The sequence below is a fragment of the Eriocheir sinensis genome, chromosome 64 (genome assembly GCF_024679095.1).
Source record: "Eriocheir sinensis breed Jianghai 21 chromosome 64, ASM2467909v1, whole genome shotgun sequence".
NCBI classification, from domain to species: Eukaryota; Metazoa; Arthropoda; class Malacostraca; order Decapoda; family Varunidae; genus Eriocheir; species Eriocheir sinensis.
This window is the reverse complement of record NC_066572.1, coordinates 5,748,975-5,821,063: the sequence shown is the minus strand read 5'-3', so window position 1 is coordinate 5,821,063 and position 72,089 is coordinate 5,748,975. Positions and strand designations below refer to the sequence as shown.

Below are 72,089 nucleotides of genomic sequence, written 5' to 3'. Positions count from 1 at the left end.
TTCTTCATGTCCGATTCTTTTTCTTTTTTAGGTTGCTAATAAATATTTTTATTGTTATTAGACTATGATCGAGTACATCCATAATAACTATACATGCTATTCTTTTTTCGAAAAAATAAATATTCACTTCATTCAGAGAGAGAGAGAGAGAGAGAGAGAGAGAGAGAGAGAGAGAGAGAGAGAGAGAGAGAGAGAGAGAGAGAGAGAGAGAGAGATTTACATAGATTTACATAGAAAATTAGACCACACAGACCCCATGGTAGACTAGGTGATCTGTCCTTAAACCTAAGTGATTTTACATTAATCAGAAGGCTCCTAAACGTTGCATTTCTACTCTAGTTGATATTAAGTTGAAGGAAGAGAGAGGGTTTTCTTTACAGGAAATTTGTTTGGGAATTTCATCAGAAGTCATTACGAAAAAAACTCCTTTGGGTACCGGTACCGGTACCGGTACTAACGGTACTTGAGTTTTCGGTACCGGTACTACCGGTACTCAAATTAACGGTACTTGCCCATCCCTAACACTGGCGTGGTGGGCGCCGTGAAAGTTCCGCGGAGCAGGCAAGAGCGCTGAGTTGCCAAACGCAATTAATGTGTTAACAGACCTTAAAACTATCAAGCTTGCAGCTTTGGTCGCTGGATATTGTCCATTTACGTGTAGTTCTGTCTTAGTATTGTTACGAATATCGCTTCAGATTTATTTAGGTTAGTTCAAGACACTATTATTGCATTAGCTTATTATCAGTACACGCACTATTTGCCTGACCCGGTGGCCTGTGGCTTGCCTTCGGTGCACCCACCACCGCCCTGATCCCTCCCACCAACTTCAGTTTCCTTACCAGTCTTTTTTTTTTTTTTTTTTTCAGCACATGACTTTGTGTCCCAATGTCCACCACTGGTGTTAGTGTTGAAGTGAGGCATCGAGACAGTTGCTGTGGTCAGTACTTGTTCCGTCCCTGCTGCCGCTGACTTCAGGACTCCTTGGTGCATCCCTCGCCTTGCCTGCTCAATTGGTCACTGAGTGTGGCTTTGAAGCAACCTCGCCGCCTTCTCCAGCATCTCTGAGGTTCCTCAAGGCCAGCCAACTCCTCACATCCAGAGTAGTGTTGCAGTGGAGGCTGCAAGGCGGGACAGCAGCTGGAGTGGCTGGGATCAGCAGGAGCAGACTGCTACTGGTGTGAGGTTCAGGAGTGATAAAAAACACCACCAACACAACCACCAACAACAACAACAACTGCTGGCCTCTTCATCCACAAAGGGGGAAGTTTGAATTTCAGAAGTGTGAGAAGATCTGAGAATGAGAGCAAGTTTACTGACCAAAGCCAAGAGTGTGAGAAAAGACATGCAGGGAAGGATGACCTCAACAAATACACCCACACACTCTGGTGTAAGACCTCATGAAAGTCGGGAGTGTGGCAAAAGGTTTAGTAATAGGAGTAACCCCAAACATCACACCCTTACACACACTGGTGCAAGAAACCATGAGTGTGAAGTTTGTGGGAAATGTTTCAATCATAAGGGTCACCTCAACACACACACCCTTACACACACCAGTGCAAGAAACCATGAGTGTGAAGTTTGTGGGAAATGTTTCAATCAGAAGGGTACCCTCAACACACACACCTTGCACACACTGGTGCAAGAAACCATGAGTGTGAAGTTTGTGGGAAATGTTTCAATCATAAGGGTCACCTCAACACACACACCCTTACACACACTGGTGAAAGAAATCATGAGTGTGAAGTTTGTGGAAAATGTTTCAGTCGGAAGAGTATCCTCAGGAAACACACTCTTGCACACACTGGTGAAAAAAATTATAAGTGTGAAGTTTGTGGAAAATCTTTCAGTCAGAAGGGTACCCTCAAATTACACACTCTTACACACACTGGTGAAAGAAATCATGAGTGTGAAGTTTGTGGGCAATGTTTCAGTCAGAAGGGTACCCTCAAATTACACACTCTTATACACACTGGTGAAAGAAATCATGAGTGTGAAGTTTGTGGGAAATGTTTCAGTCGGAAGGATTACCTCAAATTACACCTTGTTACACACACTGGTGAAAGAAAGCATGAGTGTGAAGTTTGTGGGAAATGTTTCAGTCAGAAGGGTACCCTCAAATTACACCTTGTTACACACACTGGTGAAAGAAATCATGAGTGTGAAGTTTGTGGGAAATGTTTCATTCGGAAGGATAACCTCAAATTACACACTCTTACACACACTGGTGAAAGAAATCATGAGTGTGAAGTTTGTGGGCAATGTTTCAGTCAGAAGGGTACCCTCAAATTACACCTTGTTACACACACTGATGCAAGAAGTCATGAGTGTGAAGTTTGTGGGAAAAGGTTCAAACTGAAGAGTATATTGGACATGCACGTCTTCAGATACTCTGGTCATAAAGGGTTCAAGTGCGATGTTTGTGGGAAACGTTTCATGACTAAGTGTGATATTGTCAGGCACATGAAGGTCCACTTCTGATGTGCTGTGCTGATTCAGTTCTGCTGTGTGTGTGAGTGCAAGTGTTTGTTGTGGTGGTGTTACAGGGCTGTGTGTAGCACAGAGAACAGAAAATATTCATCTGTTGGAACAAATGGTGACTGTGACGGCATGATCTGTTATTCACTTTCCACCCCAGGCTTCATGTGGTTGGTGGGTCCTGTGAAAGGTCTGATCTTTTTGGTGACTGTGCTGGGCTGGCTGTTGTGGTCTGGGCTTATTGCTCAAGTGTGTGTGTTAATAGTAATAATATAGTGTATTTGGTCTTACCAGCCGCTAAGCTAAAAATGTACACATTATAAACACATTGTAAAGAACAGTAGGTAGGGGTTCAGGGATCTAACACATCAGTGGGAGGTTGGAATGATAGTGGTGGGAGGGTTGAGTGCAGTGTGGTGGTGCCGGGGAGGGGGAGGACATCCTCTTCCAGATGGTGGCAAGGTGTTAGTCCCAAGGTGTGACATTCATGTAGGTGTGAAAGAGGGGTGACGATATGATTGAGCACATGCTACTTGAGTGATGTATGTATATAAGAGAGAAAAGGCGATTGTGGTAACAGTTGTGACTGAATGGAATAGGATGTTGGAGAGGTAGGAAAAGGTTAACTGCATGCAATATTATTTCAGCTGAGGTCATTTTCAAAGCAGACAATTGTTGTCATTCAGTAGATCATGTCATTCTTAATCATCAGAAATCATTTTCAAGACTCAATTCTGACCTGTCACATTGCGTAGATCTTGTCATTCTTAGTCAGTTGAGGTCATCTTGAAGCCAACAATTCTTGTTTCATAGTTCAATTCTTGTCATTTTCCCTCTTTTTGTTCCTCAGATATATTTTTCAAATTAATATCATATTTATTTCCATTTATTTCATTTTGGGAGCAGGCATTAAGGCCAGGTTATGTTAGGTTACCTTATATTTAGTTTAATTAGGTCAGATGAGGTTAGGTTACATTTAATTTGATTAGGGTAGTTAGTTTTAATTGTGTTCAATGAATGTGTAATATGCTTCAGTTATATAATGTGTACTGCCATTGCCAATGGAGCTTGGGAATAATAACACATGACTTAGTCATTCACTTTTTTTATTGGATTAACCTGCAGTTTGAGTATTACAGCTTGATGTAGCACGTAACAGCTGATACAGCACAACAAATAAGTAATTACTGAGAAATCATCTATACAGGAAGGTAGTTGGTGTGGAAGAGAAATGGCTACTTAACTCTGCCCTGTGCACAGGGGGTGATAAGTGGTGCCACAAAGAGATGCTCAGGGCTGAGAAATGTAAATCAAGTAGTGGTGCATTACAGGTGCCCAGTTTGTGAAAGACGGACAGGAAACGGAGGAAATAGGTAACTGGAACTGTGTGGCAAAGCAGAAGGAGGAAAGGACCTGCAGAAGCCACTGCCTCAACAGACTATTGGAAATGGTTGGACTATAGTAAGTCTGCTGGTCAACAGAAAAATATTCTTAATGTCGTGCCTGGCATGGGCACCTTAATAATGTTGGTTAATTATACCTCAAAGTAGAATTAATTGTTGATCACTTAAACCAGAGAGTAAAATTAGTAGTTCATTTACCAAGTCTAATAAGGCACCGTTATCGCACACAGGATTATCATCTGCCAAATAATATGGGTAGCGTGACTTTAACACTATTACTTAAGGTAAATATATTTGTTTAGAGATTCTGATGATGAACTAAGGGTCAAGGGACAGGATTCAGCCATACAAGACTAAATTGTCGCTCATAACACTTAGAACTTAGTCTAATTATAAACTAACATGTAAACACAAGAAACAAGTAGCACCAACACACGAAGAAAACCTATTGTTATGCCGGACGTGTTACTTGGGTTCCGTGTCGCCGTCAGGAGACTCCGTGGGAGGGAGATATGGAAACACCTTGCACAGCTTCTGTAGTTTAATATTCTTCCTTAGTTGTACAATTCACTCTTGACTCTGCACTGACCACTAGCTTACTATGACTGGGACTAACTCCTCTCGCCCTCTTTCCTATATATACCGTACAGTACAGTCTAGAATGTTACAGTATATATTAGATTATACAAGAACATGTAGCAAAAATATGTGCGAGTTGGCAACACTTCCCGCCTGGCGCCTGGCCGCGGGGCGCGGGCGGGGCCTTGCTCCCAGCCCCTCTACCCGCTCCTTCCGGAGTCCCATAGACCCCGGGGGAAGCTTCCAGCACAACACTATCAAGTGTTCCCACTAATATGTGGTAAAGAACCTGCTCACTCAGTCTAACATCACTCATCAACTTAATTAAGCCTTGACTACAACTACCGAGTGTTTGCGCTCCACCGTGGTTACCCCTGATAATGACACACACACCATTTGTCCTTTACCCTCTTTCCTCCTCCCGCACACAACCCCCAGGGCATGCTGGCTTGGGTCCCGACAGCAGTCAGCCAGCCTACCATCAGACACACTTACTTCGACACCTCTGTCTGGGGCGATACCTCGTATAGGAGTCCTTAAATATAATATTATAGCCTAGGTATATTGAACACTTCTATGTATGTGAGGCCAGTTATGCTATTCGAAGCAACAAGTTGAAGAGGATGACATGGAGCCAAGAGTGCAGAATGCTGAGATACATGGGCCATGTGAGATGGACAAGTAGGTTATCAAACTAGGTGATAAGAATGTGTGGTGTGGAGGTGGTGCCCCTCTTGAAGATCTGTTAGGCAGCATGTTGGTAACCCTCCGCCCAGGGGCGTTCCTAGACATTTTGGGGCCCGGGGGGCTCATTCCCATTTGGGGCCCCTCTTATGGGGTGAGAGGCGAGCACAATGAGCCAAAGCAGCTGCGGGGTTTAGTGGGGTGCTGTTAGCCCCCACCCCCCCACCCCGGGAAATTTTTTTAGAATATGAACAATTGTAGAATCATTTTAAAGGCACTTGTAAATGCAAATTTCAGACATTTTATTTCTTAAAACTAGGTGCACACTGAATAATTGAAGATCCACTTAATCCAGTTAAGCATAATGATAAATGGTAATAAATGAGGATAACAGTAATGTACTCTGATGGCGATATGATGTGGAGGGAGTTAAATGAATCAATATTGCTGGAAGGGACTCCATTATGTAAAGGGAGATAGATCAGGGTGAAGGGAGTTAGAACAGAGTGAATCATGACTGGAGGGAGAACAAAGTTTGGGGCGGTAGAACAGAGTGGAAATAAGTTAAACAGTGAAGGGAAGGTAGAACAGAGTGAGGGGAAGGTAGGGTATGGTTATAGGTTAGCTGGTTAGGTTTTATTCAGTTAGTTCAGGACTTCAGGCAAGTTAATTTAATTCGTGTTACTTTGGGATTAGGTTAATTTGGGTTAATTTAGGTTAGGTTTAGGTTTGGTTAGCGGCTAGCCAAACACTGTATTAGGCTAACCACACCTAACCTGGTCCTGGTGTAAATTAACCCACCCTAGCCTAATCCCAGGCTCCAGCAGGCATTTGACTGAATAACTAAGAATTTCATGAAATCAATTTTTAAAACTTACACTACTGCAATATGTATATTATCTTGCACTCTGCCTGGAGTCCGCCAGGAAAAATCGTGTCCTAGTATGTAGCCTCCCTTAATAGAAGAGTCCTTGACTATAATTAGTTAGCAATATCACATGATTTCACATCATCACAAGTTCACAATTAATACTGATTTATCTTTCTTGGCTTTTTCTGCAGTCGGTACCTGCGCATTTCTCCTGGCGAAGTTTATAAAAATCCATTTTGTGATTCATATCTATTAGAAAGTGACACGATCTAACAGTCATGTTCACATCGTATTCTTATAGAATCCAAAAGAATATTCCCATAATAAAACTTTGCAGAAAGGAAATAAATTGCCTCGATTCCGAAGTAAGCAAAGCGAAATCCTTGGAAAAACAAAAACTGTATAATGAAATTGCAATGACATGGTCTCAGAATGATATCATCATAATACTAGTAAAACAAAGTATCATCATAAAATAAAACAATGTACAAAGCTACCTCGGCGTCACAAGCATAACAACACGTATTGGCGCTTACTAATACATACCAAAGCTTATAAAAATCCAATCTGTACGATGTAATCTATATCAATTAGAAAGTGACATGATCAAATGGTCATATTCACATCGTATTCTTGTAAAATCCAAACGTATATGCCCATAAAACTTTGTAGAAATGAAATAATTTGGTTCTATTCCTAGCGATGGTATTATTATTCCTGATTTCCTGGTTAAATGAAAACATACGGATGCGGTCTTGCGCCACGGCGGAAAAAAAATGTTATATAGTGCTGAACTAAGACTGCAGATTCAAATGCTTATCCAATTTATCTGAACCATAAGGTAAATTATTTAATAAAGCTTGACTACCGCTACTATTAAGAATGTCGTAAGTCAACCCGTCGTGGCCCGGGGCTGTCGACTTGCCATGTTTGACGGCAAGAAGGAGTTCATCGTGGGTAATGGGGACACATGTGTCATACAGAAGTGTGACGTGGTGCTGAACGAGGGCCATCCGCCGCTCCCTGTGGCGGGCAAGTTCGGCCTGGTGTTGTGCAGGGAGACCAACAAGGGAGGAGGCCCTCTGCCACTGGCGCATCAGGTCCTGGACCCGGCCCGCAGGGTCAGGGTCACTCACCAGCCGTTTGGTCCTCCCTCTCACCCTGTTGACATGGTGCCAAACCTCCCGCAGGGAGCGGGTCTTGCGCACGCTGGCAAGGAAGGCGACCCAGTGTCGTGACCGGGCCTCTTGTCTGAGTTCAGTGAGGTGGCGCGCCACAGCGACCATGGCATCGCGGGCAGCCCGATCGGCGGGGTCCTGCTGCCAGCGCCGCTGGTACGAGGCAAGGGTCCGCTGACAGTTGGAGACAGCCGGGTCCGAGGCGTAGGTCTGCAGGCGGCGCTTGGCGGGCCTTGAGGCCCTGCCAGCTGCAACAAAACTCTCGACGGTGTCCAGCAGGCCGTGGTACAGCGAGGCGGCGTCGGTAAAGGATCCCTTCACAGTATGGTACCACGCCCCGACTTCGGCAACGAGGCGCGGCATCCGGGCAGCAGGGACAGCCAACCGCTTCCGGGACACAGCAGGGGCAGGCTTGATCTTGATGGTCTTCTCCAGGGCAAATTGGTCACCAGAAAACACCTGGAAATAAGGGTCTGGGCAGTAAAGCTGGCAGGTTGAAAAGAGTGACATAGTCTAACCTGCCCCCCTGAACATGTGTGGGCACATTATCCCCCGTGAGGACAGCCGTCTCGGAGGCATCAAGGAAGGCCTTCCAGCGGACACCATTGACATTATTGGTGCGGTGACTACCAAGATCTCGGTGGCGTGAGTTAAGATCCCCCACAAGAACAGTCGGCTCCTCATGAACATAATCAGGAAAGTTAGCAAGATTTAAAGCCCCCGCATGAACATACGTGTTAACAAAAAATAGGGTTTCACCCATATGGAGTAAAGAAACAGTGATATATTCAATGCCCTCATTAATACCCATGTCCTCAAAAACTATCGCCGTCCCCTGTCTGACATACGTAGCCATCCCCCGGGTACTGCCTGCTGCGCCATCTAAGACATATAAATCATACCCCCTCAGGTCCGACACCCGTGGCCCAACCTCCTGAAGAGCAACGATATCTGGCCTATGAGTGATGACATAGGAGTGAAGGTCAGTGAAGCGGGCATGTAGCCCGTTGACATTCCAAGTTAAGAGGCGGACACACTCACTGGTCAGGAGGGGGTGGTTGCCGGTCAAGGAGTGGGGTGATCCGATGATAGAGCTCAGCCACCTGCTGAGTCAGGGAAGCAAACTGCGCCAGCAGCACCTGGAGTGTGGCCTCCCACTGCAGTGGAGGATCAGCAGGTGAAGGTGAAGGACCCGTCTGGCCATGGCGAGGTTCGGCCGGTCCCTCGGCAGCTGCAGTCACCACAGCCGGTGGGGTTGCAGGGGTGTTCTGCATCTGGCCCGCAGGGGGAACCACACTGGCCCCACTATCGGCGTCCATGGCCTCACCAGCAGACGGCAGGGCAGGGCACGGGGCCGGGGCTGAAGCTGGAGCAGGGGCCGGGATGGAGGAGAGCTCACGCACAGGCGGGGGCGTGGAGACTCGCTGCTCCAAGGCCGCCACCCTGGAGATCGTTGCAGCCAGCGTCTCCTGCAGCTGGGTGACTGCAGCGAGGATTTGATGGAGGACAGGGGTCGACCCATCGACAGCGGGGGGACTGACAGCCGGCACAGGGGGGACGGTAGGCTGTGGCTGGGGTGCCGGAGCAGGAGCCTGGCGAGGCACAGGGGTGGCAGTGGGTGAGGCTGGGGCAGCAGGGGCGGACGAGCCCGGCAGGGGCGGAAACTCGGACGTTGTGGGAGCCCCCCGGGCCCAGGCCGAGGACTGAGGGAGAGGAGCAGGGCGGAACACAACCCTAGGGCGGCCTTGCTGAGGGTGGTGGTCAGGCGCCGCGACCCGAGATGGTTTAGGCTTCATCGGGCAGGAGTGGTAGTGGGCGTTATGCTCACCACCACAGTTGCAGCACTTACGGGGGACGGGTGTGCCCGCCTGGATCTTCTGGAGGCACAGAGCTGATTTGTGCGTGCCCCCACAATACCGGCACCGAGGGGCCGATCTGCAGCGCCACTCCTGATGGCCCCACCGGCAACAGTGGCGACAGATGTCGGGCTCCGCCGTGTAGGGCTCCACAGCCTTACGACCCACCCCGAGGAGGTGCACCTCTGTCGGGACGTGGCCAACCACCGCTCCAAGAAGCTGCGGGCGAGGGGCCGTGCCCGCATACCTGCGCTTTAACCACAGAAAGTTGTCTGGGGTCTCAACGAGGTTGGCATTCATGTAGAGCGGCACATTGTGGATGATGACAGTGTGCTCCCGCTCCGCTGCATTTTCGACCAAAACTACGTCGAGGAACCCCTCAGTGAGGAGCCGCTTGTAGAAGGCGACGTCGTCCCTGACCGTGAGATAAGGTCGGAGCCTACCCTCCTTGAAGAGCGGCTCCAACTCACCGTGCTGCTTCAATAGAGATGCAAACCACGTGTATTGCTGGGCTGGTGTCAGCCCGGCCTCGGCGGGGAAGTCTAGGCGGCGGCGGGTGGGTTGGCGCGGGGCCGCGGCTGGGTGCGTGTCCTCCAGGGGCACCTCACCGTCGACCAGGACAGTTTCAGAGCTACCAGACTGCACACCCTCCATGGATGCGGCGGCAGCTTTAACAGGAGAGGCAGTGGGGGAGAGGCAGCCAGGATTATCCGGCTTGAGCCGCTTGCTAGCGCTGGCCACGTGGTCCTCCGAACAAAGGCGAGGGTCAAGTTCGGCAGAGTCGGCCATCTCTTCAGTCTCCTCAGACCACAGGCGCCGTTCCTCAGGGGCGGGACACTGCCCGGAAGCCGCCGAGTAGGGATGATCGTTAGCCATGTCCTCTAGACACCGTTTATTCCGTGGAAGGCAGGGCATCCACGGACGGAGCACAGGACAACGCACGTCTACACAGCACGGCCGTGTAGACGAGACTGCAATTGATTACTGAGGTGTCAGTGTCATGTGTGGAAGAGGGAGAGAATTATGAATAAAGAATAATATATAGCTAAGTCTGCCTTAAATGTATGTAGACGGTATAGAAGAAAATGGGCCAGGAAGCTGTACCCTGGCCGAAATGGACACGACCACTCCAGTCGTCACAGCAACCAGTTAGAGTGAGGCGCCGCATAGAGCTGCGCTCGTGTTTTTCCACTTTTAAAGGTAATTAAATTCAGTTATTTGCTTTAATGCCTTACTCGTTGTGCAAGGCGACAACCCCCTGCTTGACCTGTTCAACATGTCATTTGCCGCAGGTTGCCTCCCCCCTCCGTGGAAAGCTGCATTGATCGTTCCCATCCCCAAGGGTGATGGCACCTTTCGCCCTATCTCCCTGACGAGCTGTATGTGTAAACTGTTAGAGCGGGTGATCTTGAACAGACTTCTCTATAAGCTGGGGGACCGGCTCTCCCCAAACTTACATGGGTTTATGAAGGGCCGTTCCACAAGTGACTGTTTTCTTAAGTGCCTTAGTAATCCAGACGTGAATTGTCGCGCTTTTGTGGACTTAAAAGGGGCCTTTGATAGGGCCAACAAGGATGTCATAATGGAGGAACTCACTCTGCAGGGTGTCCGTGGAAGACTCTTAAGCTGGATCAGGGACTATTTGTATGGTAGGAGGGCGCAAGTGGTCTTCCAGGGTGCTACCTCCACGGAGGAAGTGTTTGAGCTGGGCACACCGCAAGGGGGTGTCCTCAGCCCCATGCTTTTCAACATTTTAATGGACAAATTGCTCGGTGGCCCTTTCCGGCAATACTCTGGTCATTATCTATGCAGATGACATCCTTGTGCAATGCAGCAGTCCTGCTCTTCTCAGTTTAGCTTTGGAGCAGCTGTCAGCGCTGTGTGAACAAATGGGCCTTGTCATCAATGAAACTAAGACGAAATTTCAAGCCAGTGGGAGGAGAGTTTCTCATCTGCCCAGCATTAATGGCACTCCTTTAGCTAGAGTTCCTACATACAAGTACTTAGGCGCCCCTGTCAGCTTCCAGAAATCTGTGCAGAGCGTCACTCATGTTCAGAACATCTGCCTTCCTAGGTTAGCTCCTCTTAAGGTTTTGGCTAACAGGGGCCTTGGAGTCGGCATCCCTGTCCTCAGGATGTTTTACCTTTCTGTCGTCAGGTCCCTCATTGATTATGCTGCCCCTGTTTTGGTACAGTTTAGTGCGGCACAGCTTCACCCCTTGGAACTTATTCAAAATGAGGCCATGCGCCTCATTCTGGGGTGCCCCAGAACTGCAAAACTTGAGGTCATGAGGGCAGAACTGAATCTGCCTCGTGTTGTGGACAGAATCTGGGAAATTACTTGTCGCACTGTCAGCCGCCTGCTTCGTGCTGGTGCAGTGCCCCTTCACCAGGCACTGGTAACTCTGCACCGTGACTCCAGGACTCCTGTTACCTCCTACCTTAGGAAAATTTATCTCATGTTAGCAGAGACGGGTGTGTTAGAAGCGTGCTTAGGCCTAGTTTACTCCCCGGCCCAACCTGCCTGGCCTCCCTATCGTGTCAGTGTAGACGTTGAACAACTACCTTTCCCTAAACGTGATTGGCTTCCCATGTCCTCCAGGATCACTTCATGGTCAAACTGTCCAAGTACCCCGTGTTCGGGCTGTCCATGTGTACTGTGATGGCTCCGTAGATGGCAGCAGGTCGGGCTGTGGCGTGTTTATCCGGGATTACGCTTCCCCACCCAGTACACTGACATTGAGGTTACCAGGCGGCTGCCGGGGGTACCTGTCCTCGACCCGGGCTTAGCTGTATGCCATCCTTGAGGCTCTCCACACTTTAGCAGCTTTGCACGAAAATGTCTACTTGTTTGTTTATAGCCAGTCTGCATTGCATGAACTTGTGTCATCCTCCCATGCCGACTGTGATCTTGTAGCTAAGTGCCTGACTGCCGTCCGTGCCCTTGAGGCCGCAGGTGCCACGGTCCACTTCACCTGGGTGCCCTCTCATGTGGGCATCCAGCTCAATGAGAAGGCAGACTGCCTTGCTCGACGAGCCCTTCAGGATGACACAGTGGACCCTGGCACTGACTATACGCTTAGCTATGTTAAGAATAGACTTAGGCATTATTCACGTGATAGCATTGCTACCCAACTCAGACACTGCTGTGACAATGGCAGCGCCAGCAGCCTCCACTATGTTAGTGTCTCCCAGCGCTGTGTTTACCCCTATGGGCGACACAGTGCCCCTCAGGATGTGGTGGCAATGCGCCTTAGGCTAGGCTATAGGTACTACTGGGAGGTTAGTAACTCCCCTGGTGTCTGCTGCACGCTCTGTGCCAGGCCGAGGGGCCACACATTGCATCACTATGTCATGGAATGCCCTCTCATTGCTAAGTTTAAGCCACGGGACTGCCTTGACCTGCCCCAGACAATTTGTTGGCTCCTGAACCATGATGTCCTCCCTGCTATCCTCAAAGAACACCCTCAGTTTGCACCAAGGTGGTGATGCCGTGTGTGGCAGCCTGAACTACTGCCGTGCTATACAAGGCTGTGATCTCTGCAGTATTTTACTTTAAGGACTAGTATTACTCTATCTCTGTATTCATTCCCATCTAGTGCTCGGGCAATGTTCTCCATCCACACATTTTATTGTCTTATTGTCCAGGGGGAGGTACTGCCCCCTCCCTTGTTGTGCTTTCCTTCCTGCCATTGTGTCTTTTTAATTTCATGGTGCTACCTACACATGTATTAATAGTTGTATAATCACACTCTGTCCTGCCTGGGGGTTGGGATGGCATGTTCCTCTCTTCTCCCTTGTTGTTTACCTGCAACAATAAACTATCAATCAATCAATCAGTAATCAATTGCCTTAGATCGGCCCCCGGGCCCTGCCCTTACCCCAATCAACGTTACCCACCCTCCTAGGTCTATAATGGTCTCCATGATTGGAAGGGGGCCCCTGAAGAGCCCTATTTCTTTGACATAACATTTTTGTTACATTTTTGTTTACAAAATTGAAAATTGGGGCCCTTTAGTGAGACCCAAATTTGTCTTTCGGGTCCAAATATAAATGGGGCCCTTGACCATTTTGGGGCCACTGAATTTAGCTTGTCCTCCTGCCATAGCAGCAATGGTTAAATTTCGCATTTTGGGGCCCCCCTCACTTTGGGGCCCGGGGGGCGATTTCAAACAGCCCCCCTCGCCCCCCCCCTCAGGAACGCCACTGCCTCCGCCACTTGTCAATGGTTGAAAACTCTCAACGTCTTGCAGTGGGAGTCAAGTCCTCTGGATCACCACGTTGTTTTTGTTCTTATGCCTCCGAGTGTAAGTTGTGCACATTTACATCTATTACTAACTGCAAGGTCTGAGTATAGGTATGCCTACCTATACTCAGGAAAAGAAGTTTCTAATAATTTCCTGCCTGACAACTTGACCAGGAATCTGTCTGTTGTTTCTCACAGGCTGAACTGGTACTTCTTCTGCAGCGATCCACTCAGTAGTTGTACAGGAGCATACAAGAAGTCGCAATCTTCATAGTCTTCTTGGGGTCATACTGCAAACTTCCTCCTGACTTATGTAGGCACCTGCACCTTGACTTGAGGATCCCAAAGGTCCGTTCGACAACGCATCTTGTCCTGCGAGGACTTGTTGTATCGTTCCTCCCCAGGTGTTGTCAGGCTTTTTTTTTTTTTTTTTTTTACAACAAAGGAGGCAGCTCAAGGGCACAAAAAAAGAAAACAATAATAAAAAAGCCCGCTACTCGCTGCTCCCAAAAAAAAAATTAAAAGAGGTGGCCGAAAGAAAGATCAATTTCGGGAGTAGAGGTGTCCTGATACCCTCCTCTTGAAAGAGTTCAAGTCGTAGGCAGGAGGAAATACAGATGAAGGAAGGTTGTTCCAGAGTTTACCAGCGTGAGGGATGACAGAGTGAAGATGCTGGTTAACTCTTGCATAAGAGGTTTGGACAGTGTAGGGATGAGCATGAACAGAAAGTCGTGTGCAGCGTGGCCGCGGGAGGGGGGGAGGCATGCAGTTAGCAAGTTCAGAAGAGCAGTCAGCGTGGAAATATCGATAGAAGATAGAAAAAGAAGCAACATCGCGGCGGAATTTAAGAGGTAGAAGGCTATCGGTAGGAGGAGGAGAGCTGATGAGACGAAGGGCCTTAGGAACAGAGAGAGGGATAGAATCCGGAAGAGGGCAAAATGGGTACTTCCAAAACTTTATTTAACAACAAAAATAACGTTACTGGAAACGCTGTGCCGAATGGCACACGGGGGCACTCATACCAGAGAAGTGAGAAGGAGCAGAGGACTGTGATACCCTCTCCTCAACAGGGCACCCGACGCACTAATACATGCCCGTGAATGAGTTGAAAAATTCGGCCAAGGTTAACCACAGTGAGCGCGAGTTTCAAAAACCCCTTAATTTTTGTGCCAAACGGCAAACGGTTTCCATTCTAGGGTTAAGCAGTATAGGATATACGTTGTCAGGTCCGGGGCTTGTATTTGTTTTAAGGGACTGGAGAGCTTTAAGGACTTCATCGGTAGTTATTACAAAGTTAGGCAATGCCTGCTCAAGAGGAGGAAGAATCTTCCTCCAAGAGAGCGACCCGCTGAGGGCCACTCCATGTATTATTCCTCCAAGGATAAAACTAAGCGTAAGGAAAGAAAATACAAGAAATAAAAGACCATAAATAAAATGCATAAAAGACAACAACTTAGGGCATAAAAAGTCTCCAATTAGAAAGAAAAGAAGAAAAATAGGAAAATAGGCAAATCGGAAAATAGGAAAACCTGAATATAGTGTGAAGAAGAGAAAAAAGAAGCAGATCATCACAAAAGAAGAAGAAAATACGGAAATAAAAGAAAATTGGGAAAAAATATGTACTAAATCAGAAGAGGAAAACAGGAAAATCTGAATCTAGGTACAGAAAAATAAAGAATCAAGAAGGACCTAAGAAGATGTGCAAAGAGGAGATTTGATTGATTGATAGTTTATTGTTGCAGATAAACAAGAGGAGAAGGGAAAAGAAGAAAACAGGGAAATAAAATAAAGAAATGGGAAAATAGGTCAATCGGAAAGGATAAAATCGGAAAGTCTGAATATAGGGAGACAGAAAAGTGAAACAATCAAGAAGGAGCCAAGAAGCTATAAAGGAAGGAGAAGAAGAAGAGGAGGAGGAAGCAAACAAACGGAAACAGACTGAAAGAAAAGTATATTGAACAGAAATGTAAAGTGCAAATGCTGATAAAAAATGAAATATACAAACATGAGAAAAAGGTGACCAAGGAAATAAAAGAAAATGGAGACAAAACTAAACTGTGGGACTATATAAGAAAATTGCAAGGAAAAGTGCACAAAAAAGGAGAGCTAAAACTATTTAATGAACACAAGCAAGCCATATCAGAAGACGAAGCAGAGAAAGATATAAAAGTATTTTGGAAGACAGTCTACCAGAAACATGAAAATAAAATGATGGAACTGTGGAAGGATGAAACAAGAAAGCCCTACACTGAGAATTATGACACCAGAGGACATATTGTTCAGGCAGCTCCAGACTACACGGTGCCCGAGCCACTACGAGAGCTCATGGATATGGCCTGCATTGTCCATAAGGAAATAAGACCCATGATGACTGTACAAATATCCAGGGAAGAGCTAACAAAAGTCCTAAAACAATTGAAGAATAAAAAGGCGGCTGGACCTGATAAATGCAAGCCAGAATTTTACAAGGCACTGGTCCACAAACCAGACTGCATGGAAATAATGTTGAACTGCTTTAATGAGATCCTAGAAACTGGCAACATACCAAAGGAATGGAGAACATCTCATACAAAAATGATACCAAAAACTGCTAAACCAACAGCAAAAGATTTGCGCCCAATAGCATTGACAAATTACACCTACAAAATATTTATGGCAATACTGAAAGACAAAATAGAAGACCACCTAAGAAGCAGTAATGAAGTAAATGAAGCCCAAGCAGGATTCAGCAAAGGTGCAAGAATTGAAGATAACCTTCTCATATTGCAATACTGCATAGAAGACAGCTATACAAACCACAAAGCTCTGATTGTGACATCCATTGACTATACCAAGGCCTTTGACTCCATAAAGAGGGAAAGATCGTGGAAACCATGATGAAATATAAGGTGCACCCCACAATAATAAACACAATAGCCAACATATATAAAGAGGATAACACCTGATAAAATTGACAGAAGACAGACAAACAGAGATACCAGTCACAAGTGGTATAAGGCAAGGTGTACTGGCTCCACCACATTATTTAAACTTATTACTTATGCCATTATGATGAAACTGGAGGAAGGCAGAGGCTAATAACACCAACATTCACATAAATAGCCTGTTCTTTGCTGATGATGGCCTACTACTGTCTCACAGTATAGACGAGGCACAACACAGCATTAGACTATTAACAGAAATAAGAGAGAATGTGGACTGGAGATAAATAAAATAAGAGCAAGATCATCATCTATAACTTAGAAAATAGTCCACAACAGATAGAAAACATACAAGTCTGTGAAGAAATCAAATATCTGGGCCTAACTCTACTAAACAACAGAAATATCTTTACTAAACAAAAGAAAATTATGATAGAGAAGGCACAAAAGCTGGCCAATCTTACATACTCAATCATAGCGAAAAGCTGTCATAAAATCACCGTAGGGAAAGCCTATTGGAAAAGTGTGTGCCTACCCTCAATTCTATATGGAGCAAATGTTATAAATTGTACTGAAAGAGATATCCAACAACTACAGATCATTGAAAACAGTGTGTACAGGCATATATTGGGAGCACCAAGATTCGCCCAAACCTGCACGCTGCGAGGTGAAGTTGGAGCTTCAAGCATGAAGAAGAGAATAATGGAGGGTAAATTACTATATCTGAAATCTATCATAGACGCATACACCACAACAACACAGGAAAATCTAACAAGAGAGGAAGATAACAGAAACAACTTGTTAAAAGAAGTATATAAAATGGCAAAAGGAAATCAGCAAAATTGGATAAAAAACATCAATAAGTACTTAGAATGCTCCAAGCTAACTTTGAGAGATATTGGAAAGTTAAAGAAAGAAGATTTACATAGATTTACATAGATTTACATAGAAAATCAGACCACACAGACCCCATGGTCCAGACTTGGTGGTCTGTCCTTAAACCTAAGTGATTTTACATTAATCAGAAGACTCCAAAACGTTGCATTTCTACTCTAGTTGATATTAAGTTGAAGGAAGTGACGGTCGAGCTTATTTTTGAAGGAGTCAATCGTGTTACACTGGACCACTGATGATGGGAGCTTATTCCATTCTCGCACTACAACGTTGGTGAAGAAAAATTTGGTGCAGTCTGAATTTACTTGTCTACATCTGAGTTTTACGCCATTGTTCCTCGTGCGCAAAGTGTCATCGATCATAAACAATGTTGATCTGTCTACATTCGTGAAACCATTAAGTATTTTAAAACATTCGATCAGTTTTCCTCGGAGGCGACGTTTCTCAAGAGAGAACATGTTAAGGGTAGAAAGCCTTTCTTCGTAGGATTTGTTGCGCAAGGAAGGGATAATTTTCGTTGCCCGACGCTGAACACCTTCTAATTTAGCAATATCCTTTGCATGGTGAGGAGACCAAAACTGTACCGCATATTCCAAGTGGGGGTCTGACTAAACTGTTGTAGAGCGGGAGTATTACATCTATATACTTAAATAAAAGTTTCTTTTAATGAAGCCCAACATTCTGTTCGCTTTATTTGCTGCATCGATGCATTGCTGTGAGAATTTGAGGTTTGACGCGATTTTGACCCCCAAGTCCTTGACACATTGAACGCTTTTGAGTTTAACGCCGCGCATTTCGTAATCAAACTTTTTATTCCTCGTTCCAACTTGAAGGACCTGGCACTTGTCTACGTTAAAGGGCATCTCCCATCTATCCGACCAAGCTGAAATTTTGTGCAAATCCTCTTGGAGGCTTTGCCTGTCTTCGTCAGTGAGAACCGAGTTACCAATCTTTGTGTCGTCTGCAAATTTACTAATGCGGTTATTGAGTCCAACATCCACGTCGTTGATGTAAATAATGAAGAGCACTGGGCCAAGAACCGAGCCCTGAGGGACGCCACTAGTGACAGGCGCCCACTCTGAGTTAAATCCGTCAATCACTACTCTTTGTTGTCTGTTGCTCAACCAATTCGCGATCCATTGGTTTACCTGACCGTCAATACCTATTTGTTTTAATTTGTAAAGTAATTTATGATGCGGGACTTTATTAAGGAATTAAGGAAAAGCTGAGGAGCTGGGACACAGAAGAATGGAAACAAGAAGTCCAAAGTAAAAGAAGCCTTGAGTTATATAAAATATACAAGCCTGAAATAAAATGTGAAGAACTTATATACGACAATACACCATCATCAGTTACACTCTATAGAGCCAGAACAAATAACCTAGCACTCAATGATAGGAAAAGATTCTACAATGAAGACACAACATGCATCATGTGCGGGGCGGAGGAGGAGAACCTCCAGCACTTCCTGTTGTGTTGCCCGGGGTACCGGGGCGTGCGCCGGGCAGTGCAGGCGCCGCCGCTGCCGCTGCCAGCTGCTGCAGGAGAACATATCGCGCCGCTTGGATGCCTCCTCTTTACCGACGCAGAGAAAAATAAGGACAATATACACAGAATGTGGTTATTACGGGAAAAGAGAAGACAACAAAAAGAACAACAAGCTACAATGATAGTAACAGCAGTGACAGAAGAATAAATCAAGACCGAGAGAACACTAGGAGCTGCCGTTGCAAAGGCAATAGCTCCACATCTACATCTACATCCCCTGTGACATCAAGATCAAGGTCGAGGTCCGCCGCGTGCCCTGAAGTGCCCTGGCAGTGTTTCTCGTGGAGGAGGAGGAGCCCCTCGGCGTGCAGGCCCCCAGGGTGAGTGTGCGGGTGGTGGAGGGCCAGGGTGTGGACGGGCTACACTTGGGACAGGAAGGAGGGGAGGGCCAGGGTGTGGACGGGCTACACTTGGGACAGGAAGGAGGGGAGGGCCAGGGTGTGGACGGGCTACACTTGGGACAGGAAGGAGGGGAGGGCCAGGGTGTGGACGGGCTACACTTGGGACAGGAAGGAGGGGAGGGCCAGGGTGTGGACGGGCTGTACTTGGGACAGGAAGGAGGGCCAGGTGTGGACGGGCTACACTTGGGACAGGAAGGAGGGAGGGCCAGGGGTGTGGACAGGCTACACTTGGGACAGGAGGAGGAGGGGTTAGACCAGGGTGTGGACAGGGCTACACTTGGGACAGGAAGGAGGAGAGAACCAGGGTGTGGACAGGCTGTACTTGGGACAGGAAGGAGGGAGGCATATTATACAGGGTGTGGACAGGCTGTGCTTGGGACAGGAAGGAGGGAGGGCCAGGGTGTGGACAGGCTACACTTGGGACAGGAAGGAGGGGAGGCCAGGGTGTGGACAGGCTACACTTGGGACAGGAAGGAGGGAGGGCCAGGGTGTGGACAGGCTGTAGCTGGGACAGGAAGGAGGAGGGCCAGGGTGTGGACAGGCTACACTTGGGAGTATCTAGTGTTTGCCATACTCACCCTCATAACCAAAATTGGCTAGGGGCCATTGAGACTTCAGGGAATGCTGTGGTAAACATGAAATGCATTGCAAATGCATTTTTTTGTTTTTGAGTTATGAGGGTTGTTGAAAATACCTAGATGTAGGGAAATTCCTTACAATTACTAAGATGTAGGGAAATTTCATACATGGGTTTTTACAACGTCTGAAACCACAGTAGATGGGCAAAATCACATTGAAAATACGATATTACGCCTCCATATTGTACTTAAGGGCATATTATACATACGGACGATGTGTTTACATGGCGATGTCATTGCAATATGAGCAGCGTTGCCAACGATCCGGTTAGCAATGATACGCTAGGTGAGACCAGGTCCACCACGCGTGGTTATTTATTTATTTATTTTTTTTTGAACACGCAACTTTACCTAATACTATTTCCGAAGGTACGCTAGGTTAGCGATGGGATGCTTAGTTAGCCATTAGCCCACGCATGTGAGACCAGGTCCACCATGCGTGGTTATTTTTTTTTAGAACACGCACCTTTACCTAATACTATTACCGATGGTACGCTTAGTTAGCCATTAGCCCATTCATGCGAGACCAGGTCCACCACGCGTGGTTATTTTTTTTTTAGAACACGCACCTTTAAGAGGCGGGGGTCCAGGGGGGGGCGCAGCCCCCCCTTGGTTAGCAGAGGAGTCCAGGGGGGCGAAGCCCCCTCGTTAGCAGGTCGTAAAGTTTGATTGGAGTAGTTTAAATATGATCCCCCACAAAAATACCCCGAGTTCACGCAGGTCCCCGAAGATCGTTGGGGGAAGGGGATTAATTCGGCTTCTTTACTTCCAAGTACTTTTTTTTTTACTATGAAATATGGAGGCGTATTATCGTATTCTGGAGGCGCGGAGTCAATATCCACAATCACCTTGTATACTGGGAATACGAGCCCGTGAAGCAGATTCAAAATCCGATCAGTAAGGATTCACGTGTTCGAACAGCTCGGGCAAGAGGTTCGAGAGCCTGCACTTCCTGCACAAGCCGCAGCAGTGTTAAAGGCGCGGTGTTGGATGGATTCCGGCTAGCCGGTGGTTTTACTTGTGTCAGTGATAAACAATGAAGATACACTGTTTGGTGCCACGGACTCTACTTGGAGGACAGAAACCTTGCGATGAGGTGACAACCTACTAGAGAGAGGGCATGAGTGTGGTGAAGGCGGTTTATGTGAGCACAGATGGCCTCCGGTGCCACGCCAGATGGTGAGGTGAGCATCGTTTGGTGGGTTCATGACGCTTCTCTCCCAAAGCAAGCTTGGGGATCCACTGAGTGCGTGGTTTTCGTATGGGAAACACTAAATTCGTCGCAAACGCTTATTTTAGTGGTGGTGGGAGGAAAAATTCCCTAAATTTAGGGAATTTCCCTAGATCTAGGTTTTTTTTTTATCCCCCCCCCACTAAAAAAATACACGAATGCGACAGATTTTGTGTCCCCCACCCGAAACCCCGCATTCCCACCAGGTCCCCAGGCTTTTATGGGGGGGAGGGGGGAGTATGGGCAAACACTAGAATTTTACCCACTTGGGACAGGAAGGAGCGGAGGGCCAGGGTGTGGACGGGCTGTACTTGGGACAGGAAGGAGGGGAGGGCCAGGGTGTGGACGGGCTGTACTTGGGACAGGAAGGAGGGGAGGGCCAGGGTGTGGACGGGCTGTACCTGGGACAGGAAGGAGGGGAGGGCCAGGGTGTGGACAGGCTACACTTGGGACAGGAAGGAGGGAGGGCCAGGGTGTGGACAGGCTACACTTGGGACAGGAAGGAGGGAGGGCCAGGGTGTGGACAGGCTACACTTGGGACAGGAAGGAGGGAGGGCCAGGGTGTGGACAGGCTGCACTTGGGACAGGAAGGAGGGAGGGCCAGGGTGTGGACAGGCTACACTTGGGACAGGAAGGAGGGAGGGCCAGGGTGTGGACAGGCTACACTTGGGACAGGAAGGAGGGAGGGCCAGGGTGTGGACAGGCTACACTTGGGACAGGAAGGAGGGAGGGCCAGGGTGTGGACAGGCTACACTTGGGACAGGAAGGAGGGAGGGCCAGGGTGTGGACAGGCTACACTTGGGACAGGAAGGGCGGAGGGCCAGGGTGTGGACAGGCTACACTTGGGACAGGAAGGAGGGGAGGGCCAGGGTGTGGATGGGCTACACTTGGGACAGGAAGGAGGGGAGGGCCAGGGTGTGGACAGGCTACACTTGGGACAGGAAGGAGGGGAGGGCCAGGGTGTGGACGGGCTACACGTGGGACAGGAAGGACCCAGCAAACAGGCTGTATTGGGACAGGCCTGCATCTTGCCAGTGCTGGCAAGTCATCATAAACCAAATTGGTTTTGAATCGGTAAGCCATCACGTAGTAATGGGCCCAACAGGGCCATTTACTTGCCGATATATGTTTGCACCCCGGGCCTGAATCGGTTAAGCTGCGGGCCAGAAACAGATCTATATTGGCATTCCGTAACCATACTGCAGCCAATACTGGGCCTATGCAGCCTTCTATTAATACCAATGCCGGCCCAATTCTGAGCCGGTTGCAGGCCAACATGGACCAACTGTTTCCATTACCATCCCGCTTTGCAGCTGTGATTTTCCTTTTGCCTTCTCAAAGCTTATCTCATTGACTGTGTATGTCATCAGAAGAAGACCTTATGAAGTAACAGACACTGTTCCTCCATAACGTTGTTTTCTAATGACATACACAGTCAATGACATGAAGCTTCAAGAAGGCAAAAGGAAAATCACAACTCAAAGAATTGGTATTGATAACATTTAAAATCACAATGAAATCCAGACAACAAATAACTGCAAACACAACACTGAAATGGGATTATCAAATCATATTATGCCAGTATTCTGGATTTTCAAGTGTTAGGGTTCTAACAGATGCTATAATTTGTCATCCATTTTCTTTGGATCATTTTAGATCTTTGATAATACAATAGTATCTTATTAAATAATGAGGCCAAAAAATGATCTATGTTGCATAGTAACTTTGACCACATTCAATAATGGTGGTTATATGACTGGACACATATTGCAAGCATCCATGAAAAATAAATGAATGCAAATTATAACATCCGTGAACCCAAAGATTGTCAGACCTAAGGATCGACATGAAAAAATGCAACTCAAATACAAAAATGTAATTTTGCTGCTTCATATCAAGCACTCAACCTTTCAACTTTGCTTGACATGGTGCTGTTTGACCTTGATATGTCTTACACTGGCAAGATTTAAGATTGGCAAAGTGTGAGCTAATTTACTGCTAGAATGTGTCATATAAGTGCTATAAATAAGACGATAATCATTATATGATGCAAAATATATTCTTTCCATAAGAAATCAAAAGCAAATCACAGCATCATGGTGAGATACATCTCTCCCTCTATACTATACAACAGACAAATCACAGCATCATGGTGAGATACATCTCTCCCTCTATACTATACAACAGACAAATCACAGCATCATGGTGAGATACATCTCTCCCTCTATACTATACAACAGACAAATCACAGCATCATGGTGAGATACATCTCTCCCTCTATACTATACAACAGACAAATCACAGCATCATGGTGAGATACATCTCTCACTCTATACTATACAACAGACAAATCACAGCATCATGGTGAGATACATCTCTCCCTCTATACTATACAACAGACAAATCACAGCATCATGGTGAGATACATCTCTCCCTCTATACTATACAACAGACAAATCACAGCATCATGGTGAGATACATCTCTCCCTCTACACACACACACACACACACACACACACACAGGATATGGAGAAGATTGATAGAGAAGACCTAGTGACGAAGGACGTTAAGTGGTAGAAGAGGGCATAGCAAGAAACTGAAAAAGACGACATTCAGAAAAGACAAAGAAACACACAGTTTTCCACATAGAAGTATAACAGCTTGAAATGAACTTCATGAGATTGTGTGTGCAAAAACAATACATGAATTTAAGACAAAGTTGGATAGAAAAAGATATAGACGGGATGACAGCATGAGGCTAAGTATGGCTCTTTTCCTTACAACTAGGTAAACACACACATGGGAATCTCGCCCTAAATTCCGCATCCTTTTTATAGCGTAATTGATGCACTGTACTCCTGAAAAAAATATCTCCCTCAACTCATGCAGGAAAACATTATTTTTGATACTTTTCCTCAACTATTTCTTCATTTTGCCAAGAAAAATTGTCATTATCTGTGAAAAATTAATAAAACAGGAAACAGAATGAACCTAATGTCCTGTATCCTTTTCATAGCTCAAGGGACCATATTGGCTCTCTGGCGGTGACTCAGAGACAAGTACTGTTTGGACTTAACTCGGATCCTCTTTTCTATTTCGGGAAAAAATAATACTGGCTGTCGTTTGGAGCCAAATGTCCAAACAATGGTACCTGCTAGTAGAAAAAATGTATTTACCCTTTGCTGGTAAGGTTTTAAGGTTTGCATCTGTGTGTGGTGTGTGTGACCACTGAGGGCAGAATGTGCAGGGCCACAGTCTCCTAGCCCAAACAGACAAAATACTAGCTTGGAGGTTTTGTATTTTTTTGCCCAGGACTTTATTTGGCTCTCCAGCAGCTTAAGAATGATTTAACTTGCTGTTAAATAATTGTTAGTAGCTATTTTGACTTCTGGTCTTAAGATAAGTGATTTACAGACGCCCTCTCGGTGGAGAGGGCGTCTGTGAATCATCAGAAATCAAAATCATGACAGCAGTTAATACTCCTGAAAAAAATCTCCTTCAACTCATGCAGGATAGCATTATTTATGGTACCTTTCCTCAACTATTTCTTCAATTTGCCAACAAAAATCACCATTATCTGTGAAAAATAAATAAAACAGGAAACAGAATATTCAAAAATAAATTAACTAACTCTTCAACTCCAATATTAGGGAAGTAAAAACTGAACTGGAAAAAAACAACAAGTAATGAACAATAATAATAATAATAACAATAATAATAATAATAATAATGATGATGATGATGAATACAGTATTAACTGCATGAAACATTGCCAGAAGTTAAGGGGATTCAAACAGAAACTGAAAATAACAAATCCAGTAATCTTTTCCTTGGAGAATCTTTTGTAATGCATGAGATGAAATTCCTTCCATTACTTTCCCAGTAAAAAAGAACCGTATACAAATACTTAAGCCATACTCTGACATGGCTATTGTGATCAATCACCTAATTAAGATCTAGCTATCTATGTCTGACAAAACACCATCTTGTGATGAATGTGCTGAATCATTTGACTGGGATTTCAACCTTTGTGCTCTACCTCCACAACGATCGCTGGAACAACGGAGATATTTCATAATTGTTTGACCAATCTCCTTCTCATCTGTAGAAAATTGTGGCTTCATGAGCAGCACTCCTGTCCAAAAATAATGTGATGTAAATATATTAACTATACATTATTAATTCTGTAAAATCTAATGGCCACTGAAAGGCTGCTGTTCCCCTACTCTAGACCTTCTCATCACCTCCTCATTAGTCACCCTGCCATCCCAGTCAGGTGTTACTTAAATAGGGAAGGTTACAGTGGCGTAGCTACGGGTGGGTGGGAAGCCAATAACCCCCAGGTGCCTAACCACTGGCCAGTGGGCACAGCTGCCATACAGCAGGAACAGTGTTCCACCATGTAGGACGGAGGAAGCATGCAGGAACATTATGAATAATTTCTACTCATGACTTACTCTCGAACTCAAGTACAATAAATATTTTCCTCTGCTTGAAAGAAAGTATAAGATTTATCAAACTATCTCTCTGATGCCTCACTCCATTCAGGAACGTCTAACAAAGAGGTGGCCACAGCAGAAGAGCTTCCAATTTTTCTTTATTCACCTGGAGGATAGTTTCTTTGAATTGTTTATGGGAAGAAAACAATATATTCAATGTTTATGATAACCAACATAGCAGTCTTCTAATACCAACATCAAGTATTATTTAGCATTTCTTAAGTTGGACTGTTCTAATTACATGATTCATATATACTTGAAATTGTACTCACCACACACCAGTTGACAAAGCTTTGTTGACTTGAATCCTATCTTGGTGAAATTCTCCTTTGTTTTCCAACACTTCTTGCCCTCCCAATTGAATTTCTGTTGCAGTCGATTTGACATGACAGTATCCAAAATTGACTTTACTGCAACTCTCAATGTAGTTCCTCCCAAAACCTTCAGCCGTTGTACCTAAAACATATAACTTAGATAATAATATGTTCTTTGTTATTTTTTATCATGCATTTGAAGTATTTTCCCAACATACAGTTCGCTTGATTTAACTACGACTAGAGTGTGATCAACTAGTTTTGCAAACTCAAACTAAAAGAACCTGACTGCGTCTTTCACACACAGTTAGGCTAAAATATGTAAAACATTATTCAGTTTATTTTGTTATCATTCATTGTTACACAACCTTTGGTAATCATTACCAAGGGGCCTCTAGATGCATAAACACAATCAAAAAATAAATAAAAGGGATCACTTAAGTAAACTTAAAACAAGGGACAAGAAAGGAAAAAAGGAAAACTTTAAATGGTTTCTTAATTTAATAACAAAAGAAATTATATTAATACAACAAAATGAAAGTGAAATATTTACAAGTTCCAAAAGATAACTCCAGTTACTACTTTAAGATAAAATAAGCACAACAGTAAAGTACGGTAAATAAATAAAATCACAAATATGAAGACACAAATAAATCCTACAACATAACACCTAACCTGCAGACACACACACACACTAAGTTACCGGGGAAATTCACATTATGTTGTACTTACACAAGACTAGAGAGGAGCGGTATGGGAAGGGAGGGACCAAGGCAACTGGAATGCTGAAGTGAAGTGAAGGCAAGAAGGACTTTTATACAATTCAAAGAGGGAGGAAAAGAAACACAAAGGGTGGAACAAAACCTTATTTTACACATAATTTAGGGCAGGGATTGGTCACAATTAGTGGGCGGAGAAGTGAGTGGACACGATGACAGGGTATGGGCAGTGTATGGAGGTCATTGTAGGTCACACCCAAACATGGATAGTTTTCTGTGAGTGGCTCAGGAGAAGGGTATGGGAGGAGTTAAGGAAAAAGCAAAACAAACAAACATTTTTCTATGAACGGGTGAGGGAGGGAGACTGGGATGGACGGAGCAGCTGCAGGACACGTGTTGTTGACATGATGCCGTGGGGCTAAAGGGCACAACAAGACACAAGTTGAGACATAAATAGACGGAAACAAGATACTGGACACACAATGATATAGTTGTAGGACATACATACACACAGACAGACACAAGTAAATATCATAAAAATAGCATGGATCGCTACACGTAACATCATTCAAATAAAGTGTTAATAAAATTATTAATTTTACTTACCATAAGCTCTTTAAATTCTTGATCAGATGTCAGTCTTCCTTCAAGAGCATCAAATCCTGAAGTGTTTCAATTGGTAGTACATCATCAACAGCAGTAAAGTCATATTCCTGTGATGATGATGATACCGACTGCATTGTCAACAGCTGGTGTAGCATATCCTTCTGCGTTGCCATTAGTTGTTGAAGCAGTTTAGTTTGATCTTCCATGCGTGTCTCACATCTTGCTAAAGCAAGTAGAATAGTCTTCAATTCTCAAAGAAAAAGTTGCCATAGAAATTTCAGATTCAGATTTCTAAGTCACTAGAACAAGCAGAATAGTATGTAGAATAGTATGTAATGAAATATCACACAGTGATTTTGTTGTTAGTCAGCCTTTAACTCCAGACCATACCTTACCATGGTGGCTTAGTCCACATTGGTAAGCCCATGTATCTTGTGTAAAGTGCATGTTAAGGTTACTGTAGCGTTAGAATGGCTATAGATATAAGTGTAATCTGTAACCAGTGTGACCTATGTCTATCAGGTGCCTTAGGATATACTTGTGTACATGCCAGACTGTAATGTTAACATTACTGTAGTGCTGGAATGGCCGTGTGTAGATTTGATTTGTGACCAGTGTGATAAATTCAACTATGTCCATCAGTTCCTGGAATAGATTTGCATGCAATCATTCTGGTCTACAGGTACTCTGATTAGAGTGTATAGGTTCAGTAAGTCTTTTAAACAATGATGTCATGTATGAAGCTTGAAAAATTCCAGTTTCACTACTATTTCACGAGAATTTTTTTCATGAGGTATACTAATTGAATATCTAAATTACTTATATGAAACATGATAAACAATGTATACAAATTAAGCTTTTATCAATATTGCAAAAAGTTAAAAGATAAATGTAGATATTACAGCTACACCCAAAATGTTTATGCAAAGTTAGCAGCATCACTTACGGTGAGAATGCGTGTCTCTGTCAACCTTAGGGATGCAAAAGCATTACTTCTTTGAAGAGATGGGAAACCAGAAACACGAGGGGTTCTGGAATTGTGTAGGCTTGGCTGCATAGTTGATGTATCTCCAGATGAGTCAGAGCAGTCTGTGTCTTCATAAAGTGTTTTCGCTTCAATCTGTAATGATAAATCCTGAATAATAATTTCAACACCTTTGAATTAACATCCTATCAAAGGTGCAACTTCAAAGATTAACTAACTGCAATCCCCAACTTGTCTGTGATTGAATGTGTACCATAGGAAATCAGGGGACAGTATGAGCCTACATGAGGCCAAATAATACCTCAACAGGAAGAAAAATACTCACCCTAAAGCCAAGTACTCACACTGGATAGGTAGGCCAACTTTCCCCAGGCATGACTTGGTCCTTGATAGCCTTTTGAGTTTTCTGGGAGTCTCTGTATGGAGGCCATCTACATTTTCTTTCATTTTTTGAAAGCCAAATGCTTGGAGCAACATCCACCTCTTGTGTTTCAACAAACACAACTACACAAAACTCTTTGGAAGTCATGCTGATTGATTGAATCACTGTGGCTGAAGGCTGTGAACAAGTGGAAAAGCAGCAAATGAATTTTGTGATAATTGTATCAGCAAATATTTTCTTTGGATTGCCATGTAAGAAGATATCTTCAAATCTTTTTGCAGTGTTTTAACTTTGTAAATTCCTAAATTTGCAGATGATAATGGGTAATGAAAAACAATTTCCTTAACCTGATATACTTGATATATTATACTTATATTATTAGGCTCACATTTATTTGAAATAATATTTTGAATGCATCCAATTTCATTGTTAATCATTACTCCTTGATCAGCAGGTGTGACTTTAAAACAGTATTTTTCCAAGTATAATTCCTTGTACTGCTGGCATACCATTTCATCAACTAAAGGGCCTTGTGCGTGAATCTTTTTCAGGACAGGATAGATATGTTCTTCCACATCCATACTTATATTTCTTTCTGAAATCCTATTGATAACTTGAGATAAAGGGAAGTTGGGTTTCCTCAAGAGATTTTTTATGACTCCCAAAAAGTTTTCAAATTCAAATGCCGAAAAACTATCAAGAGTACCATGTTTTGCGACATCATCAGGTAGATGCCACAAATTACGAACATTGTAAACAGCATATCTTTTCCCATATATCTGGATAAAGTGCTCAGTGAACTTGAGTAAATAGTCTTTTGCATACTCAACAGAATTTGGAATATCTTTTCTGGACAAGAGATTGACTGCACTGAACAGCAACATGAAATTGTTATATATGTTGATGTCAGTGGTATCTTTCAAAACCTCATGATTGAGGCAAATATGAGGCAAACTGTATCGGGCCAATTTGGTTTTAGTATTAATTGGTTCAATTAACATTTACTGATGTAAGGCCGACACCGCTAACGAAGCGGTTTGCTGCAACAGTCACTCAGCCGCCGCTGCCGACACGACCCCGACAGTAGCCGATGCTGGTCCAATAACCCCATGTTTGCTGGGGAGCGGAGGGCCAGGGTGTGGACGGGCTGTAATTTGGACAGGAAGGAGCGGAGGGCCAGGGTGTGGACGGGCTGTAATTGGGACAGGAAGGAGGGGAGGGCCAGGGTGTGGACGGGCTGTAATTGGGACAGGAAGGAGGGGAGGGCCAGGATGTGGACGGGCTGTAATTGGGACAGGAAGGAGGGGAGGGCCAGGGTGTGGACGGGCTGTGGTGGGACAGGAAGGAGGGGAGGGCCAGGGTGTGGACAGGCTGTAATTGGGACAGGACTGAGGGGAGGGCCAGGGTGTGGACGGGTACACTTGGGACAGGAAGGAGGGGAGGGCCAGGGTGTGGAAGGGCTGTACTTCTGACAGGAAGGAGAGGGCCAGGGTGTGGACAGGCTGTAATTGGGACAGGAAGGAGGAGAGGGCCAGGGTGTGGACGGGTACACTTGGGACAGGAAGGAGCGGAGGGCCAGGGTGTGGACAGGCTGTAATTGGGACAGGAAGGAGCAGAGGGCCAGGGTGTGGACGGGCTGTACTTGGGACAGGAAGGAGCGGAGGGCCAGGGTGTGGATGTGCAGCTCATCAAAATGTAAGATATTGTATCGACACAAACTAGTATAATAATCATAAAAACTACACCAAATAGCAGAACAAGACTATATCGTCAGTGCGTCGCGAACTGGTACATATATGCGCCAACCCATGCCTGGTACATTGGTGCACCAATACGCAGTAGAGGGAAAAAATATTTGTGGTCCGCGATTTGGTATATATTTGTACCGTGGATTTTTACACTATACTACAGGCTATCCTCTCATAATGACACATAACTCCTCTCTCTGCAAAAGTCCAACGGACACTGGCGTGGTGGGCGCCGTGAAAGTTCCGCAGAGCAGGAAAGAGCGCTGAGTTGCCAAACGCGATTAATGTGTTAACAGGCCTTAAAACTATCAAGCTTGCAGCTTTGGTCGCTGGATATTGTCCATTTACGTGTAGTTCTGTCTTAGTATTGTTACGAATATCGCTTCAGATTTATTTAGGTTAGTTCAAAAGACATATTTATCAATGAATATATTATTGCATTAGCTTATTATCAGTACACGCACTATTTGCCTGACCCGGTGGCCTGTGGCTTGCCTTGGTGCACCACCACCGCCCTGATCCCTCCACCAACTTCAGTTTCCCGTCCTAGGGCTCAATGCATTCAGGCTAAAAATCGGGCAAACAGAGTACTAGGTTTCATCTCAAGGAGCGTGAGCAATAGGAGCGCTGAAGTCATCCTCAAACTTTACTTAGCACTAGTTAGACCTCATCTCGATTATGCAGTTCAGTTCTGGTCCCCCTATTATAGAATGGATATCAAGATGTTAGAATCTGTACAGAGGAGGATGACAAAGATGATTCAGGGGGTGAGAAACTTGCCTTATGAAGACAGGCTGAAGCAGTTAAATCTACACTCTCTAGAAAGGCGAAGGTTGCGAGGAGACTTGATCGAAGTTTATAAATGGATGAAGGGATTTAATAAAGGGGATGTCAATAAAATTTTGAGAGTGAAAGAGCCAGGTAGGACGCGTGGCAATGGTTTTAAGTTAGACAAATTCAGATTCAACAAAGACAGGCAAGAATTGGTTCACCAATAGAGTGGTGGACAAATGGAACAGGCTTGGGAGCCATGTTGTGGGTGCCAATACCATAGATACATTCAAGAAGAGGTTAGATAAAGCCATGGATGGTGAGGTAAGGTGGGGTTGAGTGTACAGGAGCTGCGTTGTATAGGCCAACCGGCCTCTTGCAGACTTCTTATGTTCTTATGTTTTTTTTTTTTTTTTTTTTTTTAAGCACATGACTTTGTGTCCCAATGTCCACCACTGGTGTTAGCGTTGAAGTGAGGCATCGAGACAGTTGCTGTGGTCAGTACTTGTTCCGTCCCTGCTGCCGCTGACTTCAGGACTCCTTGGTGTATCCCTCGCCTTGCCTGCTCAATTGGTCACTGAGTGTGGCTTTGAAGCAACCTCGCCGCCTTCTCCAGCATCTCTGAGGTTCCTCAAGGCCAGCCAACTCCTCACATCCAGAGTAGTGTTGCAGTGGAGGCTGCAAGGCGGGACAGCAGCTGGAGTGGCTGGGATCAGCAGGAGCAGACTGCTACTGGTGTGAGGTTCAGGAGTGATAAAAAACACCACCAACACAACCACCAACAACAACAACAACTGCTGGCCTCTTCATCCACAAAGGGGGAAGTTTGAATTTCAGAAGTGTGAGAAGATCTGAGAATGAGAGCAAGTTTACTGACCAAAGCCAAGAGTGTGAGAAAAGACATGCAGGGAAGGATGACCTCAACAAATACACCCACACACTCTGGTGTAAGACCTCATGAAAGTCGGGAGTGTGGCAAAAGGTTTAGTAATAGGAGTAACCCCAAACATCACACCCTTACACACACTGGTGCAAGAAACCATAAGTGTGAAGTTTGTGGGAAATGTTTCAGTCAGAAGGGTCACCTCAACACACACACCCTTACACACACCAGTGCAAGAAATCATGAGTGTGAAGTTTGTGGGAAATGTTTCAGTCAGAAGGGTACCCTCAACACACACACCCTTACACACACTGGTGCAAGAAATCATGAGTGTGAAGCTTGTGGGAAATGTTTCAGTCGGAAGGGTACCCTCAAATTACACACTCTTACACACACTGGTGAAAGAAATCATGAGTGTGAAGTTTGTGGAAAATGTTCCACTGAGAAGGGTACCCTCAAGAAACACACTCTTACACACACTGGTGAAAGAAATCATGAGTGTGAAATCTGTGGAAAATGTTTCACTGAGAAGGGTACCCTCAAGAAACACACTCTTACACACGCTGGTGAAAAAAATCATGAGTGTGAAGTTTGTGGAAAATGTTTCAGTCGGAAGGATACCCTCAAATTACACACTCTTACACACACTGGTGAAAGAAATCATGAGTGTGAAGTTTGTGGGAAATGTTTCAATCACAAGAGTAACCTCAAAGTACACACTCTTACACACACTGGTGAAAGAAATCATGAGTGTGAAGTTTGTGGGAAATGTTTCAGTCAGAAGGGTACCCTCAAATTACACCTTGTTACACACACTGATGCAAGAAGTCATGAGTGTGAAGTTTGTGGGAAAAGGTTCAAACTGAAGAGTATATTGAACATGCACGTCTTCAGACACTCTGGTCATAAAGGGTTCAAGTGCGATGTTTGTGGGAAACGTTTCATGACTAAGGGTGAGATTGTCAGGCACATGAAGGTCCACTTCTCCTGAGGTGCTGTGCTGATTCAGTTCTGCTGTGTGTGTGAGTGCAAGTGTTTGTTGTGGTGGTGTTACAGGGCTGTGTGTAGCACAGAGAACAGAAAATATTCATCTATTGGAACAAATGGTGACTGTGACGGCATGATCTGTTATTCACTTTCCACCCCAGGCTTCATGTGGTTGGTGGGTCCTGTGAAAGGTCTGGGCCCGTATCCTCGACAACTATTAATACTAAACTTGGTATTAACTTTCGACTTTGGTATTAACTTCACTCTCAAAGTGTATCCTCAACAACTATTAGCCTAATACCTACTCTTAACTTTGGTATTAACTTGAGAGTGCTGGCGAGGACTTCTAAACACTTAATAGTAAAGTTAATATTGAATCCCAGACAGACCCATATCAACATGGCCACCAGGCTTCTCGTCCAGCCCGCCTCCGCAATTTAGAGTTTGATAGGGCGCTTTGGAACTGTATAACGATGGTGAACTTGTCAAGACATACATATTAGACCGTGCAGGAATGGAGTATGTGACTGATTTGGTGAGAAGAGAGCTACAAGATCCAGTTCAAAGGGAGCATTCCCTCACCCCGGGGTTGAAAGTGATTTTGACTGAAAGATACTTGGCTACAGGAAAAATGCTGCAGTGTTCAAGTGATGAGTTAGGGGGTAAGCCAGAGTAGTGTAAGCAGGGTGATTGTGGAAACTCTGGCCGCCCTCAGTGACCCGTAGGTAGTCGGGAGGTTTATCCAGTCTCCCCTTGATAGGGTGGAGATCCGTGTAAAGCAAGCAGAATTCTACCAACTTGCCGGTGTTGTGGGAGTGATAGACTGTACCCATGTGAAAATAATGGCACCAAAGGAAAACGATGTAGTTTATGTCAACAGAAAAAATAAACATAAGCTTGAACATACAATTAGTGTTTGATGCCTTTGTTATTGATTAAAATGTGAAATATTCGAGTTAAGGAAAACAGAACATGGGAAAAAACTTTATTTGTAGCAGAAAGGTACACACATGCAAATGAAAAGATGACATTAAAATTGCATTAAAATGTCATTTAGATTATGATTTATATTTATTGCTGCCTGTTAGTCATATTGAGTTAATGGTGGTAAGAAAGCTTGTTAGAGACGTCTGGCAGTGTGAGGAGGAGGAACGAAAGGTCGAGGTGACCACATCGCGAGCATCATGACTTATGAGTGAAGTAAAACGAGTTACTTGGTTTCTGTTTACAAAGTTCCAAGTGGAAAAACAACTTTACTGTGAATTCAGTGTATACTTTTCTGGAGTATTGTGTTTACTGAGTGAATTGGTGACCAATCTGTTGTTATTTGTGTCTTGCTTGAAGATATTCATCATTGGATTCAAAGCTATGGTATTAATGTGCAATAGTCATCATAACAAAATATGTAGTAATTAATTATATATGTCAACCTATTTATTTTCATGAGATCATGGTATGACCACTGAAAAACATAGCTTTTTATCTTGGCTCCATTACAAATTCAGTATATAATTACTCTATTAGTGGAATCTAGTTTTCAGCATCTTTTATTATTATGCCAATATTCTAAGCACTCAGCTTGCAAACATGCTTAGGTTTATGTTGTCAGCTTGGGTCGGACTTATGTGAACACTTTACCAAGTGACCTAAGATTACTCAATGCTAGCAAACCTATGGTATTAACGTGCAATGGTCATCATACCAAAATACGTAGTAATTAATTATATATGTCAAGCTAATTATTTTCATGGGATCATGGTATGACTGCTGAAAACATAGCTTTTTTTATCTTAGCTCCATTACAAATTCAGTATATAATTATTCATATATTCAATAAAGTAGTGGAATCCAGTTTTCAGCATCTTTTATTATTATACCAATATTCTAAACACTCAGCTTGCAAACACGCTTAGGTTTATGTTGTCAGCTTGGGTCGGACTTAGGTGAACACTTTACCAAGTGACCTAAGATTACTCAATGCTACCATATAGGTATACTACATCTTTGATTGTGAGTTCATCAGAGAGCACTGGAGAGCAGCATGAGTCTAATTAGGTGCTAATGAATATCCTGCCTGCATCACAGACTACATAAAATGCAAATATGATCGGTGCCTAAAGGTGTTATAAGCTAATGCTCATCTCCGTAACATTGGCCCTTGAGCCTGTGGTGGGAGGGAGCCCATTACCCTGGGACACAGGGCCAGTGTGACATCCGGGTTACCACAGTTTCCCCAGGTAGTCGTTTATCGACCAGCCGAGAGGAGGATGATCAGCTGGGTGAGCTGCACTCCGACTGCCGGGCCGGGATTCAAACCGGGCCGCGTAGAAGCCAGGCATGCTGACCACTAGACCACGGAGGCGTATTGGAGCCCAATCTCAAGTGAACCCACTCACAATGGCACACAATTTTTTTTCTGGTAAATTTTGTGCTTTGAATGAATTTGCTAACCATTTCTGTTGAAAAACAGCAGAGATTATTTTTCACCCCTTCCACCCTAACCTTATCAGTAATAAAAAAAAAAGTGACAAAATCATAGCCTTGAGGCAGTAATATTCAGCCCCAGCATAAAAAAAATATACTGCTGCCCTATGAAAGGCATCTCTCAACTCTGATGAAGTAGGTGGTGACTGTGGTGGAGCAGCTTCATTGTCATTCCTTGCAGTGGCAGGTGTCATTGGGCCAGCAGATGATGAAGCAGTGGCTGGTGTCATTGGGCCAGCAGATGATGAAGCAGTGGCAGGTGTCATTGGGCCAGCAGATGATGAAGCAGTGGCAGGTGTCATTGGGCCAGCAGATGATGAAGCAGTGGCAGGTGTTATTGGGCCAGCAGATGATGAAGCAGTGGCAGGTGTCATTGGGCCAGCAGATGATGAAGCAGTGGCAGGTGTCATTGGGCCAGCAGATGATGAAGCAGTGGCAGGTGTCATTGGGCCAGCAGATGATGAAGCAGTGGCAGGTGTCATTGGGCCAGCAGATGATGAAGCAGTGGCTGGTGTTATTGGGCCAGCAGATGATGAAGCAGTGGCAGGTGTCATTGGGCCAGCAGATGATGAAGCAGTGGCAGGTGTTATTGGGCCAGCAGATGATGAAGCAGTGGCAGGTGTCATTGGGCCAGCAGATGATGAAGCAGTGGCAGGTGTCATTGGGCCAGCAGATGATGAAGCAGTGGCAGGTGTCATTGGGCCAGCAGATGATGAAGCAGTGGCAGGTGTCATTGGGCCAGCAGATGATGAAGCAGTGGCAGGTGTCATTGGGCCAGCAGATGATGAAGCAGTGGCTGGTGTCATTGGGCCAGCAGATGATGAAGCAGTGGCAGGTGTCATAGGGCCAGCAGATGATGAAGCAGTGGCAGGTGTCATTGGGCCAGCAGATGATGAAGCAGTGGCTGGTGTCATGGGGCCAGCAGATGATGAAGCAGTGGGAGGTGTCATAGGGCCAGCAGATGATGAAGCAGTGGCAGGTGTCATAGGGCCAGCAGATGATGAAGCAGTGGCTGGTGTCATTGGGCCAGCAGATGATGAAGCAGTGGCAGGTGTCATTGGGCCAGCAGATGATGAAGCAGTGGCAGGTGTCATTGGGCCAGCAGATGATGAAGCAGTGGCAGGTGTCATTGGGCCAGCAGATGATGAAGCAGTGGCTGGTGTCATTGGGCCAGCAGATGATGAAGCAGTGGCAGGGTGTCATCGTGCCAGCAGATGATGAAGCAGTGGCAGGTGTCATTGGGCCAGCAGATGATGAAGCAGTGGCAGGTGTCATTGGGCCAGCAGATGATGAAGCAGTGGCAGGTGTCATAGGGCCAGCAGATGATGAAGCAGTGGCAGGTGTCATTGGGCCAGCAGATGATGAAGCAGTGGCTGGTGTCATTGGGCCAGCAGATGATGAAGCAGTGGCAGGTGTCACTGGGCCAGCAGATGATGAAGCAGTGGCTGGTGTCATTGGGCCAGCAGATGATGAAGCAGTGGCAGGTGTCACTGGGCCAGCAGATGATGAAGCAGTGGCTGGTGTCATTGGGCCAGCAGATGATGAAGCAGTGGCAGGTGTCATAGGGCCAGCAGATGATGAAGCAGTGGCAGGTGTCATTGGGCCAGCAGATGATGAAGCAGTGGCAGGTGTCATTGATGGTGACAGCAGATGATGCTGCAGTGTCATTGGGCCAGCAGATATTGAAGCAGTGGCTGGTGTCATAGGGCCAGCAGATATTGAAGCAGTGGCTGTTGCTGGAGCAGCTAATGGTATCTTTTCCACAAGTAATGAACAATGTGCTGGGATGGTCTCTAGCAATACTGATAAAGTGTGTATCTACAAAGAATATGAATTTAAGGGTAATTAATAAATTGTTTTAATAAGAATATAAAAGTTTTGCCATAAACATACAGGCCAGTCAATATTTCACTGCTGCTTGACTGTTGCTGCTGTCCTATCCCTAGCACATCATGTCAATGCTGAATGGCTCTGGTACCCTTCAAATACATGAGACGAGCAGCCTATGATGTCATACACCAGTTTATCTACCACAGTTAATGTCATAGTTATAGGCAGGCGCCTGCGTATCTGTGGTGCCACACGTGTGGGGCACTCAGGTGCTGGGGAAAATGTCATTGTTATGATGGGGCAGGGGTAAACCAGTGTATGCTGTGAGGCCTTGGTGTGGAAGTTCCCTGTCTGAACTGTGCAGCTAATCCCCCATACAGTGAGGGCCTTTTTTACTCCCTCAGGGGCTGTGCAGCTGAGAGAGTGGTGTACATGAGTGTGAGTGTGTGAGTAAGTGTGTGCCTGTCTTGGCTAAAACCCTTCACTGGGGGAAGACAACCAAGGTATTTAGATAGATTGATAGTCATTGACAGATGAACATTAAAAAAATTCCTATATCAAATATGCAGTTCACTGCTATGAACTTATTAACTTTAAGCTGAAATAAAGGCATTGTGGCCAGTATAGCTGCATTCTGTGAGCACATAAAAAACTAACTAATATAAGTTTTACATTTAAAGACATAACTAAAAAAAATTACCAGTCTGCCGCTGCTCATTCTTGCACTTGGCAATGCAAGGCTTTGATTTTTGTTGTACGTTGTACCAACGCCTCTCACAGTCATCCTGCGTACGGGGTCCACTCCCAGGGAAGGCACTGTCAGGGTATAAATGTGAAGCAAGTTTCTTAATTGTTTCACTATGGCATGCTTTTTATTTCCCATACCTTCTCCAATAACATTTAATACATGCTGTGATGGAAAGCTAAATCAGTACCAATATTTTATTTACATGCATCATAAGACATTAACTTTTTAGTTGTTATGAACATGGCCATAAATACTACTTTTCATTACCTACTTTTCTAAAATGCTTTTCTCTAAGTAGGATGATATTACACAATACAGCTATACAAAAAAATTCAAAGCATTAATCTTAATTCCATTCTTTTGAGTACTTCTAACCTAACATTATATCACCAGAAACTGTTTGACCAATGCTATCAAAATAATATTTTAATCTTACTTTACCATTCTCATCAAATCTACCTATTCCGATATAGTCTTAACATAAAATACTTGTAAAAGTGTTGAGAGTCTGGCATGCCCCCCCCCCCAAAAAAAAAAAAATAAGGAATAAATAAAATAACAGATAAATATGACTTGACTCTCTTATACTAACCCCCTTTCCACCCTAACAAACTTGGGGACCTACCATGTTAGGTTAGGACGTGTTAGGTAGGACAGGTTTAGCAGGAGTTGGTTTAGTTATGTTAGATTGTTGAGGGAGTGTGGGTTGCAGCAGAAATGGTCATGATGATGCTATTCACATGGAGCAGTAGGAAAAAGTATGTCCTGTTTGGAAACTCTGTGGTTGTGTTTGTATACAAAAATACCCATTTGACGAGGTTAGGTTAGTTTGCAAGTTACTTGAATCATGAATATGTGAATATGAAACAAAACAAAAATAAAAGCATTAACCTTAATTTCATTATCTTGAGTACATTGCAATCTAACAATATATCACCATAACCTGTTTGACCACTGCTATAAATATACTATTTTAATCTTACTTTACCATTCTCACAAAACCTACCCATTCCCATATAGTCTTGACATAAAGTACTTGTAAAAGTGTCCATAGTCTGGCATGCCTAGCATCCCCCAATAAAAAAAATAAACAAATAAAAATAAATAAAGACTGAAAACAGGGCAAATATGCCTTAACTATCTATACCAACCCCCTCTTCCCCCCCAACAAACTTGGCATGTTAAGTTAGGATGTGTTCGGTAGGACAGGGCAGGTTTGGCATGGTTAGGTTTAGTTATGTTAGGTTGTTGAGGGAGAGGGGGTTGTGGCAGAAATGGTCATAATGAAACTATTTAGATACAGAATGAAAAGGTATGTTCTGTTTGGGAGGTCAGTGGTTGTGTTATTATGCAAAAAATACCCACTTGATTAGGTCAGGTTAGTTTGTAAGCTAATTGAACCATGAATATGTGATTACTAACCTTGTTACAGCTTCTGCCACTTCAGTCCACGCTCTCTTCTTATCATCAGGGTGATACTCTTCCATAACACCCTCTGATTATACGTATTTTTCTTGAATTTGATGTAAGAAGACCGTTTCATCTGGCGACCAATTAAACTTACTCCTTTTCTGCGCTGGTTCTCCGCCGTATATCATTGGGGCAGATGACGTGGTTATGGTGCGGTAATTTCAGCAGAGCAAGTCGTGACGCAGGCGGGGAGATACGGGCATTGACGAGTGACGGAGTAAAAACAGCCTTTGAGGCTGCTTCTATCCGCCACAAAACTCAGTATTTTCTTGTGTTTGCCATTTATTATGTTTCTGTTGTACATTTATACATCTTTTCTTTATTTTTCTTTTGAAATATATACTTAATTCATGTCGGATGTTTACGTTTTGCACGGAGGCGTCCTTAAGGCGGTGTCACACTAGCACTTTTTTCCGTCGTTTTCTGAAAATCGTCGATATCTTGGCTGCAGCCTGTCACACACAAACTGTGTTTCGTCTGAAACTTTCCGTCGGCACAGACCAAGGAATGTAAACAAACATGGAGTCCACGCTGCGGCAAAGATACGCTGCTCTGAACCTAATACTGTGTATTGTGAGACTTAGACGAGCTAAACAAGCCAAAAAGCGTGCATGGATGCGCTCATGGTTGGCTCGTCAGGAAAGAAAGAAAGTGTGTACCACAGGCTGTTAAAGAGCTGAGTTTAGAGGATCATGAGACTCTGAAGAATTGGATCAGGTTGGACAAAAGCCAGTACCACAGACTTCTGGAGTTAGTGACACCTCTTATTGCCAGAAATGACACCAGGATGAGGAAGGCTGTCACTGCAGGAGAGCGTTTGAGACAGGTTGAAGCCACTTGCTCTTGCTCTTGCTCTTGCTGTACAGGTGACCCGTTGGAGAGTAAGGCCTTCGTATCGGCACACCTGTAAAATAAAAACAAAACAAGCAGTATCCATTACAAATCTTCCAATTCCTATTTCTTGCACACCACATCTTTTCCAGAAAACTCTTCATGGCTTCTATAATTCTATCATTTGCTTCATCCTCAGTCCCAGCAGCAGCATCCATTCCCTCTCTGTACTTGCAATCCTCCCATTCATCCCAGCCCATCTCACTCATTGCCACCCTCATCATCTCCGTCCTTTCTCTCAGTACCTCCCACACCAGTATCACATGCACGACAGTTTCATCCACACCCCTGTCACACATCTGACACACTTTGCTGCGGGACTCAGACCACCTGGAGTTTCTTGCATTCACATTCATACACTGCGCGAGCTTGGAAGAAGATCACCACCCAGGCTTCCATCATGCCAGCTGACACACTGCAGGGCTTCCTTTTCCTGTACCACTCCAAAGTAGTCTTTTGCTCCATCACATGCTTCCACCTCCTCAGACCGTCACCTTTCACTGCACTGTCTATCTCTTTCTTCCACTTTCTCACATTCCATTCTAGACCCTCACTATTTCTGTCAGTCACCTTCCATTCAAAGAAACGCCTCCCTTCCTCTCTGCTCACCCACCTGACTCGCATACCACTGTCACCAACCATTCTCATGCAGTTTTTAATCCATTTGCTCTCATGCACACTCCACAAGTAGACCTTCCGTGCCAATCTCGCGTCATCCATTCGTTCCAGTCTGACTTTGTATCTAATGGTAGCCTTCCTAAATCTTTCCCTAAGGTACTCCACCCCATATCACCCTCAATGCTTCCACCGCTGCATACCTTGGTGCATTCAAAGCTAACCTACCGATCCTATTTTGCCCTACTTCCAATTTATCCATTTCCAACTCACTCCATGTAATCACCTCCATCCCATACATCACACTCGGCACTGCTACACTCTTCCACCTCTCTCAGCACATCATACTTACATGCTCTCATTCTTGCCGCACTTCCCAGACAGCCCACCCATTGATTAACTAGGCTAATCTTCTCATTCTTTGTCCTTTCATCCTCTCGGACTCATCCATACACCCAGGTACTTGTATGCATCTGTTTGCCCTAGCTCTGTGTCTCCTAGCCTCCAGGTCCTATTTCTCTCATCTTCTGCCCCATTCACAACCATTATCTGACTTTTCTCACTACTATATTTCACTCCAAAATCTCTCCCATACTCATTCACCACATCTAATAGTTCCTGCAGTTCCTCCGCTGACTCACTCATGACTACCACATCATCTGCATATAGAAGCACACTTACCCTGTCTTCTCCCACTTTTACTCCTGCATTCTTTCTCCTCATCCTGGCTGCCAACTCCTCAGTGTACAGACTGAAGAGAGTTGGAGACAGGATCAACCTCTCTAACACCTCTTTCACTCACCCACTCTGTCTCTAATGCTCCTAACCTATACCTGGCTCTTGTATCCACATACATGCTCTAATGATTTGCACTATCTTATCACTCAAACCTACTTTCTCCAGTACCTTGCACATCACCTCCTGTTCAGTGAACAGACAGTGTTCACTCTATCATACCTTTCTCAATATCAAGAAACCCACGATCCAACGGACTTCCATTCTTCCTTTTCCTCTCTATCATCTCATTTACCACATACATATTGTCCTCTGCTCTCCTGTCTGTGCAAAACCATTCTGCTCCTCACCCAGCACTCTCTCTCTTTCAATCCACTTACAGCCTTTCATTCAACACAGCACAGAAAATCTTTCCCACCGTATTCATAGGGCTATCGGCCTATAATTCTTCAGCTCTTTCTTACTCTTATGTCCTCCCTTGTGTATCAGAGTCACTCTGCATTCGTTCCATTCCAGGCACTCTCTCATTCTCCCATACACAGTTGAATAGCTCAGTCATCCTGTCTATCACCACCTCACCTCCATTCTTATACAATTCATACGGGATCTCATCCAGCCCTGCTGCCTTGCAATTCTTCTGCTTCTTCAAACATACCTCGACTTCCTCTCTGCTAATTCTCTCATTCAGCTCACCCGCATCCTTCCTCTCAAGAGTTACACATCCCGCTCTCACCTCAAAACTTCACCCAACCTCCAATCTCTTCCCAGAAACCTTTTATACACTCTTTCATTCTATCTGTGTTCCTGATATCCTCACCATTTACTTTCAGGCACTCCACGGTTTCACTATCAGTCACACTCTCACCCCTCAAGAATTTATACCATTCACGCCCACCTTCTAGACCTTTTTCTTTCAGAGCCTCAATCACACTCCTCTCACACCTGACCTTGGCCTCCCTAATCTTCCATTTAGTGACCCTCTGTTGCCTTACATACTCTGACCATGTATTCTGATATTCATTCTCTGCCTCAACGTTTTCATGTCTCTCTTTCCTCAGTCTCCTACAAACCTTATTCAGCCTCTTTCGCTCCTTCCTAGCATCCCTGATCTCCCCATTCCACCATGGCTTGTACTTTCTCTTCCTTCCATTCGTACTCACATACCCAATCCGTCGAGTTGCGGCTCTCCTTACATTTCCTACAAACTCACTATTGGCTCCATCCACGTCATGCACACTTCCATTTATCCAGTCTTCCCATCTAACATCCCTCAACCTCCATTTCTTTCTTTCTCTCTTCACTTCACCTTCATTCCTAGCATACAGGTCACATTCCACCACCAGCATATTGTGGTCAGACACCACATCAATCATTCCGTCCTCATCTATCCATACAGACACACACTCACGCATTCTCCCATTCACTAACACATAATCAGCAGACTCCTGATCCTCGCACTCCACGTCACACGTCCCTCAGCCATCGTCACATTCAAGTTTTCCAGATTCATTTCATCCACAAACTCATCCAGCATTTCCCATTCCAGTTCATTCTCTCCCCAAGCACACCCACATGTGCATTCATATCTCCATGACCATAACTTTCTCTCCGGCATACTCCCTCATAACTTTCCTCACCACGCCATACTTCCCTCTGTTCTCCCTCACGGCTCTCTCACCTTCCACCGTCATGTACACCACAATCACTATCAACCTTTCAGACTTACCCTTGGCATTGACACACTCCACTCGTCCCTACATTTACTTCTTCTACTCTGAAACCCTTACTTTTCCTGTGGAGTAGGGCTACGCCTCCTCCCCGTGTATTCTGCTTCTTTCTGCCTTTCCCAATCATAGCAAACACTTCCCCATCCACACGCACGTCATCTCTTAACTGAGTCTCAGTCACACCAACTAGATCAAACTTCCACTCATCCAGCTCTTTACTCATGTCATCCAGCTTACCTGTGCCCCATCCTCTCACATTTATACATCCAATGTTCATACAGTTCATACGCTTCACTGCCTGGTTGGTGGTTTCTCTTCCTTGCTCTCTAGCGCCTCAAGCATTCACACACTGGACGGACCTAGCATTCCTCCACTCCCTCAGCGGACCTCGACCTTGATCTTGATGTCACAGGTGGCTCGATTTCTCCTGTGCCAGGCCTTTGTATCGGCAGCTCAGAAGAGAAAACAAAAAACAGTGGAAGTCAAATGTTCAAGCAAGACATTCCCTCACATCTGCACGCCACAGCCCAAGAACTCTTTCACTGCTCTCAATTCACTCGTCCACTCGTCTTCCACTGAGCCCCAGCAGCAGCACCATCCACTCCTCTCCAGTCCTCCTGCTTTACTCCACGTCCCATCTTGCCCAAAACACATGCATCATCTTCGTTCTTCTCCTGTCATACTTCTTGCATTCCAACACTACATGCTGCACAGTCTCGTCTACCCCTATCACACATCTGGCACACTTTGCTGCGGGACTCAGACCATCTATAGTTCCTTGCATTCACATCCAGGAGACCAGGCTTAGCACTTGAAAAGAAGATCACCTCCAGGCTTCCCTCATACCACACCTCCCTCACACTTTGGGGGCCTCTTTCCTATACCAGTCGAGAGTTTCCTTTCTTTCCATCTCATTCTTCCACTTGCTCAATCCCTCATCTTTAACTGCCATATCTATCACATTCTTCCACTTTCTTACATCCCACTCAAACCCCTCTCCATTTCTGTTTGTTATTCTCCATTCAAACACATTCTCTCTATCTTCAAAGGGTCGGTACACCCACCTACTTAGCATAACATTCCTGTCTATCATTCACATTTATTCGCCCATTTGCCATCTCTTATATACTTCTTTTAACAAGTTGTTTCTTCTTCCTCTGTTAGATTTCCTTGTGATGTATGCGTCTTCCTAAACTCCCTCAGCGGACCTCGACCTTGATCTTGATGTATGTCTTCAGATAGATGTAGATGTAGATGTGCTATTGCCTTTGCAACGGCAGCTCCTAGTGTTCTCTCGGTCTTGATTTATTCTTCTGTCACTGCTGTTACTATCATTGTAGCTTGTTGTTCTTTTTGTTGTCTTCTCTTTTCCCGTAATAACCACATTCTGTGTATATTGTCCTTATTTTTCTCTTTTCTATCTGTTGTGGACTATTTTCTAAGTTATAGATGATGGACTTGTTTGCTTCCTCCTCCTCTTCTTCTTCTCCTTCCTTTATAGCTTCTTGGCTCCTTCTTGATTGTTTCACTTTTCTGTCTCCCTATATTCAGACTTTCCGATTTTATCCTTTCCGATTGACCTATTTTCCCATTTCTTTATTTTATTTCCCTGTTTTCTTCTTTTCCCTTCTCCTCTTGTTTATCTGCAACAATAAACTATCAATCAATCAAATCTCCTCTTTGCACATCTTCTTAGGTCCTTCTTGATTCTTTATTTTTCTGTACTAGATTCAGATTTTCCTGTTTTCCTCTTCTGATTTAGTACATATTTTTCCCATTTTTTTATTTCGTATTTTCTTCTTCTTTTGTGATGATCTGCTTCTTTTTTCTCTTCTTCACACTATATTCAGGTTTTCCTATTTTCCGATTTGCCTATTTTCCCTATTTTTCTTCTTTTCTTTCTAATTGGAGACTTTTTATGCCCTAAGTTGTTGTCTTTTTATGCATTTTATTTATGGTCTTTTATTTCTTGTATTTTCTTTTCCTTACGCTTAGTTTTATCCTTGAGGAATAATACATGGAGTGGCCCTCAGGGGTCGCTCTCTTGGAGGAAGATTCTTCCTCCTCTTGAGCAGGCATTGCCTAACTTTGTAATAACTACCGATGAAGTCCTTAAAGCTCTCCAGTCCCTTAAAACAAATACAAGCCCCGGACCTGACAACGTATATCCTATACCTTAACCCTAGAATGGAAACCGTTTGCCGTTTGGCACAAAATTAAGGGTTTTGAAACTCGCGCTCACTGTGGTTAACCTTGGCCGAATTTTTCAACTCATTCACGGGCATGTATTAGTGCGTCGGTGCCCTGTTGAGGAGAGGTATCACAGTCCTCTGCTCCTTCTCACTTCTCTGGTATGAGTGCCCCGTGTGCCATTCGGCACAGCGTTTCCAGTAACGTTATTTTGTTGTCAAATAAAGTTTTGAAGTACCCATTTTGCCCTCTTCCGGATTCTATCCTCTCTCTGTTCCCAGGCTCTTCGTCTCATCAGCTCTCCTCCTCCTACTGATAGCCTTCACCTCTAAATTCCGCGCGATGTTGCTTCTCTTTCTATCTTCTATCGATATTTCCACGCTGACTGCTCTTCTGAACTTGCTAACTGCATGCCTCCCCCCTCCCGCGGCCACGCTGCACACGACTTTTCTGTTCATGCTCATCCCTACACTGTCCAAACCCCTTATGCAAGAGTTAACCAGCATCTTCACTCTGTCATCCTCACGCTGGTAAACTCTGGAACAACCTTCCTTCATCTATTTCTCCTGCCTACGACTTGAACTCTTTCAAGAGGAGGGTATCAGGACACCTCTCCTCCCGAAATTGATCTTTCTTCGGCCACCTCTTTTAATTCTTTTTGGGAGCAGCGAGTAGCGGCTTTTTTATTATTGTTTTCTTTTTGTGCCCTTGAGCTGCCTCCTCTGTTGTAAAAAAAAAAAGCCTGACAACACCTGGGGAGGAACGATACAACAAGTCCTCGCAGGACAAGATGCGTTGTCGAACGGACCTTTGGGATCCTCAAGTCAAGGTGCAAGTGCCTACATAAGTCAGGAGGAAGTTTGCAGTATGACCCCAAGAAGACTATGAAGATTGCGACTTCTTGTATGCTCCTGTACAACTACTGAGCGGATCGCTGCAGAAGAAGTACCAGTTCAGCCTGTGAGAAACAAGACAGATTCCTGGTCAAGTTGTCAGGCAGGAAATTATTAGAAACTTCTTTTCCTGAGAAAAGGTAGGCATATATGTAGACCTTGCAGTTAGTAATAGATTACTTTCAAATGTAAATGTGCACAACTCACAGTCGGAGCATAAGAACAAAACAACGTGGTGATCCAGAGGACTTGACTCACTGCAAGACGTTGAGAGTTTTCAACCATTGACAAGTGGCGGAGGGTTACCAACATGCTGCCTAACAGATCTTCAAGAGGGCACCACCTCCACACCACACATTCTTATCACCTAGTTTGATAACCTACTTGTCCATCTCACATGGCCTATGTATCTCAGCATTCTGCACTCTTGGCTCCATGTCATCCTCTTCAACTTGTTGCTTGAATAGCATAACTGGCCTCCCATACATAGAAGTGCCCAATATACCTAGGCTATAATATTATATTTAAGGACTCCTATACGAGGTATCGCCCGAGACAGAGGTGTCGAAGTAAGTGTGTCTGATGGTAGGCTGGTTGACTGCTGTCGGGACCCAAGCCAGCATGCCCTGGGGTTGTGTGGGGAGGAGGAAGAGAGGTGACAAATGGTGTGTGTCATTATCAGGGGTAACCACGGTGGAGCGCAAACACTCGGTAGTTGTAGTCAAGGCATAATTAAGTAGATGAGTGATGTTAGACTGAGTGAGCAGGTTAATTACAACATGTTAGTGGGAACACTAGATAGTGTTGTGCTGGAAGCTTCCCAGGGTCTATGGGACTCCGGAAGGCTCCGGAGGAGGCGAGTAGAGGGGGGAGCAAGGCCCGCCTCGCCCCATGACCAGGCGCCAGGCGGGAAGTGTTGCCAACTCGCACATATTTTTGCTACATGTTCTTGTATAATCTAATATATACTGTAACGTTCTAGACTGTACTGTTCGGTATATATAGGAGAGAAGAGGGCGAGAGGAGTTAGTCCCAGTCATAGTAAGCTAGTGGTCAGTGAAGAGTCAAGAGTGAATTGTACAACTAAGGAAGAATATTAAACTAGAAGCTGTGCAAGGTGTTTCCATATCTCCTCCCACGGAGTCTCCTGACGGCGACACGGAACCCAAGTAACACGTCCGGCATAACAATAGGTTTCTTCGTGTGTTGGTGCTACTTGTTTCTTGTGTTTACATGTTAGTTTATAATTAGACTAAGTTCTAAGTGTTATGAGCGACAATTTAGTCTTGTATGGCTGAATCCTGTCCCTTGACCCTTAGTTCATCATCAGAATCTCTAAACAAATATATTTACCTTAAGTAATAGTGTTAAAGTCACGCTACCCATAATATTTTGAAGAAGATAATCCTGTGTGATAACGGTGCCTTATTAGACTTGGTAAATGAACTACTAATTTTACTCTCTGGTTTAAGTGATCAACAATTAATTCTACTTTGAGGTATAATTAACCAACATTATTAAGGAGTGCCCATGCCAGGCACGACATTAAGAATATTTTTCTGTTGACCAGCAGACTTACTATAGTCAAACCATTTCCAATAGTCTGTTGAGGCAGTGGCTTCTGCAGGTCCTTTCCTCCCTTCTGCTTTGCCACACAGTTCCAGTTACCTATTTCCTCCGTTTCCTGTCCCGTCTTTCACAAACTGGGCACCTGTAATGCACCACTACTTGATTTACATTTCTCAGCCCTGAGCATCTCTTTGTGGCACCACTTATCACCCCCTGTGCACAGGGCAGAGTTAGTAGCCATTTCTCTTCCACACCAACTACCTTCCTGTATAGATGATTTCTCAGTAATTACTTATTTGTTGTGCTGTATCAGCTGTTACGTGCTACATCAAGCTGTAATACTCAAACTACAGGTTAATCCAATAAAAAAAGTGAATGACTAAGTCATGTGTTATTATTCCCAAGCTCCATTGGCAATGGCGAGTACACATTATATAACTGAAGCATATTACACATTCATTGAACACAATTAAAACTAACTACCCTAATCAAATTAAATGTAACCTAACTTCATCTGACCTAATTAAACTAAATATAAGGTAACCTAACATAACCTGGCCTTTATGCCTGCTCCAAAAATGAAATAAATGGAAATAAATATGATATTAATTTGAAAAATATATCTGAGGAACAAAAAGAGGGAAAATGACAAGAATTGAACTATGAAACAAGAATTGTTGGCTTCAAGATGACCTCAACTGACTAAGAATGACAAGATCTACGCAATGTGACAGGTCAGAATTGAGTCTTGAAAATGATTTCTGATGATTAAGAATGACATGATCTACTGAATGACAACAATTGTCTGCTTTGAAAATGACCTCAGCTGAAATAATATTGCATGCATTTAACCTTTTTACATCCCTCTCCAACATCCTATTCCATTCAGTCACAACTGTTACCATAATCCCCTGTTCTCTCTTATATACATACATCACTCAAGTAGCATGTGCTCAATCATATCGTCACCCCTCTTTCACACCTACATGAATGTCACACCTTGGGACTAACACCTTGCCACCATCTGGAAGAGGATGTCCTCCCCCTCCCCGGCACCACCTCACTGCACTCAACCCTCCCACCACTATCATTCCAACCTCCCACTGATGTGTTCGATCCCTGAACCCCTACCTACTGTTCTTTACAATGTGTTTATAATGTGTACATTTTTAGCTTAGCGGCTGGTAAGACCAAATACACTATATTATTACTATTAACACACACACTTGACCAATCAGCCCAGGCCACAACAGCCAGCCCAGCACAGTCACCAAAAAGATCAGACCTTTCACAGGACCCACCAACCACATGAAGCCTGGGGTGGAAAGTGAATAACAGATCATGCCGTCACAGTCACCATTTGTTCCAACAGATGAATATTTTCTGTTCTCTGTGCTACACACAGCCCTGTAACACCACCACAACAAACACTTGCACTCACACACACAGCAGAACTGAATCAGCACAGCACCTCAGGAGAAGTGGACCTTCATGTGCCTGACAATCTCACCCTTAGTCATGAAACGTTTCCCACAAACATCGCACTTGAACCCTTTATGACCAGAGTGTCTGAAGAGGTGCATGTCCAATATGCTCTTCAGTTTGAATCTTTTCCCACAAACTTCACACTCGTGACTTCTTGCATCAGTGTGTGTAACAAGGTGTAATTTGAGGGTACCCTTCTGATTGAAACATTTCCCACAAACTTCACACTCATGATTTCTTTCACCAGTGTGTAAGAGTGTGTAATTTGAGGTTATTCTTCTGAATGAAACATTTCCACAAACTTCACACTCATGACTTCTTGCAGCAGTGTGTGTAACAAGGTGTAATTTGAGGTTACTCTTCAGACTGAAACATTTCCCACAAACTTCACACTCATGATTTCTTTCACCAGTGTGTGTAAGTGTGTGTAATTTGAGGGTACCCTTCTGACTGAAACATTTCCCACAAACTTCACACTCATGATTTCTTTCACCAGTGTGTGTAAGTGTGTGTAATTTGAGGGAACCCTTCCGACTGAAACATTTCCCACAAACTTCACACTCATGATTTCTTTCACCAGTGTGTGTAAGAGTGTGTAATTTGAGGTTACCCTTCAGACTAAAACATTTCCCACAAACTTCACACTCATGATTTCTTTTCACCAGTGTGTAAGAGTGTGTTTCTTGAGGTGACCCTTCTGACTGAAACATTTCCCATGAAACTTCACACTCATGATTTCTTGCACTGGTGTGTGTAAGGGTGTGTGTGTTGAGGTGACCCTTCTGATTGAAACATTTCACAAACTTCACACTCATGGTTTCTTGCAACAGTGTGTGTAAGGGTGTGATGTTTGGGGTTACTCCTATTACTAAACCTTTTGCCACACTCCCGACTTTCATGAGGTCTTACACCAGAGTGTGTGGGTGTATTTGTTGAGGTCATCCTTCCCTGCATGTCTTTTCTCACACTCTTGGCTTTGGTCAGTAAACTTGCTCTCATTCTCAGATCTTCTCACACTTCTGAAATTCAAACTTCCCCCTTTGTGGATGAAGAGGCCAGCAGTTGTTGTTGTTGTTGGTGGTTGTGTTGGTGGTGTTTTTTATCACTCCTGAACCTCACACCAGTAGCAGTCTGCTCCTGCTGATCCCAGCCACTCCAGCTGCTGTCCCGCCTAGCAGCCCACTGCAACACTACTCTGGATGTGAGGAGTTGGCTGGCCTTGAGGAACCTCAGAGATGCTGGAGAAGGCGGCGAGGTTGCTTCAAAGCCACACTCAGTGACCAATTGAGCAGGCAAGGCGAGGGATGCACCAAGGAGTCCTGAAGTCAGCGGCAGCAGGGACGGAACAAGTACTGACCACAGCAACTGTCTCGATGCCTCACTTCAACACTAACACCAGTGGTGGACATTGGGACACAAAGTCATGTGCTGAAAAAAAAAAAAAGACTGGTAAGGAAACTGAAGTTGGTGGGAGGGATCAGGGCGGTGGTGGGTGCACCGAAGGCAAGCCACAGGCCACCGGGTCAGGCAAATAGTGCGTGTACTGATAATAAACTAATGCAATAATATATTCATTGATAAATATGTCTTTTGAACTAACCTAAATAAATCTGAAGCGATATTCGTAACAATACTAAGTCAGAACTACACGTAAATGGACAATATCCAGCGACCAAAGCTGCAAGCTTGATAGTTTTAAGGCCTGTTAACACATTAATAGTGTAACATACCTGCCAGCATACCAACACCGTGGACGCCAGTTAAAAGCCAGCTGGGAAAATTGGGAATACCCCCTTGTACTTGGCCATGGTTATTTACTGGATCCAGTTTCTCCTCAGCCAAAACAAAACCCGTAGCTGTTAATATGTTATAAGTAGGTAAGGGAAGAGAACGAGAAATACGAACCACAGCTTGAGTTGGCACCCCTGATATAAATCCTCTCTAACCATATATTTTTATATATTTATACGTTACGTTAAGGGAAAATTAAGTTTAGAATCAACACACAAAAAGACAACCTCAGAAAGGCAGAGGAAGGATAGATTAATGTACCAAGCTGAAAGGCGAGAAGGAAAAGTGTTAGAACCTGGGGAAGGCCACGTCAGAGGGAAAGGTAGCGAGGCAACCGCTCCGGCTGGCATGATTCATTCTAGACTTAACCTTCCCGCACGGCGGAGGTAAGCTCACAGCTCGCTAGAGTACGGCTGCCTGGGAGTGAGAGATAGCCCTAGCCGACGTTCATTAGTGATTCATTCTAGACTTAATCTTCCACGGCGTAGGTGGCGAGAGACAGCTGAAGGCCGGTGTCCAGGGGTAGGGAAGGCGAATGCCCGCCATCTTAAAGCCGCCCAATTGAGTCGGGAATGGACCCAGACGCCAGTGGTTGACAAGGGTCATGCCCTCAGTCATGAGTGCCTGAACTGAGCAAAGGTAAGGGCGAGACACTCCAGTCCCTGCCGCCCCCCGGGAGACCAGCAGGCTTGTGATGGGAGTAAACGGCTCCACAACCCCCCCTGTAGGCAAGGCACGACAGCATATTGTGTAGCTCTCAGGCCTCCACCAGCCAAGAAATTGTGTCAAATGGGTAAGGGCACCCGCTGTGTGGACGAGGGCTAACAGTGACCCCCCTGTTAGCTGTAACGGTCTGATCTTTCCCTCATACTAAACTCTTTTCTTCCTATTTTTATGAGTGTTTTTGGTGTGTGTACGCCGGTGCAGGAAGTTGATATCGGATTGTCTAGCCAATCTGGTAGCCCTGTGATATATACCTGCATATGTTCATCTCTCTCTTGTGTAGCATTTATCCATAAGAATGTTAGGGATTAGAAGAAAGGTTTTCACAGTTATAAACAAAACATGCTACACTTCCCTCGTCTAGTGAGGATTATTGTTAGGGGGAAGGAAACTTGGGAAACAAACCAATAAATTGTATTCTGCCTATGTCCTGTATTAATGCATACAGCCTTCCTAGCCTACGGTGCAGTCTCGCAATCTCCCCCACCACGACCTCCGAAGGTAACCACGACCCCACACTACCAAACTTTGGACTGAGGATACCATCTACCTCAAGGAACAACCCATAGTAAGCTGGGGAGCGACGGACACTATCTACCAGGTGGGACAGTTGTTAAGGTCAAGTGTTACCTGGCCTGCAAGGGCAGGGAGAGTCTGGGGACTAACCAGTTAGTTTAGTTCCGTCCCACCTGGTTCATAGAACTGCCGTTCCTCGCTTACAGGCTTTGGGGGTTGTGCCATATTAAAACCTCCTGGTGGCAGCTTACAGAGAGAGAACAGCAGGGAATCGAACCCAGCCGTACACTCTCTGTGAGGCTGAGGAATAATAGCGTCACTATTCTTCCTCTTCCTCCCCTTTTTATTTTTCAACCTGTTATGACCAGGGTCGAACCTGGGACTGTTACAATAGCGTTTGGCAACTCAGCGCTCTTGCCTGATCCTCGGAACTTTCACGGCGCCCACCACGCCAGTGTCCGTTGGACTTTTGCAGAGAGAGGAGTTATGTATCATTATGAGAGGATAGCCTGTAGTATAGTGTAAAAATCCACGGTACAAATATATACCAGATCGCGGACCACTAATATTTTTTCCCTCTGCCGCGCATTGGTGCACCAATGTACCAGGCATGGGTTGGCGCATATTTTTTTTTTTTTTTTTTTTTTTACAGCAAAGGAGACAGCTCAAGGGCACAAAAAAGTAAACATTAATAAAAAAAAGCCCGCTACTCGCTGCTCCTAAAAAGAATCCAAAGAGGTGGCCGAAAGATAAGTCAGTTTCGGGAGGAGAGGTGTCCTGATACCCTCCTCTTGAAAGAGTTCAAGTCGTAGGCAGGAGGAAATACAGATGAAGGAAGATTGTTCCAGAGTTTATCAGCGTGAGGGATGAAAGAGTGAAGATGCTGGTTAACTCTTGCATAAGGGGTTTGGACAGTATAGGGATGAGCATGAGTAGAAAGTCGAGTGCAGCGGGGACGCGGGAGGGGGGTATGCATGCAGTTAGCAAGTTCAGAAGAGCAGTCAGCGTGGAAATATCGATAGAAGATAGAAAGAGAGGCAACATTGCGGCGGAATTTAAGAGGTAGAAGACTATCAGTATGAGGAGGAGAGCTGATGAGACGAAGAGCCTTTGCCTCCACTCTGTCCAGAAGAGCTGTGTGAGTGGAGCCCCCCCTCACATGAGATGCATACTCCATACGAGGGCGGACAAGGCCCCTGTATATGGACAGCAACTGTGCAGGGGAGAAGAACTGGCGGAGACGGTACAGAACGCCCAGCCTCGAGGAAGCTGATTTAGTAAGAGATGAGATATGAAGTTTCCAGTTGAGATTTTGAGTTAAGGATAGACCGAGGATGTTTAGTGTTGAGGAAGGTGATAGCTGGGTGTTGTCAAAGAATAGGGGATAGTTGTTTGGAAGATTGTGTCGAGTGGATAGGTGGAGAAACTGTGTTTTTGAGGCGTTGAAGGACACCAGGTTCTTCTTGCCCCAATCGGAAATAATAGTAAGGTCTGAGGCTAAGCGTTCTGCAGCCTCCAGCCTTGAGTCGTTAAGTTCCTGAAGGGTGGGTCTTCTATTAAAAGAAGTTGAATAATGCAGAGTGGAATCATCGGCGTAGGAATGGATAGGACAGTTCGTTTTGGAAAGAAGATCATCAATGAACAACAGAAAAAGAGTGGGAGATAGGACAGAACCCTGTGGGACACCACTGTTAATAGATTTAGGGGAAGAACAGTGACCGTCTACCACGGCAGAAATAGAACAGTCAGAAAGGAAACTGGAGATAAAGGTACAGAGAGAAGGATAGAAACCGTAGGAGGGTAGTTTAGAAAGCAAAGATTTGTGCCAGACCCTATCAAAAGCTTTTGATATGTCCAGCGCAATAGCAAAAGTTCGCGAAGCACTGACGATAAAGTCTTGTTCTGCTATTTGGTGTAGTTTTTATGATTATTATACGAGTTTGTGTCGATACAATATCTTACATTCTGATGAGCTGTACATAAAAAAACTATTAATAATGTTTTTTTTTACCCTCCTTTTCAACAGAAATGAACCCGACCGTCTTTTAAGGAGGGCGATCGGATACCTCATCTGGTGATTCAGATGATTCAGGTTTTTTGTCAGTTCAGATGACCCAGATGATGAGCTCTCCGAGGAAAGTGACGAGTTAGAAACAGATGAAGAGCAGGATGGGGAACATTATTTTCTTCTCTGTTATGAACAAAATTTTAATTTATCAGGAATTTTTTTTTACGTTATTTGCGGAGTGGTATTTCCCTCTACAGTTCAGTAAAATACACTATAATAAATCAAACATTGGGATAATCTAATATTCCAAGTACTAGTAAGTAGTGATCTGGAGCATTATTTTTTCTGTTACGAAAGCAAGATTTTCATTTATCAGGATTTTTTTTTTTTTTACGTTGTTTGATATGAGGGGGATTTGCCTCTACAGTTGATTACTGTTACATAATGAAATGCTTATATTTGGAAGCAAAATGTCACCAAACTTTAAATGTATTTTGGATGCCTTTACATAGCTATATATTTATTACCTTATCATTTTGAACTTATTACCTGGTACCATTGCAACACATCTGCAGTCATAATAAATACAAATTTACCCACAAATTGTTTATATACTCATGTTTGTAAAAGTTTATAGAAAGGGCTATTCGGGCCACAGATGTACCAATATGCAACAAGTGAAACATCTGCTCAGCACACTGGCGGCCCAGTAAGTGAACAAGGTATAAACAATCATATGTGAACATTTCATGACAATCAAATGAATACAAATGGCAAGACACATGAAGTGGAAAAAAAAATCTTGGGAGCCAAAATCTTGAAAATTTGTTTTTTACACTTCAAAAAATTTCACAAAATCGACAAAACGTCCGACAGTCTTTTGTAAGGTATCAATATAATCTACAACTAAACGGCAATTTTTCTCATTTTGTACATTTTTTTTAAATGTAAAAAGAAAACGGGAGAAAAAATGGAGAAAATTATTAATGAAAATGAATTTCATTTTTTTAAGCCAGAACAAAAAATGAAAAAAATTACAAAATGATAAATGTAGATCTATACACAAAGTTTCTATGGTATATTTTTTTCAACTAAAGTCTGTGAAACAAAAATAAGATTTTATGCTTTGTTTGAGTCTCCTCTACACATTCACCCAAATTTCACAAAATTCACAGAATGTCATACACTTACACCAACAAACAGCATACTAAAATTTCAAAGCCATAGGACATACTGTGTGCCCAGGAGGGACCCCCCCGGGTGCCCTCCTTAACCCGAGAACGTTGGCAGACCCTTTTTTAGGCTTTCACGAGTCGTGGCTGTGGTACGGTGGACCCTAAAAAGGGCTCGCCATAAAACGCCTAATTCGAGCTAATTGTAGGCAGTGGTGGCATAGCGCAACCCACCATGAATGCCCTAGGTCAATGTGGTGGGTGGGTGATCTTGAGGTGGGCTTTTTTGTCATAGGTGGTGCTGTAAGGTCGTGGCATACTGAATTAGCTATCCATACAGTGATCACTTGGCAAATTCTCTGTAGTACACAACAAGCGACTCTCGGCTAGATGCCACGCATCACGAGACTGTTTATTTTGTAACAAACATCACCCAAAAAGAATGGAGTTTGAGTAAAAGTAAATATTTGTAACGGTTTTATGGTTATGAGAGGAGTACTCTGATGTACGTTCCATGCTCTTTTCTTAGTCTCAAAATGCAGAGTAGTTTTGTCGTTTCTCGGGCACTTCTCGGCCTTCCCATAGCCCAAGCCTACGGGTTAATAAGGCAGTGAGGCCGCTGATTGGGTGAGCGCCGGCGATGACGTCATTGGACTCCCAGCGAATCACAAGCGTGTTTTCAGAGCTCAGCCAATCGTAAGGCTTCATCTGTGGCTTTAAAATGACCCGTTCTCTCTTTCTGTTTCCTTTCTTTTTCCAAGGTACGTATTTTGAGATAACAAGGGAGTAAAGGAGGAAAAAAAGTGAGCTCCGGGGGGCAGCATGACCCAATTATAATGGCACCACTATAAACAGTTGCCTGCGCCATGACAGGCTCGGGGCCGACCATTAGGCTCAGATGGATAGTTTACCGGCGCCATAAGCCACGTAAAAAAAAAAAAATAATAATCCACGGGTCGGAACAAATAAGCGGTTTTCAGTGTTTTCAATACCTTGAGTTTCGCGACCCTCGAGTTTAGCGCTACACCTTCGGAACGAAGCGAGCACGAAACTGGAGAGGGTACTGTAGTCATAACATAAATACTGGCCTAAGGCAAAAACCTTCTCTTTCATCGTACTTTTATTTATCCTGAAATGTACACATTTCCATTTTTTGTGGGTAATAAATAGCCATAGGAAGAGTGGTGGTTGGCCCAAGCCCGACGTGGTGCAGGCAAGTGTTTATACTGGCGCCGTCTATTCTTGGCTCATGCTGCGCCCGGAAGCTCATTCTTGATTTCCCTTTGACAGTTCCTTTAGAGTCCACGTTGATGGGTGGTCTTCAGGACAGCAGGTGGGTGGTCTTGGGCCACTCGGCGGTGACTGAAAAATCCCAGGTGGTAGCGGCGGATTCGAACCCAAATCATCCACAACGCAGTGAATACTGGACCGGCACGCTAACCACTCAGCCACCGCCTTGGATACCAACAGAAAAATGATGTATTTGTTATGGGTTGTCTTAAAATACCTATGTGTAAAGAAGGCGACGCAATGTCCCTCCCCCTTCCTCCACCAGCAGTGGGCAGCGGCTGTCAGTCATGGCAGGCCACAAAAATTTTAGGGCTGGGTTAGGTTAGGTTAGGACAACAACATGTCTTTGAACAAAAATAAATTTGAATTAATAAGATATGGGGAAAATGGCCACCTCAAGATCACAGTACCAGGTGAAAGGTCAAGAAATTGCAGAGAAGAGCTCCGTACATGACCTGGGGGTACTAGTTAGTAATGACTTTTCACCCACTGAGCACAATGACATCACAAGGACGGCCAGCAGGATGACAGGATGGATACTCTGCACCTTCAAGACGAGGGAACCCGAACACCTCCTCCCGCTCTGTAAGTCCCTGGTGTTGTCGAAAATGGAATACCTGTGCCATCTGTGGTCCCCACACAAAATGTACAATATCAAGCAACTGGAACAGACACAAAGGGTCTTCACAAGGAAGCTGAACTCAATGAAAAATCTGAGTTACTGGGACAGGCTCAAGACTCTGCAACTCTACTCCCTCCAAAGACGAAGAGATAGTACTACATAATTAACACTGAAGAAGCAAGTGCCTAACCCATCACCACAAACTGAAGGAGGGATAACACGCCAGACACACCCCCAATTTGTCTGCACCTGCCCCAGGACATCCATTGAAACAGTCAGTCAATGTCTTAGGTCCATACCATATCAAAATAGCTACTAACAATTATTTAACAGCAAGTTAAATCATTCTTAAGCTGCTGGAGAGCAAAATAAAGCCCTGGGCAAAAAAATACAAAACCTCCAAGCTAGTATTTTGTCTGTTTGGGCTGCTCAGGAGACTGCGGCCCCCGGCACATTCGCCCCTCAGTGGTCACACACACCACACACAGATGCAAACCTTAAAACCTTACCAGCAAAGGGTAAATACATTTTTTTTCTACCAGCAGGTACCACGTTTGGACATTTGGCTCCAAACGACAGCCAGTATTATTTTTTCCCGAAATAGAAAAGAGGATCCGAGTTAAGTCCAAACAGTACTTGTCTCTGAGTCACCGCCAGAGAGCCAATATGGTCCCTTGAGCTATGAAAAGGATACAGGACATTAGGTTCATTCTGTTTCCTGTTTTATTAATTTTTCACAGATAATGACAATTTTTCTTGGCAAAATGAAGAAATAGTTGAGGAAAAGTATCAAAAATAATGTTTTCCTGCATGAGTTGAGGGAGATATTTTTTTCAGGAGTACAGTGCATCAATTACGCTATAAAAAGGAAGCGGAATTTAGGGCGAGATTCCCATGTGTGTGTTTGTGTGTGTGTGTGTGTGTGTGTGTGTGTAGAGGGAGAGATGTATCTCACCATGATGCTGTGATTTGTCTGTTGTATAGTATAGAGGGAGAGATGTATCTCACCATGATGCTGTGATTTGTCTGTTGTATAGTATAGAGGGAGAGATGTATCTCACCATGATGCTGTGATTTGTCTGTTGTATAGTATAGAGGGAGAGATGTATCTCTCCATGATGCTGTGATTTGTCTGTTGTATAGTATAGAGGGAGAGATGTATCTCACCATGATGCTGTGATTTGCCTGTTGTATAGTATAGAGGGAGAGATGTATCTCACCATGATGCTGTGATTTGTCTGTTGTATAGTATAGAGGGAGAGATGTATCTCACCATGATGCTGTGATTTGTCTGTTTCATAGTATAGAGGGAGAGATGTATCTCACCATGATGCTGTGATTTGTCTGTTTCATAGTATAGAGGGAGAGATGTATCTCACCATGATGCTGTGATTTGCTATTGATTTCTTATGGAAAGAATATATTTTGCATCATATAATGATTATCGTCTTATTTATAGCACTTATATGACACATTCTAGCAGTAAATTAGCTCACACTTTGCCAATCTTAAATCTTGCCAGTGTAAGACATATCAAGGTCAAACAGCACCATGTCAAGCAAAGTTGAAAGGTTGAGTGCTTGATATGAAGCAGCAAAATTACATTTTTGTATTTGATTTTGTATTGTCGATCCTTAGGTCTGACAATCTTTGGGTTCACGGATGTTATAATTTGCATTCATTTATTTTTCATGGATGCTTGCAATATGTGTCCAGTCATATAACCACCATTATTGAATGTGGTCAAAGTTACTATGCAACATAGATCATTTTTTGGCCTCATTATTTAATAAGATACTATTGTATTATCAAAGATCTAAAATGATCCAAAGAAAATGGATGACAAATTACAGCATCTGTTAGAACCCTAACACTTGAAAATACAGAATATTGGCATAATATGATTTGATAATCCCATTTCAGTGTTGTGTTTGCAGTTATTTGTTGTCTGGATTTCATTGTGATTTTAACTGTTCTCCATACCACCCCGCTTTGGAGCTGTGATTTTCCTTTTGCCTTCTTGAAGCTTCATCTCATTGACTGTGTATGTCATTAGAAAACAACGTTATGGAGGAACAGCGTCTGTTACTTCATAAGGTCTTCTTCTGATGAACTACACAGTCAATGAGATGAAGCTTCGAGAAGGCAAAAGGAAAATCACAGCTGCAAAGCGGGGTGGTAATGGAAACAGTTGGTCCATGTTGGCCTGCAACCGGCTCAGAATTGGGCCGGCATTGGTATTAATAGAAGGCTGCATAGGCCCAGTATTGGCTGCAGTATGGTTACGGAATGCCAATATAGATCTGTTTCTGGCCCGCAGCGTAACCGATTCAGGCCCGGGGTGCAAACATATATCGGCAAGTAAATGGCCCGCTGTTGGGCCCATTACTACGTGATGGCTTACCGATTCAAAACCGATTTGGTTTATGATGACTTGCCAGCACTGGCAAGATGCAGGCCCGGCATAACCATGTTTGCTGGGTCCTTCCTGTCCCAAGTACAGCCCGTCCACACCCTGGCCCTCCCCTCCTTCCTGTCCCAAGTGTAGCCCGTCCACACCTGGCCCTCCCTCCTTCCTGTCCCAAGTGTAGCCTGTCCACACCCTGGCCTCCCTCCTTCCTGTCCCAAGTGTAGCCTGTCCACACCTGGCCCTCCGCTCCTTCCTGTCCCTAGTGTAGCCCGTCCACACCCTGGCCCTCCCCTCCTTCCTGTCCCAAGTGTAGCCTGTCCACACCCTGGCCCTCCCCTCCTTCCTGTCCCAAGTGTAGCCCATCCACACCCTGGCCCTCCCCTCCTTCCTGTCCCAAGTGTAGCCGGTCCACACCCAGGCCCTCCGCTCCTTCCTGTCCCAAGTGTAGCCACACCCCTGGCCCTCCCTCCTTCCTGTCCCAAGTGTAGCCTGTCCACACCCTGTCCCTGCCCTCCTTCCTGTCCCAAGTTTAGCCCGTCCACACCCTGGCCCTCCCTCCTTCCTGTCCCAAGTGTAGCCTGTCCACACCTGGCCCTCCCTCTTTCCTGTCCCAAGTACAGCCTGTCCACACCCTGGCCCTCCCTCCTTCCTGTCCCAAGTACAGCCCATCCACACCCTGGCCCTCCCTCCTTCCTGTCCCAAGCACAGCCCGTCCACACCCTGGCCCTCCTTCCTTCCTGTCCCAAGTACAGCCCGTCCACACCCTGGCCTCCGCTCCTTCCTGTCCCAAGCACAGCCCGTCCACACCCTGGCCCTCCGCTCCTTCCTGTCCCAAGTACAGCCCGTCCACACCCTGGCCTCCCTCCTTCCTGTCCCAAGTAGAGCCCGTCCACACCCTGGCCCTCCACTCCTTCCTGTCCCAAGTGTAGCCTGTCCACACCCTGGCCCTCCCTCCTTCCTGTCCCAAGTGTAGCCTGTCCACACCCTGGCCCTCCGCTCCTTCCTGTCCCAAGTGTAGCCTGTCCACACCCTGGCCCTCCCTCCTTCCTGTCCCAAGTGTAGCCTGTCCACACCCTGGCCCTCCCTCCTTCCTGTCCCAAGTGTAGCCTGTCCACACCCTGGCCCTCCCCTCCTTCCTGTCCCAAGTGTAGCCTGTCCACACCCTGGCCTCTCCACCACCTGCACACTCACCCTGGGGCCTGCACGCCGAGGGCTCCAAACACTGCCAGGGCACTTCAGGGCACGCGGCGGACCTCCTCCAAAACACTGCCCAGGGGCACTTCAGACGCGCAGCGGACCTCGACCTTGATCTTGATGTCACAGGAGACTTGTTTGCTTCCTCCTCCTCTTCTTCTTCTCCTTCCTTTATAGCTTCTTGGCTCCTTCTTGATTGTTTCACTTTTCTGTCTCCCTATATTCAGACTTTCCGATTTTATCCTTTCCGATTGACCTATTTTCCCATTTCTTTATTTTATTTCCCTGTTTTCTTCTTTTCCCTTCTCCTCTTGTTTATCTGATTGATTGATTGATAGTTTATTGTTGCAGGTAAACAACAAGGGAGAAGGGAGGAACATGCCATCCCTACCCCCAGGCAGGACAGAGTGAGATTATACAAATATTAATACATGTGAAGGGAGCACCAGGAAATTAAAAAGATACAATGGTAGGAAGGAAAGCACAACAAGGGAGGGGGCAGTACCTCCCCCTGGACAATAAGACAATAAAATGTGGGGACGGAGAACATTGCCCAAGCACTAGATGGGAATGAATACAGAGATAGAGTAATACTAGTCCTTAAAGTAAAATACTGCAGAGATCACAGCCTTGTATAGCACGGCAGTAGTTCAGGCTGCCACACACGGCATCACCACCTTGGTGCAAACTGAGGGTGTTCCTTGAGGATAGCAGGGAGGACATCATGGTTCAGGAGCCAACAAATTGTCTGGGGCAGGTCAAGGCAGTCCTGTGGCTTAAACTTAGCAATGAGAGGGCATTCCATGACATAGTGATGCAGTGTGTGGCCCCTCGGCCTGGCACAGAGCGTGCAGCAGACACCAGGGGCAACAATAAACTATCAATCAATCAAATCTCCTCTTTGCACATCTTCTTAGGTCCTTCTTGATTCTTTATTTTTTCTGTGTACCTAGATTCAGATTTTCCTGTTTTCCTCTTCTGATTTAGTACATATTTTTTCCCATTTTTCTTTTATTTCCGTATTTTCTTCTTCTTTTGTGATGATCTGCTTCTTTTTTCTCTTCTTCACACTATATTCAGGTTTTCCTATTTTCCGATTTGCCTATTTTCCCTATTTTTTCTTCTTTTCTTTCTAATTGGAGACTTTTTATGCCCTAAGTTGTTGTCTTTTTATGCATTTTATTTATGGTCTTTTATTTCTTGTATTTTCTTTTCCTTACGCTTAGTTTTATCCTTGGAGGAATAATACATGGAGTGGCCCTCAGCGGGTCGCTCTCTTGGAGGAAGATTCTTCCTCCTCTTGAGCAGGCATTGCCTAACTTTGTAATAACTACCGATGAAGTCCTTAAAGCTCTCCAGTCCCTTAAAACAAATACAAGCCCCGGACCTGACAACGTATATCCTATACTGCTTAACCCTAGAATGGAAACCGTTTGCCGTTTGGCACAAAAATTAAGGGGTTTTTGAAACTCGCGCTCACTGTGGTTAACCTTGGCCGAATTTTTCAACTCATTCACGGGCATGTATTAGTGCGTCGGGTGCCCTGTTGAGGAGAGGGTATCACAGTCCTCTGCTCCTCACTTCTCTGGTATGAGTGCCCCGTGTGCCATTCGGCACAGCGTTTCCAGTAACGTTATTTTTGTTGTCAAATGAAGTTTTGGAAGTGGCCATTTTGACCCAGGTGTGACGACATGTAGGAATTTTTGGGGGGGGTGAGTATACATTAGCCTTTGTACTTCACAAAAACGCTATATACAGAAGTTTTTTTTATATTCGGTGATGCGTGATAACGTCCATGTTACGAGACAGATCGTTCAGTGAGTATGACTTGGCAGCATTTCTTTGGTGTGAGGACGTGCTTTCATCACGTTGCCAGCAGGAGAATCGCCATTTTCCTTTGTCATTCGGTACATGGTTTCCTGGCGCCGTATGTTCAACCGGTCGTATCTCACCATTTGGTCCTAATTCCTCCATTGTGGTCGCATGTGCTGCTCCGTACGTGCGATGTTCAAACAAAGACTACAGATAAAAGAAAGACAGGAAAGCTGAACGAAACTCTGAGAGCAGCTGGCGTCGGCTCGCTAGATGGCCTTGGTGTAATACCGACACCCAGGACCAAGACCAAGACCCCAAGACATGAAAACGGATTCCGAGTGGACAGGCGAGCAGAAGATAATATGTTTGTTGTAAATGAGCTGATTGAAAGGAAAAAGAGAGAGGGAGGGAAACTGTACTTAGGCTTCCTAGATATAGAGAAAGCTTATGACAGGGTGAATAGAGATGTGTTATGCAGAGTGCTTGAAAAAGTTGGGCTGAGTGATAAGATTGTTAACATAATTAGAAGTATGTATGTAGGTACAAGAGCAAAGTAAAGACTAGGTGATCTAGAGACAGGTTGGGTGAAGAGTGAAAGAGGAGTGAGACAAGGCTGTATATTATCACCAACATTATTTAGTCTTTTCACAGAGGAATTAGCAGTCAGAATGAGGAGAATGAATGCAGGAGTGAGAATTGGAGAGGATAAAGTATGTGTGTGGTGTTATGCGGATGATGTGGTGGTTATGAGTGAGTCTGCTGAAGAACTACAGAGTCTCCTAGATGTGGTAGGGGGTTATGGAAGGGATTTTGGGGCTAGGTTCAGTAGTGAGAAGAGCAAAGTAATGATAGTGAATAGGTCAGAGGATGAGAGAGAAACAACTTGGAGACTGGAAGGGGATGAGTTGGAACAGACGGAAGAATACAAGTATCTAGGGGTGTGGATGGAGGTAAATGGATGCAGCAGGCCAAGAATGAAAAGATAAGTATGTCAAAACAGTGGGTATGCGGATTAGGGCGTGCAGCGAGGATGAGAGCGAGCACGTATGATGTCATCCGTGAGGTTTGGAAGAGTGTGGCTGTCCTGAGCATTATGTATGGAATGGATGTGATGACATGGAATGACAGTGAGATAGAAAAATTGGAAGTGGGGCAGAATAGGGTAGCAAGAATGGCACTGAATGCACCAAGGTTTGCAGCAGTAGAGGCTCTTAGGGGGGACATGGGATGGAGCACGTTTAGGGAAAGACTAGTAAAGGCAACCTTGAGATATAAAGTGAGACTGGAACAAATGGAGGATGCAAGATTAGCAAGGAAAGTATACTTGTGGAGTATAAGAGATGGCAAATGGGCGAATAAATGTGGGCGAATGATAGACAGGAATGTTATGCTAAGTAGGTGGGTGTACCGACCCTTTGAAGATAGACAGAATGTGTTTGAATGGAGAATAACAAACAGAAATGGAGAGGGGTTTGAGTGGGATGTAAGAAAGTGGAAGAATGTGATAGATATGGCAGTTAAAGATGAGGGATTGAGCAAGTGGAAGAATGAGATGGAAAGAAAGGAAACCCTAGACCGGTAGAGAGAGAAAGAGGCCCCAAAGTGTGAGGTGTGGTATGAGGGAAGCCTGGGAAGTGATCATCTTTTCCGTGGTAGAGCGCAGTGTCTGGATGTGAATGCAAGGAAATATAGATGGATGATAGATGGCCAGATGTGTGACAGGGGTGTGGACGAGACTGTGCAGCATGTGGTGTTAGAATGTAAAAAGTACGACATCGAGAGTGTTTCTGAGTGAGATGGGACGTGAAGTGAATGGGAGGACTGTAAGGGAGTGGATGGTGCTGCTGCTGGGACTGAGTGGAGAGACGAATGGACGAGTGATTGAGGCGGTGAAAGAGTTCTTGGAGGGCATGTGGCGTGAAAGATGTAGGGAATGATATCTTGCCCCGAGAACATTGACTTCCCGCATGTTTTGTTTTCTTTTCACAGGAGCTGCCGATATAAAGGCCTGGCTGGGGAGAAATCCCGAGCCACCTGTGACATCAAGATCAAGATCAAGATCAAACAGCCGTGGCTGCCCCCAATGACACCCTGGAGGACAGGGGAGTCAAGGCAACAGCCGTGGCTGCCCCCAAGGAGGACCATGTGGAGAGAGAGGTTCGGACTGCTGAGACCCCCAAGGAAAGACCAGACCAAGCGACAGAAACAGCAAGGCCTCGACGAACAACAGAAATGAAGGTGAAGAGGGCCCCCATCCGCATCATAGGAGACAGTATGATGAAGAACGCTCACTGGCACGTTAAATGCAACATGGACGGCAGTGGCTGCATCATCATGAGTGGTGCTCAGATGAGGAACATCAAGAAAAGAGTGCAGCATGATGCGGCCGACTTGAAAGACGGACTGCTGATCGTCCAGGGTGGTGGGAACGCCCTGGAGTACGTCGGACAGGAAGACACAGTGAAGGACGTAGTAGACTCTGTGAAGGCAGTGGAAGGAAAAGGAATGAAGGTTGCAGTTGTGGGAATTATGAGACGCCCAAGGGAAGGACCACAGTACGAGAGACTGCGCCGATCTACCAACAAGAGGATCCAAGAAGAAATGATGAAGATGAAGATTGAATGGACGCGAGGGAAGAAGGGCGACGTCAGCTTCATCGACATGGATGGAGTCCTGAGGGAAGACGCAGCGTTCGACGTGGTTGGCGTGCACCTGGGCAGCAACGGGAACAGAAGGATGGGGGAGCGCCTGCGTGAATGGGTGCGGATGAAGTCGCTGTATGCAGTGGAGACAGTATGAACGGCTATAAATGACCTAACACGGAGGAGTGGATACACAACCCAATCAAGTGAAGGCATGAAGATTGGATGTGTGAATGTGAGAGGCTGGGGCGTGGGCAAACTTGAGGGCATGAGTAAGGAACTGGATGAATGGAAATATGATATAATAGGCTTGACTGAGACACACCTGAGAGGCGATGTGCAGACTGAGGGGAGTGAGTATGTGATGATTGGGAAGGGGCGAAAGAAACAGGAGACTATGGGAGGAGGCGTAGCCTTCCTCCACCGCAAGAATGAGAATCTGAAGGTGGAAGTGCTGGATGTAGGTAACAGTGCTAGCAGTGAAGATGTATTGGCCGTGAGTGTGGAATGCAAGAATAAGAAGGGCAGACTAGAAAGAGTAGTAATGGTTGTTGTGTATATGACTGTATAGGGTGAAAGCGCAGTAAGTGAAAACAGGGGAAAGTACAATATTCTTAGAAAAGTTGTGAGGGAGCTTGCAGGAGAGAGAGTGATTAATTGTTATGGGTGATATGAATGCACATACAGGTATGTTAGGTGAACGTATATAAATCGGAATGGAGAAATGCTAGCTGAGTTTGTAAGTGAAATGGACTTAGAGAACCTGAATGAAACTCTGGCTGAGGGACGTGTGACCTGGAGTGCAAGAAATCAGGAGTCTGCGATTGATTATGTACTGGTAAATGGGAGAATGCGTGAATGTGTGTCTCGCATGTGGATAGATGAAGAGGAATGATTGATATTGTGTCTGATCATAATATGTTGACCGTGGAGTGCGGGCTGAACGGTAGAAATGAAATGAAAGAAAAGGACAGAAAGAAGTGGAGACTGAGAGATGTAGGGTGGGAAAATTTTCAGGTAGATTTGAGTGAAAGAAATTGGGAGCCAGGTAGTTTGCCCAGCAAACATCGAAAGTCCGGGCCGATACCGGCAAATAACGGAACTATGGCATAAAGGATTTTGTTTATCGGGCCAATATAAGGCCGATATAAATATTCTGCAATCGGGCCATAAGAGGCAAATGTACATCGGGCCAGTACTAAATAGCCTACATTATGCCTTTTGTTGTAGTTCGAGGATTTTATTTATCGGGCCAATATAAGGCCGATATAAATATTCTGCAATCAGGCCATAAGAAGCAAATGTACATCGGGCCAGTACTAAATAGCCTACATTATGCCTTTTTGTTGTAGTTCGAGTAGTGGACCGGTATATATATATATATATATATATATATATATATATATATATATATATATATATATATATATATATATATATATATATATATCAGGCCCCACCTGGAAGAAGCCTTGGGCCGACCATCAGGCCCCACCAGGAAGATGCCTACCGGTGTAGCAGGAAATTTTTCCCCCCTGACTGAAATTCCCCCAGGGAAAATTAGCCTAGGTTAGATTTCCCCCCGGGAAAAGCAGCCCGGGCTGTTCTTCCCCCGGGGGGAATTTCAGACCGAAGATTTTTTTCCCCCTATAGGCCATTTCTCCCCCCTTACACAGCAACTATTTTAATGAGTTACATAATCAACGGTAAGTTTGACAAAATAATATGAATTTTTTCTACATCAGAATCATATTAGTTTATGTAGTCTGGTAATTTAGTGGTACTTGTGTAGCACTAATAATGTGTTGAATTTATATGGCAGAGTACTCACCGATAGTATGTAGGCAGCACATCATAATATTAAACCATATCATCCGTCATGTTCCGTAGTTACTGATACTATTTCATTATTGTCTACGTTGGAGTCAAAAGCAGTTTCAGATAGAACAATGGTGATGCCTCATTATACTTGTCATAATCAGATTATCAGGATCATGGTAAAAAAGAAGTCTTTATTGGAGGGCTAGATAAAAAGTACTTAAAAAGCAATTAAAAATAACGGATTTTTGAGGAGTGTTCATTCATTTTATCCTTTGTCTTTTTGATTGTGGGATTGGATTACACTTAAGACAACTCCATGAGGCCTTATAGTTTTGTGTTGTTCCAAGGCAGGCAGTGTGGTACCATTCAAAACATGGTTCGCACTCGACCACTTCGCGTCCATCTGCCGTAATTCCTGTACATTCTTGACATAGCCATGCCCCAGGAATGTCGTCCTCCTTTGCCTTAAGTGTTGCATGAAGCGTTGTAATTGCATCTTCATCCATATATTTGTAAACACATTTAAGTGTTTGTCTTCTCATGACAAGCATGCCAGGAAGCTTCTCTGGTTTTGTCTCTATTTCATCTTCTGTGACTTATTTTCCTTCTGCTTCCACCCTTCTGACAGCTTTCTCATCTGCAAACATGAGTAAAATTACTTTCTCTTCTGCTGGAATATGTAGGACTCCCGTTTGTTCAGGATATTGCTGCTGCTCATTCACAGATGCGTTGCACGGTTCTGCTCCAGTGATGTCATCTTCTTGCCTTAAACCGTTCGTGTCATTTTGTTTGTACACCTTTAAATTCACTATGTGGTACAAGTTTTTTAGCTCTTTATTTGATGCAACGTTTTTCAGTTTTGCGCGTCCTTTGCTTACAAGAGAAACAACTTCATACGGGCCTATGTATTTTGCTTCTAGTTTTCCTCCCATTCGGTGATTATTTTGTTGTTTCTTAATAGTACTAATGAGCCCTCAACTATTTCATTGTATTTAGATGTATGTCTTGCATCATAGTTCTTCTTTTGTCTGTTTTGAGCTTTAGCAATATTCATAGTGATTTTTTCATCAGCTGCCTTTTTTTCTGACAACACTCTCTCTGTTAGCTCTTTAAGCCTCTGCTGTCGTTACCCTAGTTCCTGCCGCCTCATATGACTCAGTATCTAGATAGACTGGAAGCACGGGCTTTCTCCTAAACATTGCAGTGAAAGGAGTAACACCAGTGCTGGCGTGGACCGAAGTACGATATCCGAATAGGATTCTCTTTATGTGCAAATCCCAATCGTTCTGTTTTTCATTAACACATTGGATAAGAGCTCTTTCGAGGTTTGATTAAATCTCTCCTGCAATCCATTTGTTTGTGGATGATAGGCTGAAGCAATTCTTTGATCTATCTGTAACTTGGCACATATGATATCATTCAGTTCGTTGACAAATTCTCTCCCTTGGTCGGTGATCAAGGTTTCTATACAGCCAAATTCACATATGGTGTCTAAAAAGAACTGTGCAACTTCTGCTGTAGATTTGTGTTTTAAAGATGAAGCAACTGGAAATTTCGTAAAGTAGTCGGTCATTGCTACAACGTAACAGTGTCCTCTCTCTGTCTGGGGCAAGGGTCCGATCAAGTCCATTCCAACCATGGAGGTATTATAGGAGGAGCCGCCATGACGTCACGAACGCGAAGCCAACGCGCTATTGGTCCGCTGTCTCCCCACCCCCCTTAGACTCAAAACATATATCAGCTGATCCAGTAGACGCATTGAAAGTGCATACAATCCCTGCCTTTTCTGAGTGTAGGTAGGAACAACCCCTCACATAACTATTGCTTAATGACACTTTCATAAGCAGGTCTGGGTGCGAGAGGGATTTAGGGGTCTGAGTGAGCTCCTGATCTCCGTCCAAGGGCACAATGCATTCATGCTAGAAATCGAGCAAATAGGGTACTGGGATTTATTTGAAGGAGCCAATAGAAGGAGCAATAGAAGCGCCGAAGTCTTCCTCAAACTATATTTAGTATTAGTTAGACCTCATCTTGACTATGTGGTTTAGTTCTGGTCACCTGGATATCAAAGTGTTAGAATCGGTGCAGAGGAGGATAACGAAGATGATTCAGGGGTTGAGAAACTTGCCATACGAGGAAAGACTCAAACAGTTAAACTTGCATTCTCTAGAAAGGCGAAGGTGCGTGGAGACATGATCGAGGTTTATAAATGGATGAAGGGCTTTAATAAGGGGGATAATTATAAGGTTTTGTTGGTAAGAGAACCGGGTAGGACACGAAGTAATGGGTTTAAACTGGATAAATTCAGATTCAACAGGGACATAGGCAAAAATTGGTTTACTAACAGAGTGGTTGGTGGATGAGTGGAACAGGTTTGCAGTCACGTGCTGATTGCCAATACAGTTGTCACATTAATAAATAGATTAGATAAATTCATGGACAGCGATATTAGGTGGGGTTAGATACACGGGAGCTTAGATTCAAAGGAGCTGCCTTGTACAGGCCTACCGACCTCTTGCAGACTCCTACGTTCTTATGTTCATATGTTCATATGGCTGCACGAAAAGGGAACGTAGTGGTTCTACATCATTTCACAGGTGAGTTGAGAACTGTATAATCAGATAGGGCTACATATGATAGAAATCTGCAGTTCTGTTGTACACTGACATTGAGATTACCAGGTGGCTGCCAGGGTACCTGTCCTCGACCCGGGCTGAGCTGTATGCCATACTTGAGGCTCGCCACACTGTAGCAGCTTTCCGCAAAGATGTATACTTGTTTGTTGATAGCCAGGCTGCATTACATGAACCTGTGTCCTCCTCCCCTACAGACTGTGATCTTGTGACTAAGTGCCTGACTGCCCTCCGTGCCCTTGAGGCCGCAGGTGCCACGTACGGTCCACTTCACCTGGGTGCCCTTCCATCCACCACAATGAAAAGGCAGACTGCCTTGCTCGACGTGCCCTTCAGGATGACACAGTGGACCCTGACACTGACTATACGCTTAGCTATGTTAAGAATATAATTAGGGATTATTTCCATAATAACATTGCTATCCAACTCAGACACTGCTGTGACAATGGTAGCACCAGCAGCCTCCATTATGCAAGTGTCTCCCACCACTGTTTACCCCTATGGGCGACAGTGCACCTCAGGATGTGGCACCAATGCGTCTTAGGCTAGGCTATAGGTACTACTGGGAGGTTATTAACTCCCCTGTGTCTGCTGCACGCTGTGTGCCAGGCCGAGGGACACACTGCAACACTGTCATGGAATGCCGGGGCCCTTTCATTGTTTTTTTTTAAGCCACGGGACTGCCTTGACCTTAAATTGATAATAGATCTACATTAAATATATAGGAAAATTTTATGTACTTTTCATAACTCAAGCCATCAATTCTTTTTTTAATTTTTCGTCTAGATGCAAAAACAAGTGGTAAATTCCCTTAGTTCCGCCCAGGAGATCGCAATGTTTTGGGTCTATCTGCCGATTGTAAGCTCCGCCCACAGACTCTGTAAGCTCCGCCCACTGGCTTCACTCGCCTGTATGGGGACGGCGCGGGAAGGCGCCTCCTGTTATAATACCTCCATGATTCCAACCTGAGACCAAACTTTTTCAGGAACAGACGCTGGATGTAACTCTGGAGCTTGCATTGCATTACTTGCTCTCTGGCACTTGTCACATTTAAAAACATAATCACTAACAAGTTCTTCGATGCCCTTAAAATAATAGTTAGCAGTAATTTTTCCAATTGTCTTATCCCTTCCCATATGTGCACCACCAAACCCTTCATGACAACCTTGGATAACTCGGCTCACTTCCGTTTTCATCAACACTTGACGTAACTGAACTTCATTATTTATTTTTCGTTTATGCATTAAATATCCATCTTTAACACAAAAGGGTTCGCACTTTTTTCTAATATCACGCTTTTCGTCTTTGTTTAGTCCATCAGGATACTTCCCGCTATCCAGATATTGGTAGTATGTGTGGTAAGTGAGCTCCTCCATATTCTGACGCAGCTGTTTCCACTGCCACTGCTCGGACAACTGTGAGGCATGTTGGCGCCAAGACTAGAAGGAAAACAGCTAAAAAGAGAGCGATTGTGAGAGCCCTAGTGATGGTAGTTTTGTCGTGATGATAATTATCCTGTGTGGCAGGCTGTAGTTGCTACACGTCGCCATAGCCATACGCTTATAACAGCAGTGGGGTTGGGGGAATCTTGGCCCAGAGGGGGAAATATTATCCTGGGACAAAATTCCCCCAGGGGGATATATATCCTGGGCCATATTTCCCCCGGGGGGAATTTTGGACAGGGGGAAAAACAGACCATTACACCGGTACCGGTACCGGTACCCGAAGGAGTTTTTTTTTTCTTAATGACTTCTGATGAAATTCCCAAATAAATTTCCTGTAAAGAAAACTCTCTCTCTCTCCTTCAACTTAATATCAACTAGAGTAGAAATGCAACGTTTAGGGGCCTTCTGATTAATGTAAAATCACTTAGGTTTAAGGACAGACCACCTAGTCTGGACCATGGGGTCTGTGTGGTCTGATTTTCTATGTAAATCTATGTAAATCTCTCTCTCTCTCTCTCTGAATGAAGTGAATATTTATTTTTTCGAAAAAA

At 44.6% G+C, this 72,089-nt stretch overlaps 1 long non-coding RNA gene across 1 annotated transcript; it reads right to left on the bottom strand.

Moving 5' to 3' along the window:
• Positions 1 to 36,979: 36,979 nt before the first annotated feature.
• Positions 36,980 to 39,349, bottom strand: LOC126987339 (uncharacterized). Its single transcript, XR_007740756.1, has 3 exons — positions 39,304 to 39,349; positions 37,834 to 37,949; positions 36,980 to 37,121 (listed from the first exon to the last, which is right to left on the bottom strand). It is a non-coding gene; the product is annotated as an uncharacterized LOC126987339 (long non-coding RNA).
• Between the last annotated feature and the right edge of the window lie 32,740 nt (positions 39,350 to 72,089).